Here is a 70,062-nt window from a genome sequence, read left to right on the forward strand (position 1 = left end):
GGCTATTGCTTTTGTCTTTCCTCATAGGCACTAAGAGTCTGGTAAAAGGGACTAAAGTATATATCTCAGGCTTGTTGTTACGTGGCATTACTGTATTTTCTTTCTTAGGAGCTTGTTGTCCAGGTAGATTGTACTGTGGAAAGACTGACTGAACAGTAATTCACTTGAAAATACCAATGTCAAATTTTTTGATCCCTTTGAAAGTTACCATCCAGCTGGCTGCTAAGCATTGAAGTTATTTGTTATCTTTATTACTTTTAATTGATTTTTATTTATTTTTTGTTGAGATTGTTGCAAGTACCATGTTATTTGGGTTATTACTGTAAGAGAAGTTAACCTCTCTTTAAAGTCAGTAATTTCAAAGTCAGTTACTTCCCTTTTGTGGTGAAAAAAGAAGTAATTGTTAAACTGGGATGTTTTTGCCTTTTGTTTTCTTGGGTTTCTTGGTGGCAATTCTGAAAGATTGACTTTACAAACATACTCTGTTACTTTCTTCCCAGGGGTGATGGGGAGCAGGGGCCCTCAAGGGATGCTTTGGTACTTGGTCTTTCTAGCAAATCTATAGCCCTGGGTTTATAGCAAAGGAACCACTGGTGACTGTTCCAGCAGAATGACTGGGATTATGGTAAATATTTGGTTTTGTTTAGCTCATGTGTGACTGCATCTTCCATTTACAGCAGACAAGGCAGATGGCATCCTCCTTAACTGCTGTTGGTTAACTGGTGTTAGGAGTTGCTAAGGAGCACCTTTCTATATGTTTTCAAATTTAATTTGGCAAAACCTATAGTTTGAAATTCATGGATGGGTTGACTCTGTTGGGAGGCATTTGAATGAGAGAAGAATTGTTCCAGTTAGCTCCTTGTTTTTATTAATATTTATTGTCTGAGGGTGCTACGTGCGAGTACTTTGCTGATAGTTGTGGATGGCTTCTAAAATTATTTAACAGTCCTCTTTGTCTCTGATTGCTGGGGTAGGCTAGAGATGACCTGAAATTGATTGAAGCAACAGGTCATACATGTTCTGGTTTGTAGTAAGTAACCTCACAAAATACTTGGGCACCTGGCCCTTCTTGCAAAAAACACACCCCTCAGCTGTGTACCTGCACTCCTTATGCAGTGAACTGGGAGTAGCAAGTGGAGGGTTTCATGATTTTTTAAGTCAGCCTGTTCTGCCAGATGAGTTGTTCTACTGTGCATGGTCCTGAAGTTTCACTCTGTCTGCACTAGAATTTGTTCAAGGAATCACCTTAGCTGTACACTAGCTCCGTAAGAAATACTTCTTTGCAGCATGGCCAGTTTATGTTGTGACTTTATCTGGCTGTGTGACTTTTAATGTTGGCACAAGATGGTGGAGGGGGGGAGAAATGAGCTTGGGGGTTAGTTGTGATCCCTCTGCTTATGTCTGCTTGATTTGTAAACACGCTTCACTCCAAATGATCTGCACTAAGAAATCCCTCTAAAAGTGAATTCATTTCCGGAAGTGTAAAAGGACAGCGGAGGTTTTATTGAGACTCTGGTATCTCAGCTGGTAGAGGAAGGGCATTAACAAGGCTCCTGTTGTGCCTAGTTGAGTGTTGTCCAAAGGATGGGCTTTAAATGGCATTTAAAGGAAAAGTTGTGCTGTGGATACGTGGCTTTTCAAATCCACCTTATTTTTACTGTGAACATTCACATGCATCTTTTAGAATAAATAGTGCATGTGTGGAATTCATCCTAGTGCAGTGACTTTTGCATTGTCCATGTGTGTTAATTAACATCACTGTAATGCTTAATTGTAATCAGCACATTCAATGTCTTTCTTCTGAGGGTTTTTCTGCAGCAGTATTTTTTATCTTTAATAGAAAAGAGCAGTATTTGTGTAGTATTAGTGGTTATTCGATGAAATCCCTTACGTAATTTTTGAGGCTAAGTCAGGTGGCAGAGACCAGACCATCTCTGAATGAAACCTGTGCTCGTGGTAGTTCCTGACCAAGTCTGTAGGTTGAATTGTTACTGTGTATTAGCAGTATATTTGAAACTAGCGAACAGCACAAAAGAAAGCACAGAATGGCAGAGATTCTATTGACAAACTCCGCTTCTCTGTTGACAGATGGACCTTTGTTTGCCTGCAGCAGTTCAGTCTCCAGAGATGAGAGCCTTGGCCACCAAGGGGACACCCGGTCCTCACAGGGTGAGATGCAGTTTGTGCTATCAGTAGGGAGTAGGTGATCAGAGCACAAAGTTTAAGCTATTTGTAGTGAGTAGAATATGCATGTGTTGTGTCATCTGGAAAACACATTTCTGTTCTGGGAAGTACGAGTCAGGGGTTGGCTGTCTTGTCCATATCTCGTATGAAGCGGGGGAGAGACACACACACCGTGGTGGGGAGGTGGGGAGGGAACTGTCCCCTGCTCCCCCAGAGGAAGGAGTGAGTGGTGGTGTAGGCTGCCCACTTGGAATAGTATTGTGAGAGGTAGCCAAGGCAGGACAGAGCTGTGAAGTAAAAGCTCAGATGGCTGAATTATGAATAAAGCATACAGGGTTTGGGGGCTGGCTGATTGTTAACCCTGTCTTTTATCTGGTGATGCTCTCAGCATTGTGGAACTGGATCAAGTTGCAAGTTAGTTGTGAACAAGCACCTGAACATGCAGAAATTGAAATTAGCAGGGAATTTCAAGTGTGAAATTGTCCCACAGTATGGAAACAGTTTTGGAAAAGTGACAGAAAAAACAGAGAAAGAGTACCCAAGAGAGGGAGCCAGTGAGCTGCTGCTGACTAATGCTGACAAGTGTGAGGTGTTTTCTCTTTTTTGTTTTGTTTTGCTTTCTACACTGAAAATAACACATACAGTGAGACTGTTTGTGCAAATAGGACTGGTAAGAAATACCTTAGATGGTAGAGGGAAGAAAGAATTTGAGGAGTGCTTGGACTTGTTTTAGTTAGTTGGACTTGAAGATCTTTGTGTAATATTCCTAAAGACAGCTTCAGAATTATTTTCCATTCTTTCTCCCTGAGCTCTTCTAAAAGATGGAAGTAACAGAAAAGGGGGAAATGGTTGCTCTTTCCCCTTCAGAAGTCCTACTGCAGATGGGTTCTCTGATAGTCTGGGCAAGGTGTTCAATTGCTTAATGCCCTCTGTCTCCGCAGCAGCTATTCCAAAAGCCCACCTTGAGTCCCTCTGGGTCTCTGAAATACCCGCTCCGGAGGAAGTCTACGCCCAAAATGCACGGGGCCTCTGGGCCACTCACAATGAGATGTTTCTTCCACTCATTTCCGGTCAGGCTCACCTCAGCTTCCAACAGGGTCAAATCTTGTGATTCCCCTGTCACCCCAGCAATAGAAACAGATTCTGCCCCCACATGCTGCGATGGGATTATTGTACACTGTGCGCCAGTGTCAACCAAGGCCTCGTATTTCTGTGGTTCTGATGTGCCAGGCCAATGAATCCACACAGTCCAAAAGGCACGGTTTTCCCTGGCCTCTACCTGGCTAGAGGCAGGACTCCTCTAGTCCTGGTTATCATTCCCTCCCTGGGCATACGTTCTAGAGGTTCCATCAAGGGGATTGGAGATGTCACCTTCCCTTCCATTATGCCTGACAGCTTGGCTACGGGCAGCTGGAGCTACTTCCTTTCTGGTGGAACTTCCTCTCTGAGTCTTGCCCTCCTTCAATTCACGTACCCGTGTTGCCAGGACAGACGTGGGTTTTCCATCCCACCTCGTCATGTTTTCCCCATGAGGTCACACAGGAAGAAGCACAGCTCAGCTCTTGGGGTGTACCCTCTCTCCCTAGCTGAGGGACGTCTGCTCCTGGTAACAGGGCCTCTGGTCTGTACCGATGAGATTTGGAGAAGGTTCTCTTCAATCTCTCCTGAGTTTCTGGTGAGTCTCCTCAATCTTGTTTTCCATTTTCTCTAGGCGTTCTGACAGACTTGTTTCCACAGCTGAGATCCTTGCATGTGTTGGGCCATGCACAGTATCTGCATATTCCTGGAGCTTCCTCACCGTAGCAATCATGGTCTCATTGCCCTCATTCCACTTCATCATTGCTAAAGCAGAGGCATATTCTTGTGGCCCAAGTCGTATGAGTTTTAGCCACATCACTGGTGTACATTTTACCAGGTCGGACTCTTAATTGTTTGGTCATCTGAGAAAATGATCTTTACCACTGCCAGTTCTCTCAAGCATTGAATGCTTTGTTCTGTGATCTTCCACAGGGTTTGCTGCACCTGGAGATCTTCCCGGCACAGGTATCTTTCCTTCACACTTCTTAAGAGCCATGTCCAGAGACTGAGAGCTTTGGGCCCCCTTACTATCCTTTGGTCGATACCCGCATCACGTGACAGGGATCCCAAATGCCTCGCTTCAGTATCAGCCAGAATTGTGTTATCACCTGTGGCGTCCCAGATGCGGACCAACCAACTTAATATAGATTCATCAGACCGTCAGGTGTAATCCTTTCTTAGGCCGCAAAGGTTTTCTATGGACAAAGACTCAATAATGATTTCTGGTTCTGATTCCTCTGCTGGCTGTGAGGATCCTGGCTCCCCATCATCACCCACTGGGCAAATGGATTTAGTTTTGTGTTTCCTTTTCTGGACAGGAGCAATTGCTCTTGGCTTAGGCTCCCTGTCTGGTTTAGCTGCAGCCTGAGTGACTGGGGTGTTTGCTGATTCATCTTCCTGCCCCTCTGTCTGTACCTGTTGCCCTACAGTATCTGGCAGTGTGCAATAAGCATTAGCCAGGGCCCAGCAGATTGCAATGAGTTTCTTCTCACTAGACTTGGCATCGCACTTCTCTTTCAGATGTTTACCCACCTCAGCTGGGTTCTGAATTTGTTCAGGGGGAAAGCTCCCCCAGGCAACTGGGGCAGAGAATTCATAGGTTTGGCCTAGTCCTCCCATACCCCACACCACTCAGAATTTTCCACACCTGGGGCAGGTGTCCGGTCAGCCTTGCTAGAAATCTCAGCCCTGATTCTAGACAAGCTGCAGACTGTATAGAGGGAACCTACCAGATAAAACACCAGGAAGGTGGTATCTTTAGCATCCAGGGAAAACGGAACATTCTCAAAAGGTGATGTACCAGATTTGAAGGAGAAGAAGGAGATGAAGGGCTGGGAAACATCATCCCCTACTTTTCCCCTAACCGACTGGGTGTAATTACTAACAAACCCCCAAAGCAGACCCCCCAAAGAGACTAGGATGGAGAAACAGCAGAGCATATACATTTCAACAGCTCCCAGTACCTCTGTTAACCTTCTATAAAACCATTATTACCAAGCACATCAACAGAGCAATCCTGGTTCATATCCCTGCTCTGTAAAAGTTATATGCCAGGGACAAAAATACCCCTGTCTGTGGATAGACAAACATGCCTAGGGACCAGAGAGAGATTATTACATCAAACAGCATGGTGGCTACTGACCACTGTACTCCAATACAAAGTTCTTAAAACCAGGATGTAATTATTACTGGTTTTTTCACTTTCTCAAGCCTCATATTGGGTGCCAGATTTTGTCTCAGTTTGAGACACATGTAGGGGGAAACGCTCTGGAAGGAATGTCTCCTCCCCAGAAGTCAGGTTTCAGCACTCCCTCCCCCACCAATATGAAAGGAATTTCTTGGATAGAAGTGAAAAAACCTCTTTATTTAACAAGCAGAGTGCCGGCAAGGCACAGGAAACAAATGAGCAATGTTAGATAATAAACCTCCTCGATGCAGAGGAAGCTGGTGTATTCAGAGTGCTTTTCTGTAGCTGGCTGGGCCCCTCCCGAGGTCCGAGGCCGGGATGTGGCATCCCCGCAGCCTCCCTGCTGGTCCACAGGGTCTGATCATCTGGTTCTCGGATCACAGCTAAGCCGAACAGTTCCAGAAGAAGAAGTAGTTCTGGAGGATTTTGGTATGCCGCTGTAGGAAAATTTCTTGGCTCAGCTAAGAGGCTGGCTAAAAACAGGAAGGTGCTCCCTGGGCTCTGCAGCGGTGAGAACACGGGGGAGCGTGTGAGTCCTTGAATACAAACGGCGCTGAAGAATTTGCCCAGCTTCTCTCCCCCCTCTCCTGGACCCAGCTTAAAGCTGCGGGACCCATTTCTGGGCAATAAGCAGATGGTAGGGGAATACTGGTTGTGTACTGGTTTGGCCAAATTTAGAAATATATCCTCTGAGAGAAGGCACAACCACCCCTCCCCCACCAGGTTCGGGAAAAAATAAATTTTCCTCGAAAGAAAGTGAAAAAGATAAAACTATTTATTTAACAAACACACGGGAAAGGAAAATAATGTTGAATGGTAAAATCTTTCGCTGTGGAGGAAAAACCTGGGAAAGCGTTCGAGTCCTCCCTTTGGTCTCCTCGGAGCTGGGGCTTGGCCCAGGGCCAGGCCCTCTGTGCCCGGTGGAAAGTCCTCCCGATGTGTTCTGATGTTAAAGCAATCAAGCAGTCCAGTAGAAAAGGGAGAAAATCCGAAATTCCAGAGAAGGAAAAATTCAACTCTCAGTCTCTCTCCGGAGAACAAAGCAGCTGAACCACTGGCCAAAAAAAAACCTGTTCTGGGCACAGCAAGCCGGGTGCTTCCTCCCTCCCCTGCTGCAGTGGGGAAAACCAATTGCTATCCGTGTGTGACCTTGAACAAGCTGCAAACTGCTTTGCAAAAGTTTTGCTCCGTTTTTTCCTTCCCCCTCTCAAGCTCAGTTTAGAGGCATAGAAAGGCACAGGAATTAATTTCTGGGCATAGGCAGCGATATGGGATACACATGATAAGGTCACCCCAAGACACAGTATTATCATAAAATCACCCCAAGACAGTGGTATGAGGGTCTGGTGTCGGGGTCCCTCCCCCCTGCCCTGTAGCCCTGGGAGAGGGGCCCTGGGGGGGAGGCACAGGGTTTCTCTAGCCCCTGGTCAGCCTCTTTCCCCACTGGTTGTTTTGTGTTCCCCGCATGGGCAAGGACCCTCAAGTCCCGTGATTGCCTCAGTTCCTCGGCAGATCCTCAGCCATGCGGCTGGAGAAATAACCATCTCTGAAACATCTATCAAGAATCTGTCCATATATATTTCTTTCCCACAGGCCTCCTTGTTTGATACATCATGTTACAGTATCCTCACTGTAGCAAATGGTGGGGAATTGCGAGCAGAACGATCCCCAATCCCTAAGCGACTGAAGTGTGAGTAAAGAAACTTTGGATTCCTCTTCTTCTTCTTGTTTTGCTATTCCATATCTAAACTATGGAGGAACTGTGGAAAGACTCTTGGCTTTCAGAGCCGCATATGGACATTTATCTTAAGCTTGAAAAGATTCTTGAACAACGATTTGTAAATTGTAGCTTGATTCAAGCTCAAAAGGGACTGAAACACTTCCTGGCATGGTTGTTTAAGAACTTTTTCTACGTTTCTTGGGACTTAATTCTTACCAAAGACTTTTGGAACACCATTTGGACACAGTTAATTTTTGAGTCAAAATATTTGCCGATCGAAGAATATTTTTGTGAGTATTATTTAATTACCGAGACTGTTGAGCAATGTCAGCTGTGTCCTGGCTCAGGGAAGCCTGGCTCAGGGACTGTGAGACCCAGGCCACGTGCACCGAGCCCTCTCCGAGCAGCAGCGAGACAATTCCAGCGCGCGGGCAGAGCCACGCGAGCCGCAGTGCCGGTGGTGGAGCAAGGCGCGGCGGGAGCGGCGGGACCTGGCAGTGCCCGCCCGACCCCGCACGGCGTGTGGTGGAGCGAGCCCGACCGAGAGGGGCGGCGTGCGGGCGGCGGCTGGCAGTGGTGGCGGTGGAGCAGAGACACACGCTGGAGCAGGGCGTGGGGGGGTCATCACTCAGGGGCCCGGCCGAGACGTGGGTGCAGCGCCTGGCAGCGGCAGCGCAGCTGCGAGCAGAGGAGGCGACGCACGGAGAACTGAGCAGCTCGGGCCAGCCCAGCCCGCGCGGCCCTGAATGCGACCCCGGGAAGAGCGCACAGGCACGAGCAGCCCCGACAATTCCAACACGGGAGCGACCAAAAGCGAAAGAGAAAGCAAAAATGCAGCGAGACAGAAAACAGCAGCCACTTGGAAAAAGGGAAGTATCACCGTAGCTAAGGTTTTAGGAATAGTGAAATGGTATCATGTTAAACAAAATTATGGTTTTATAACAACATGTGACAACCAGCAAGACATATTTGTGCATAGAATTGCTATTCAAAAGAATAACCCTGAAAAATGCATCCCAAGCTTGGGAGACGGAGAGGTGGTGGAATTCAAAATTATACAAGGTAGAAAAGGGTTACAAGCATCAGAGGTCACTGGGCCTGATGGTGTTCCTGTAAAAGGCAGTATACATGCTAAAAATCGTAGTCATGTTAGACAATATCTCCATTATAAGCCCCCCCTACAGTCTCCCTTTCCTAATCCCACCTTTCCCTTTTACCCTATGTCCTATTACCCCCAGTGTATTCCCAATCCATTTTTCCACCCATGGTTTCCCTCACAAAACCATGCTTTTGCCAATTGTTTCCCCAAAAATCCCTTTGCAATGCTGAGTGGGAGATGAAAAAGGGGAAGGAAGAAATTAAACCTCTCCTGCCTCAGTTTCCCCACAAAGCATGCCTGGAGAGTCCTGTATCCCTTCTGTCAGCCTTAAGACGTTCCAGAGAATCTGTTTGGACATTTAAAGACTCAGGAGGGTGCCTCATTTAATTTAAAACTGTTCTCGTTATGTTTATCCAGTTGTTTTCAATGTTAAGTTTTAAATCTCTTTTGTTAAACGGATGAAATGTTGGGGTCCCTCCCCCTGCCATGCAGCCCTGGGAGAGGGGCCCTGGGGGGGAGGCACAAGGTTTCCCTGCCCCTGGGCAGCCTCGTTCCCCACTGGTTGTTCTGTGTTCCCCTGCTTGGGAAAGGACCCTCGGGTCCCGTGATTGCCTCAGTTCCTCGGCAGATCCTCAGCCATGAGGCTGGAGAAATAACCATCTCTGAAACATCTATCAAGAATCTGTCCGTATATATTTCTTTCCCACAGGCCTCCTTGTTTGATACATCGTGTTACAGTATCCCCACTGTAGCAGTCTGGTACCTTGGAGTGCCTGGGTTTAATAGTTTCACCTACTATTCTCAGGTCCTGCACCGTAACTGTCAGGATAGGAGTGTTATAGGGGACATACACAGTTCCAAAAGACCCACCTTTAGCTCAGCAACTGGCTGCAACTCCTTCCTTCCTGCCTTCCTGCCTCCCTGCCTTCCTGCCTCCCTGCCTTCCTGCCTCCCTGCCTTCCTGCCTTTCTGCCTTCCTGCCTTTCTGCCTTCCTGCCTCCCTGCCTTCCTGCCTTTCTGCCTTCCTGCCTTTCTGCCTTCCTGCCTTTCTGCCTCCCTCCCTGCCTCCCTTCCTCCCTTCCTCCCTGCCTCCCTTCCTCCCTTCCTCTCGTCCCTTGAAAGAGGGTATTGCTGTTTGGACACCAGCTGTCCAGGTCACCTCAGAGCAATGTGGAGAGGCTCCATATCCAGTTTTCCATACTTCCCTGGGACTGCCCACACCTCTGGGTTCACTCCAGCATTCACAACAGTGTTAGCCTCCCCATTACTCCCCACAACACCAACTCGCATTCCCAACTCCAGCTGTCAAATCCCCTCCCAGCAAACCACAATCACAACTAGGAGTAATCAGAAACTCGTGCTTTTCAAACCCATCTCACACATTCAGCAAACTCTCCTGGGTGTCCCCGTATACACACACACACATTCACCATTCATCTTTCCCACTTACGAAAAGAACATTTGACCAATTCTTCCCCCTGTGGCATAGACAGAGAAGTTCCCGTGCCTACTCGGAAACGCGCTTCTCAGCTGAGCCCCGGTACGATAGCAGATTCCTTCCCAACTGCTCTTTGGGTCGGGTCTCCCCTGCCGAGGAGGGAATGCCTCTGCCACATCCTTGTGGCTGTCAGGAAAATCCATCCACAAACACCAGAGGTTTATGTCCAAAAAGGAGACAGAGGAGTCCTGTAATTTTATTCAAATAAAGGGAGAGGGCATGGGGCATTCCCCTGGTGTCTCTCAGATTGTTAGAGGACTCAGCCTCCTATTTATCCTAATTTCCCAGCCACATTTCCCTGTCTCTTTCCCTATTGGCTGAGGTACTTGAGAGGTACAGGCTTCCTGAATCGCCTAATACAGACGCCCTTCTAATGTATACCCCCCTTTTCTTTTCCTTGTGTCAATCAGTGGAATTCCTATGGAATTTACCGTTCTTCCCATTGCTTCTTTCATCTCTCAGTACCTGGTCTTATCTAGCAGACCCACAGTTTGTTTGTAAAGGCAAATTTCTCTCATCCCTTTCAATCCCTCCTCTTAATTTTCAATAATTGTCTTTACAAACTTCAGCTATTGTTGACTTAAATTTCTGTTCTTGGGTCTTTTTTGGTTTTGCAGTTATTTGCAGTGACATCATTTTCTGTCCTTTCTTAGCCATTTCTGGATCTGTAGGCATGGCTGCTACCTGCATCCGCTTGATCACATGCTGAATAAGTTGCACTAAGCAAGGGATCATGAATGGTAAAAAGATCAGGGTTGCTACAGCACGTGAGAGGAAAAAAAGCATTTGTTTAACCCACAGTCCACCAGGTAACCACAAAACATGTCCCATTCCCATCCTTTGCACATTTGGACCGGTACACAAGTTAACTTTCTTACTCCCTTTGTTATTTGCTTCACTACTTTTCCATTGTCATCTATTTGCAAACAGCAGTTTGAGTCATTTAATTTTCTGTACACTCCTCCTTTTTTCTGCTAATAGATAATCTAATACCACCCAATGTTGAAATATCGCATTTTTCATCTGAGTGGATTGGTCAGCAGGAAGGTCAAGAGCGGTAGTTGTTGGCTGGTTATTATTTCAAAGACATCTTGTAACCTAATTATCAGATTTAAATAATAAATAGGTCCTCTGGCACCTGATATGAATTCATTAGGGTTCCAAGTGGATTCATTAGGGGTCCATAGTATTGTATGTTTCACTCAGGTGGCCATTCATCTTTTCCCCATTTTTGGGTACTCCCTCCAGCCAGGGATGCATCAACTGATTGTTTTTCTCTAATTAGATCATCACATACTTTGATTCCTGACTGATTTTCCTGAACTTGTGGTAGCAAAAGAACAACGGTCTGATATACCCTACACAACATATCCCTGACCAGTTTGCAGGTAACCTGCGATGCCATTCATGGCCAGTCTTCACACCTTCCTGGCCTTCCTCAGACCCAACAATTGCTAAGGCTAAAGGTTTTTGCTACTTCTTCTCCTAGGACTAAGAAAACTATTTTCCCACCTCTGGCCCAAACCTAACTGACAATACAAAGGTAAGATTATTAAGAGAAACATTCTAATGGTGTAATCTAGTATCTTAAGCTAATTCTCACGTTGTCTTCTGCACCACCTGGGGTGAGTGAGGGCACAGAGACAGCTTAACATAAAGAAAGCAGTGATGGTGAGGATTAGCCTGCCAATGACTGGAGATCCGAGAAGACGCCCATACAGACTATTCTAGCAGAGAGTCTGTGGGTAGGCACACGGGGCTTCCCCGATGTCAACGCACTGGCTACTGCTCCGGTCCACTCCTGTGGAGTGTCAGTTGTGGCCTTCCGTCCTTCTCCTCCAGCTGAGATGTCCAAATCTCGGGGGTCTCCGAGACCTTGACCCGAGCGCAATGGGTCCACCCGTGTTCAGCTGTCTTGGCAGCTTTTTCTGTGGTCAGTAACACTTGGAAAGGTCCACATTACTTAGCCACCAGTGGTAATTCTTTCTACCCCTTAACCAGGACCCAATCTCCTGGTTGGATGTTACGAACAACAAAGTCCAAAGGCAGGGTCTGTGCTAGCTGAGCTTCCTGTCAATGAGATTTCACAAGAGACAGTATCCTGGCCACATATTGTTCTAAATACATCACTTATTCCCACCCCCCCTTCATTTCAGGGGGGAGTCTGTGTAAACTTGGCTTCTGCGGGCTGTGGTCTCCCCTACCCCAAACTTAGCCATGGAAGAGTCTCTGCTGCTTTTGGCTCTCTTGTGGAGGCATTCCTCTCCTTCAGCCTCAGGAGGTTGTGTGAAAGGAACAAGCAGCATTGGGGAGGATGCGAACGAGGAACAAGCAGTGTAGCATAATCCTGAGAAAAAGGAAGAAAAGGGTAAGAAAATGCAAGCTGAAGGACAGTTGTGACATACACGACGGACGATGTGACACACATACAAGAACCAGTCATAAAGCATAAAGTAGCGCATGAAAATAGGCCTTAACCAGTAATAAATATGCATGATTGCGTGTAGGGAAAGCAAAAACTGTGTATTAAGGACAGTAGTTCATCAATAAAATGGCTTCTGCCTGATTCACATTGACTCGTGTAGAGTCCATCGTTTCTCTCTGGCGTCCACAGGGGTGATGAAGAAAGATTATAGGAGAAAAGATAGAAACAGCAGAAGCAATGACATAAGTAATCATACAGAGTTCAGTAGTTCAAAATATGAATTCAGTTGTAATTATTAACCCCAATTCTTATTAGTCAGTGCCCCCACCCCGTGAATCCCAGGAATCGGTGTTTTTAAATGCGTAGTGGGTGTGAGGGATATCACAATATTGTATCTCTTAGATGGTGGTTCAATATGTTTTGAAATTAGTTACAGAATTGTACAGCGGGTCTTCATTTTTAAATTCCACAGAAGTGTATCCTCGACAGGTCCATGTATTAACATGTCTCCATCAGCTGAGTTTCAAGAGGATTTCTAGCTCTTGTAGGATAATTTATTAACTTTGCATCCTGGAATAAATGTGAATGGATTTGTCGAGGACGTGTGTTTTCTGCTTAACTGCATTCACATATAGTTAGAAGAATTTCATTGGTAATATTCCTACTCTGCTGGACAATTCTATGCATTATGAAGGATTAGTTTTTATGATCCAAAATTAACACACAAACCATTTTCCCACAAAATGTTCTCATGCAAACATATCCTTCCATCAGGACTATGCTTTTCAGGAGACAGGTTATAGCACTCTTGTAATTTAATCTTGACACAAAATAGAAACTGTGGCTTTATTATTGGTGGGATTAGAAATGAAATTCATTCCCTTTTCAATTTAGTTGTATCATCTCAAGTAGCTTTTTTCTTTTGAAATTCAGTGAGCAAATTGCTCTCATCACATTCTGCACCTGCAAGGGAGAAGCATGTGCATTGCAGAATGTGCTGTAGTCACTACACTGATTGGCATAAATAGGAGAAGTGAGACAAAGTTAAAATACTCTTTTAGGACATAGGGCAGAAAATTCAACAGCCCATTAGTTTGAGACCTGGTAGAAGGCTTTTTTGTATTTTATTCATGTCCTATTTGCAGTCCATGGCTACCCCTCCAGATTTAGGAAGGGGGATTCAGTCCTTTTGCATGTAACTTTTGCTTGTGTTTTTTAAGACTCTTTAATTCGCTAATTAGTAAATCCGAAAAATTTAGCCAAATGATAATAATTTTGAAGCCTTCCGAGGCAGAACTGGGAAGGTTAATACATAGTTGTATGATTTCAAAGATGTATAAGTTCTTAGACCAGCTCTCAGGATAAAATTGGTTGAGACAAATTATACATCCATAAGACCTTAGCTACAACGTTTTTTTAGTAAAAAGACAAAACAAGTCAGACAAAAATCAGACTTAAGAATATGTAGAATACTTTGACTAATATTTGATTTCCTAGCAAGTCACTTGCAATGAAAACACAAACAAATTACAAACATTAACAAACTGAAAATGCAAGCAAGTCTAATGCCACTTTAAATTTCACTTAAATTTCACTGTTTTCATGCAGTTCCATCTCATGTCTTGGTAGGTTCCTATAACAAGAAAGTGAATTTGCTGCTTGCAGTTTTTCTGCTCCCAAACTGTTTTCCTTATCTTCAACGCAGGGATGTTTGTCATTGCTAGAAAAAAAAAAAAAAAAGACAAGAAACAAACTTCCCTGGCAAAACCTTTCAGAGTGAAACAAGTTGCTAATTGCATTAATTCATTTAGGTGAAGTTTGAGCTTTTATTCTATGAAGTGCTCATTGGACCACTTTTGTTGTTTCCCACAGGATTTCAGAGGGGTTTCCTCCAATTGACTGTTCAGCGCAGGGAGTGAGACTGCTTTTAAAAGTTTTCCAAGAGTTGCAGTCTGTGAATGAGGCATTTGAGTTGCTCTTTTTTTCCCAGGGTTTTAGTAGGTTTCTGTTTTTCGCCCTGGAGCAGTTTGCCTTATCAGATCGCTCCTTTTGTTCCAGTGATTATCGAGTTTGGCAGCAAGCAATGCCATTGCCTAAAGCCTTTTTTGATAACCAATCACTTTTTTGGTAATCAATCATCTTTTTAGTAACCAATTGCTCCGTATCCCAATTTTTTTGTACCAAGTCCACCCCAGGGGGAGAGAGACGACTAACAAAGTATCTAAGGAAGGACAATAAAACATTTACCTTGCACTGACCACCCGGGACAGGCATTTAGGCATTTTCCCCTAAAGTTAAGCCTGCATAGGGACAACACCATCTCCACACAGCAGCAGCTGCAGAATTGGCCTCAGGATTAGAATCTGCCAATTCCAGTTCTCCACAACAAACCACAGATGGCGCGGGGGGGGGGGGGGTGGGGGGTGGGGGGGGGGGAAGTGGTTTTCCCCACAAGACAGGAGCTGCAGAATTGGCTTCAGGACTTGAACCTGCCAAATCGGTTTGTTATCCTGGCTCTACAAATGTACCAGAAAAATCCTTTGCCTTGCTGTGGATATAAATTGCATTGAACACTGAGAAGGCTGCGTTCAGAAAAGCAAATGGAACAGTACCGAGGCTTCCTCATGAAGGAAACTTACAGTCACTGTACAAACACTCTTGTCTGTCTCATCTAAGCAAACACCCAGATTCCTGTACATTGCGGTGAAAAAAGCTCCTGCAGACTTCAGAACATTCGGAAAACATGCATTTATTGAACAAATTCCTGTATTTTTTCAACTCTGCTTCTGCTATGCAGGACATTTCTGAAGTTGAGTGGGGGTGAAGAAGTCAGCTTTAGCTACACGAGGGTGCTGTTTACGCACTAGAGAAATTTGCAGAGAGTGTAGATAAACTTCACATACCAGTACCATAGTCACGGATGATCCTTAAATAATCTATGTGCTGAGAGTTACTAACTCCTAGGGGTGCTATATACGTGTATATCTATATAGGTATAGATGTATGGATCTGTACATAGGTGGGTATATATGAATATAGACATGGGTATGTGTGTATATATATAGGTGAATATATATATTGGCCACTAACCGTTACAGCCCTACAAGAGAAGGAGACACAGAAGGGAGGGGCACCCCACTCCTGAGGTACTCTGCTGTGTCCAGCACAGGTGTGTCACGGACTGTGGGGCTGTGCAGGGCATGTGCCAGGCTCTCTGTCTCTGCTGCTTTGCCTCTGGCTGCCCTTGCCCCGTCCATGCTTCCCTTCCTGCTCCTACTGTTCTTCTGCCTCTTCCAAGGGTCTCTGGACCACAAGAAAGGCCTTTTTAACAGCCTCTGTCCGGATGTAGTCAGCTGCATTCAGGAAAGCAGGAGCATGAGCTGTGGGACTGTGGGTCTCACGTGCTCGCCTCTCTGCCCCTGCTGCAGTGGGTGTTACTGCTGATGACACAGCCCTACTGTTTTCCATGTCCTGCTCTTCCACCATCTGCTGGCTGGATGCTTGCAGCTCAAGTGTAGCTTTGTCCTGGCCATCTCTCCTGATACACTCCGCTGTGTCCAGCACATCTGTGGCATCAGCTGTCAGGTGTTTCGTCTTCTTCTCCTTCTCTCCTGTGCTGGATGTAGCGGTGGAGGTCAAGGGCGGAGCCCTCAGTCCTTTCCAGACAAGGCTCTGCCACCTCCGTCGAGCCGGGATCTTGATGACTGTAGGCGCAGGAAGGCTTTGGGCACGTCCTGCAGGTCTTTCTGCTCCTGTTGATTCCTCTGGGCTCAGTTCCTCATCCTGCTGCTCCTCTGGGTATTCAAAGGGTTTCTGGACCATAAGCATGGCCTTTTTAACAACCTCTGTCCGGATACAGTCGTTTGCATCCAGGAATACCGGAGCATCATCTGGCTGACTGTGCACGGTATCTCCTGGGCCCTCTGTCCCTTCTGCTGGGGCTGGGATGTCCTGGTCTGTACCCAGGAGAAGCGGGCCATCAGCTCTGGGGCTGTGCAGGACGTGTGCCGGGCTCTCTGTGTGTTCTTCTCTGGCTTTTGGTCTCGGCTCTTTGTGTACACTTTGTTCCGGCTCCCACAGTTCCTCTAGCTCTTCCAAGGGTCTCTGGACGACAAGAATGGCCTTTTTAACAGCCTCTGTCCGGATGTAGTCAGCTGCATTCAGGAAAGCAGGAGCATGAGCTGTGGGACTGTGGGTCTCACGTGCTCGCCTCTCTGCCCCCGTTGCAGTGGGTGTTACTGCTGATGACACAGCCCTACTGTTTTCCATGTCCTGCTCTTCCACCATCTGCTGGCTGGATGCTTGCAGCTCAAGTGTAGCCTTGTCCTGGCCATCTCTCCTGATACACCCAGCTGTGTCCAGCACATCTGTGGCATCAGCTGTCAGGTGCTTTGTCTTCTTCTTCTTTTTCTTCCTCTCTCCTGTGCCGGAGGTGGTGGTGGAGCCTAAGTGCAGAGCCCTCAGTCCTTTCCAGACAAGGCTCTGCCACCTCCATCGAGCCAGGATCTTGATGACTGTAGGTGCAGGAAGGCTTTGGGCACGTCCTGCAGGTCTTTCTGCTCCTGTTGATTCCTCTGGGCTCAGTTCCTCATCCTGCGGTTCCTCTGGGTATTCAAAGGGTTTCTGGACCATAAGCACGGCCTTTTTAACAACCTCTGTCCAGATACAGTCGTTTGCATCCAGGAATACTGGAGCATCATCTGTGCGACTCTGCTCGGTATGTCCTGGCTTCTCTGTCCCTTCTACTGGGGCTGTTACCCTCATCCCCTCAGCAGTGCCTTGTTCCAGGCCCCTCTGTTGCTCCGTGAGCCCCTCAGATCCCTGCATCACAATTACAGCTTTGCTCAGGAGCTCGTCTCTGATGTACTGGGCTGTTTCCTGGACAGCCAGGCCATCAGCTGTGGGGCTGTGCGGCGCATGTGCCGGGCTCACTGCCCCTGCTGCTCTGGCTGTTACTGCCTGTGTTGCATCCGTGCTGTGTTCCAAGTGTCTTTGCTCTTCTATCTGCTTGTTGGGTCTCTCGATCACAATTGCAGCCTTGCTCAGGACCTCACTGCTGAAATACTGGCCTGTGTCCAGCTGATCCAGTGCATGGCCTGTGGGCTGCTGCTGTTCCTGCTTCCCTGTCTTGTGTATTGCAGTGAAGACCGTGTGCAGAGCCCTTGGGGCACTCTTGAAGACGGACGTCCGTCTCTCTCGAGCCAGGGCATCGATGACTGTGGGGGAAGGAGATCTGAAGGCAGGTCCTGCAGGTGTTCCTGCTTCTGTTGCTTCCTTCATGCTCAGTTCCAGGTCTGGCTCTGCTTCTTCCAGCTGCCGGCCAGGACCCTGTTTCACAGGGTGGTCCTTGTCCAGGCCCTCAGCCCTGATGGACTGGGCTGGCTCTGGCAGAGCCTCTTTGCAGCCTGCTGGGTGCTGCCTCTTTTGCTCTCCTTTGCCTTGGGCAGCAGCTAAGGCCCTCCACAGAACGCTCAGCGCCTTCCTGCGCCACGTCTGGTTCCCTTCAACCAGGGTGTCCAGGAAAGTAGAGAAAGGGATGGTGTAGGTGAGGGCCTGGCCTGCATCTGGGTGAGCTGCTGCCTGCTCCCCCACCTGAGAGGGCTCTTCCTGAGCTGCTGAGGTGACAGTGGCTGTGCTACCTTCTCCTTCATGGTCTTCACCTGAGAGACATTCCTTGTCCTCAGATCCTCGTGCTGTGGTACTTGCTACTGTTCCCTCATCCATGTGGCAGCTGGGGCCTTCCTTGGGACCAGGGTGGGAGCCCCTGTTGTCCTGCAGGCCCAAGGAATTGAGCCGGTGGTGGACCGGAGATGACCCAATGTCATCTGTCCCTTGGCACAGCTCTGTGTCTATTGCATCTTCCCATTCCTCTGCCTCGGACAGCTCAACATCAAGGGCGTCTTCCCACTCCTCTTCCTCAGACAGCTGAACATCAAGGGCGTCTTCCCACTCCTCTTCCTCAGACAGCTCTGGACCCATGGCATCTCCACACTCCTGCTCCTCGGTCCAGGCCACCGGCTCACTGCTTGGAGCTTGGGCTCCTAGCCTCTCCAGTATCACCTGATTGTTTAGGGTGCCCTCAGTGAATCTCCGATGTGTCACCTGTGGCTGCTGTGGTGCGGTGTAGCCAATCGTCCATGGGAGGCTGGTGGCCCTGTCCCGTCCGGTCTCAGGCTGTCCCATGGTGTCATTGGCACTCACCTGCCCAGGTGTGTCATCGAGCCTCCCGGAGAGCCTCAGCAAGGAGCCCTGTCCTTGCCTCTGTGGCTCTCTGTGCTCCAGGCCATCCTGCTGCTGCAGCAGGGTGGCTTCCCACAAGCCGTGGGCCCAGACGCTCCTGCGCGGCTCCTCCAAAGGCCTCCTCTTGAAGGACACGATGACCTCCTTCAAAACAGGCCCGTGCCACGAAGTGCTTTGGTGGCACTCAATTTGCACTGACAGCCCTGCTTGGTCCTGCCGTGCCGGATGCTGCTGGTGGCCTGTGCCTGCATCTGCACCCCTGCTCGGGGAAGCTGATACAGACACGCGGCGTGCCTGTGCCGGCTCTGCTGCCGGCCGCTCCTCCTCCATGCTTGGCTTTGGCGTCCTCTGCCGCAGACCTGTCACTGCTGCCCTGGAGAGCTGCTGCCTCCCGAGAGAGCTGCTCTCCTAGGACTGGGCACCCCAGGGCTCTCTGCTCCTTAACTACCGTCAGGGCAGGGCCCCGTGTCACAATGGCCTCTGTTTCCTATGGGCACTGCATCACAGGGGGCCACTGTCACACAGGGCCACGCCCTGGCTTTGCCATTCTGTTGTCTAATGCAGTCTTCAGAAAGACAATGAAGATTTAAACAATATGTGAACAAGCTGAGATGACAAAACCAGCTTTTTCATTTTCTGGATTTCAACTTTGCTACCTGTTTGGCTCAGCAAGAAGGACCCAAGTAAATAATGGTTCAGAACTATCAGAAAGGGTGAAGAGGAAGGCGATGCTGTTATTTAGTTATGTGTTGTATTTAATTAACACTCCTCATCTACAAGCAGCAGCTTAGTAAGTTTTCTTTGGGAAGCAAGAACTCCTCAGGCAGAGTTTGAGGTCATGACTATAGAATGAGACATCTCTTCCTCCACGTGCTCCTGGCTCTGCAGTTCACTTCTTCCTTTGGCCTTTCCAGCCACTTAGAAAGTTTTTCTCTCATTCTCCCTGACATCCATCATCCAAAGTCCTGCCAGAATTCAGGGTCTCTTCTGCATTGCTGTAAAGGCTGTTGTAGGCTGCACTATGCACTGTGACACACACAACGCTGGCCTTTTGAGGACTTCTAGACCTAGATGTCACTCCCTTTTTTGTGGAATTCTGGAGCTAGAACTGACTTGAGCTCAACGAGCCAGCTTTGCAGTGACTATGCCTCTAATTAACTGGAATCCTTTACAAATTCCTTTATTTATCTCAGCAGTTTTCTTCAACACACTAAAGAGGGCACAAACTCATTGGGTCACAACACAGGGATTTTGTTCCCCACTTGTCTTTGAGGATTTAAAAAGAAAGCCTTGGATCAAGGAATGCAAGCACTGCCATGACACATTACAGAGCCAGCTCACAGTGCTGGCAAAGCTGCGGAGGGAACAGGGGCTCATTCCAGACAGAAGCTAAACCATTTCTTCAGGTTGGTGTTTGAACCAAACAAACGATACAGTTCCTCCACATTTGACTGAAAACTGGTTGGCCTTAGCTGCATTTGCAACTCTCAGTCCATGTGCTAGGCTCACATGAGTGAGATGCTCAAGAAAAACATGCATCAAGCTCAGGGGAAAATGCAGGCTGTGGCAACACAGCTGGTGCAAATTAAAAAAAACCCCCCTCATTTTATCTCAAAACAAATGGGACCAGAAAGTGACCTTCATTTCAAGGAAAGGGTTTTGTCTAACTGAGATCTGTAACGTGTTATGTGATACATGTTTTGTATCACTGCACTAAGTCAGATTTCCTGTGTAACATCAACTCCCTCTACTACGGTTGAGTGGATCAGTAATGTAAATGATTCTCATTGAGTTCATTAAGTGAGCATAAGCATCTCCCTAATTAGCCAGCCCAGCATAGGGGGAGTGAATGTGTGACTCGGTCAAATGCAGAGCATAAAATCCAGACAACCAGAAAAGAATGTTAAAGAGAGTAATGGGCTTCAGCTGGTTTCAGCCATTTCTTCAGCCGGCATGTCTTCCCGGAGACGGGAGTCCCTCAGAGCTGTGATGGTGAGTGGCCCGCAGAGAACAGCAATGGGATCACTCTGTGCTGCGGGCTGGTGCTGCGGGCTGGTGCTGCGGCTACGCGGGAAACACGGCGGCAGCTGCGGGCTGGGTGCAGGCAATGGCTGCTCTGAAAGATGGGGTTCAAAAGAGATGCAGCTAAATGTAACAAGAGCATACCACAGTTAACAAGCTAGGAACATCCTGTCTAGCAAAGAACATCATGATAAAGGGGAAGCAACACATAACACAAGGGAATAGTGAAACTCGCTGAGGCAGCACAGTGTGTACAAAGCCCAACAACGCATGCTCAGAGGCAAGAGGGAAAAAGTTCAAGCTAGAGGAAGACTTTGAACCTTCATCTGACGACCACCAGAGAACATAGCGCTTGCACTTAAGAGATGCTAATTTGTGTAATAAATGGTTAAAAGGTTTTTTTTTGTTAAAAAGAAGTTAATAGTTACTTGTTATATACAGTTAATAAGTTAATTATTATTGCGACTGTACGGGTGTAATGCTGCTATGTGATCGCTAGATGGTGACACCAATGGGGAAGAGTGGTGGGTCTATAGAAAAGAGGGGAACGTTCTGGAATGTTCTTAAGATGACTTAATAATCTATGAGGTACACATCTTGAAGAATTATTGGTTAGGGGGCAAACCAATCACTCAACGCCCCAAAGACTGACGGAGCTGAACACCAATGAGGACCCTAGCAACGAGCCATCAGAGGGAGGATTCCAGCTGCACCAATCACAACATCAACAGAGACTATAAAAACTGCCCCGGTGCTCAGCCCCCTCGTGGGGGTCTTCCTGATGAACCTGAGTCCGAAGGAGCGCCCTGTGCGTCGCACTGTTGTTTTTATTCTGGGTTGCCGAGTGGGACTCGGGCTTATCTCGAGTCTCCGCTCCTGGTTTTTCTTTTTAAATAAACGAGCAGACTTTTACCCCACCCAAAAAGTCCCCGCCTCGTTTATAACAATTTGCATATAACTGCATATAATTGCTAGGAAGCAATTTGCATATAACCTCCTATCCTAGGGAAAGTAATGCAGATGTATGAACTATGTCCATATAAACTTCACTGTAACTGAGCTGGGCGTGCGTGTTAGGAGGAGAGATCCCCTGCGCAGCCGTCACCGAATAAAGCAAATAACCATTTCACTGACTTAGTCTCTGGAGTGCTTGCTGGCTCATCGTTGGAGTGATTCAGCTCCGTTGGGGAAACACCGGAGCACCGGGCTGTCGGGGCGAAGCAGGGCAGAGGAAGTGCGGACAGGGAAGAAGGACCACAGGGACAAAAAGTCGATGGGGGCTGACCGTCCGGGCGAGCCCCTGATCCCTCCAAGAAACCCAGAGCAAACTGGCGCCCGGCTCGTGGCGCAGTTCCCTGCTTCGACGTGCCAGCGCTCCTCCCACAGCCCCACTTCCCGGGCAGTTTCTCGCGGGCATCCGCGACTCTGCCCCACGGGCCAGTGCGGGGTCGCTTCCAGCCCGCTTGTGGAAGCTTTCTCTGCCCTGATCGGCTGCCAGGCCGGGCAGGGCGGGGTGGCAAAGAGCGGCCGCGAGAGGCCGAGGGCTGGGGCCGGGAGCAAGGCTGGGGGCAGCGCTTGGAGGCAGTCGGTCGGGGCTGCGGTGCTCCTGTTCAGGGGACAGAGAGGCTCCGGCAGGCTCTAGCAGGCTGCAGCTGGGCTCGGGGGGCAGGGGCCAGGGAGAGCAGCATCGAGCTGAGGTCATTTCTAGGGCTCCAGGCTGGGCTGGGCGGACTGATGCAGTCCGGAATTCCTTCCGTGCTGCATGGCCCCTGCCATGGTCTGATCGCCTGAGGAAAATCTCTGGGTCCTCTGGAGAAGTTCTTCCCTAGCAGCAGCTGGGCGGGGTAGCCTGGAGAGATCCTCTTAGTGATAGAGGCTCTCTTCAGCCCCGGTAGGCTGTCTGGAGAAATGTCCCCAGAGCCAGAGCCTTTCTGTTCCCCCTGAGGGAGCTGCCCGGCACCAGAGCCTCTCCGTGCACTTGGTGTCACCTGCCGTCACTGCCAAGATCTGCCCAGCTTTCCTAGTACTTGCTATTAATGTTAGTAAAACCAGCTTTATAACCAACCATTCCAGATGAAATCCAAGCAATGTTGAGACATTCTTATTTTAAAATTAATTGGTCTCTCACAGTGGATTTCTTTTTGTAATGAGAGGGAGAAAGCAGATTCTTGGTGCTTGTGAAAGAGCTGTTGGGAATCCTAAACTGCAAGAGAGCCTCTCATTGATTAACTTCATCTTTCTTGGGAAATTTTGCTGGTGACATGGTTGTCAGCATAATTCATTGGGGTTTTTTTAACAGTGATTTCCCTTTGGTAGACAAACATTTAGTAAATTTATTTTAAGTGTGTGTCCCACATAGGGGAACGAAAGAGAAAATACTTCTCCCTATCTGTTTGTTCACCTAGGATCTACTTGGAGTTTATCTACTCAATAAAGAAATTTGTCTCTATATTTGACATGTTAACCACCAGCGTGTGTACTTGCTTTTACTCAGCACTCCGGAGTAATAACTATCCCACAAACACCAGAACAAGAGTGTTCTGTGGCCAGAGGTCTCTCTTCTTGATAAAAAGACCCTTCCTTCAGGATATATAAATGTCCTAAAAGGAAACCATGTAATTGTCCAGTAAAACACATTCCATATTAAAAGGTGGTTTGTAATGCAAATGGGTTAAGATTAAAATTTACAGCACTACAGTTTTCTATCACACTCCTAGAAGCAAACAATGCTATCTGTATGTTTTTAAATAAAGTCTTTGTGTGTGTCGGGTTAACCTGTGGTACAAGGGACAGAGAGAGTTCGCAGTGAGACAGTCCCTAGTACCAGAGAGCTCTGTCTAGGTCACGGTGAGAAAAGAAGCCTCTCCCAAAACGCTTTGTTCTGTTACGGTCATCTACCCCAGTTCTGCTTCCCCGGTTGGCTGTTGGCTGCTCCGCCCCCTTGCTGCCTTACCTGTTCCATGCCATAGGAAGCTCTCCACTCCAGGTTCCCCCCATTGGCCTCTGCCCCTCACCACTCCCCCAGAGCTTCACCATTGGTCCCCATTCCCTAGTCCCGCCTTTGTACGGCCCCTGTGCCCTCACACCATTGGCTCGTGGTGCTAGCCCCACTCCCGTACTTAAGCTTGAGCTCTTCACCGTTCTGGCTGTTCGCCTCAAGAGCCCGTCACAGTGTAGAAGCAGTAAACAGCTCCTGTGGGAATCTGTGCAAGGATTCTTCCTGCCTCTTTGCTGTCGACCCACATTACTGAAGCTATCCATGCGCGCGTGTGTGAACTTAGCTGATCCTGCTGAGCAGCTTCGCTTTGGAGACGCCTTTTAGAGATCGCTACACCTGACGCTCCAGCACAGAAGCTGCAAAGCCAGAGAGATAGCGATATTTGTGTTGCTCCTTTAATTAAGAGGTGGACTTTTAAAAACAATAAAGTTTATCTGAGTTGCCTTGCTGTTTGTATAAATTCTTCCCCGCCCAAGATGCAGATTGCAGTTTAGAATGAAAGCACTGCCAGTCGCATCCAGACTGAAGCATTTTTATAGAACATGTTGAAGTCTAAGGATCCCATAAGTCTAACTAAGGTTATTAAGATACACTAATTACTACCGCAGGCCTGGGCCCTAGGATATATCACTGTGTCTCGCAGCCATAGGGAGGAGGAGGAGGAGAGAAGATCCAGCAGGCAGGAATTGTGCAGCAAGATTGATTTCTTTAATGACTTTACAAACTCTTTTACAGACTTTTTTCCTTCATCGTCTAATTGGACAAGGATCAGCCACCCCTGGGGTGATTGGCTAAAATCCTAAAGCATCCATTGTCAAATATTTTTCTACTGTACCATAAATAAGACTTTTCAAGGTTGCAGGTGGTTTGGTTGTTTACATAACTCTACTACCTCTTCTGTGAGAGAGAGAAAAGTCTCTCACGGACTTAGAAAATAGCAAGAAAATCCTTGCTAGCAGCATTTTTGTATCTACAACTAATTGTGGGAAAGAGTTTGGGAGAATGAGCATACTCAAAACAGCCTTTGCTTTAAAACCACCAGGGAATTGTGCTATGCAGTGTTAAAACTGTGACTTTGAAAAAAGAGTCAGGAGGTAAATTAGCAAGTTTGATTACATACAAGATAAAACTTGAAAACTGAAATTCCTGTATTTAACTCTGCTAACCCTGCGGCTTCAGTTTAAATGTTTGGACCTGAAAAAAAATTACCTAAGGTTTAGATTTCACTCAAACAATTCAGTTGTAAATTCAATTCTGTCTTGTCTAAGTAAGCATAAAACCCCAGTAATATGATGAACAATTATTGCGTTGAATTTCAATATTTCAAGCCTGAGAATTTTTCTTTATCAGTGCAAATCCCTTTTTTCTGTCTCTTCAAACTCTAAATTTTTATCCTAATTTGCCTTGAAATCTGTAATCTCTTTGCTTAAGTCTCCTTTGCTGAGCTCAAAGAAATCTAACAGTGATGTTTAATTTATTATTTCCATATCTTCCCAGTTTAATGCCATGGTGTTTCTGTGGGGCACGAAAACAAGGAACGCTTAGTAATGAGAGCAAAGAGCGCTTGGTTAAGAAGAACAAGGACCATTCGGTCAAGGCAGGAGAGATGGAACAGAGTTTCTAAAATGGCAGAACCACAGTAGTTTGCAGAAAAAATTGTTATACAAGCACTTGTTTTAGGGGAAAAAAAAAGCTGATGTGAATATTAGGAACGTGGTCACTTACATAATTGGTTAGCAGACACATGAACAGTTATACTGTTGGCTATCCAGGCACTTGTTATCCTAATCTGATAGTGAAAATATTATAAAAGCTGTGTACACAGTTAATAAATGTTTCCAGTTTTACAACGCCTGGGGACCGTGCGTCATTCATACCTCCCCTGTTTCCAGATGGAATTTTCTGTAGGTTGGAATTGTTTCTAAACTCAGTGTCCAAGTTCACAGTAAGTGAAACTCAGGGCTGGGTTATTACAGAGGTGGTCTAAACACAGGAGATCTCCTGTTTGGTGCTAAGCCACTCCAGAGGAAAGAGAAAACCACACCACCAACCAACCAACCAACCAACCAACCAACCAACCAAAGAGAAAGACCCAACGCAAACCGAGACCAGCGAGGTTCTGGTATTTATTAATGAAAGAAATCATCTCAGTTATTTTTAAATATTGGTTTTGTGGTCTTAATGTTTGCCTTCTCTTCTGATTTTTGTGCTGAATATAAAATAAAACACACTGGAGTAGGAGGGAGATTGCAACTTGGTTTGCCAGGTAAGGGAGCATAAAGAAACACATTTCTGTATGAAGATTAAGTATTGTAAGGTGCTGTCATGGTTGGAACAAAATGTGAATAATGAACTGAAGTAGAGATTTGTCCCTTGGTGGTTAGTCATTCATTCAGAATTGTACAAAGAGTTACTTCTTCTGTTGAAATATATGGGGTTGTGCTAGTGTCACGATCCTGTTACTAAAGTTCTTAGAAATGCCTCTGCCCAAATTAAGGTGCAAACGAGACCATATGCCAGTGACAACAGTATGGGTTTTCTTTGATGATGATACGTAAATATGAGAGAGAGAGAGGGTGAGGGGCACAGAAAGAGAGTGACAGGGACAGAATAAGGGGAAGATCACCTCTCCGTGGATCAGGGAGGAGATGCCACACGGCAGGCGCCCTACGGAGAGGAGCCTGCCGGAGCCTGCCAGAGGAGTGGGCAGCGCGGGATCTCCCCCATATAAGCACATTAAGACAGCGTGTTGCTGACGTGGCAATGCGTGATAGGTCGCTTAGTGAAAAATACCACCTAAGGAAATGCTGGGCCTTCAAGAAGTCTATGAACCCAGCTTGTTTCTCTCAGTAAATGTCTCCATATCCCTGCCAGTCTGACTCCATGCCTTGGTCGTTACAGATTATGACACCCCCTCAGCTTCCTCTCCTGTGAATGTCCCGTGGATGTGGCCTGTGGGGTTGGAGGTTCCACAGCTGGGCCAGTTTGTGTAAGGGAGGATGGGTGTTCACTGCCTCTGACCAGAGGTTACTCCCAAAACCTCCTCCCCCCTGCCTCATTTCAGGGGGGAGTCTGTGTAAACCTGGCTTCTGCAGGCTGTGGTCTCCCCCGCCCCAAACTCAGCCAGGGAAGAATCTCTGCTGTGGAAACAGACAAGCTGCTCTGAAAGTTTCACAGAGCTTGACTTGGACACAATCACTTTGTACCCTTGAGAATTATAGCATCAACAGAAGCAAGAAACCATAAACAGAAGTAGAAAGCACAGTTGGTTTAGGGAGGCTGATATTTGCTTTAGATTGTTTTAGATGGCTGTTAGTTGCAAGTAACCAGTAGTTTTGTAGGGTGTTAACATAGAAGCCAATGGGGACACAGCACGAGTGCCAAGAAGCTGTATAAAAGAGGCTTTGTAGAATTAAAGATGCTGTTTGCCTTCTGAACAGAGTTGGTGTGATTGATTCCTGAGTGTCACATCCGTCTCAACTGTGACACTCTGCTGCTTTTGGCTCTCTTGTGGATGCATTCCTCTCCGTCAGCCTTGTGTTTTTTTTCCTAGGCCTGAGATAATTAAAGAATGGGTTTTCTCTTTATCTAATCTTAGTGGTTTAACTTACAGTCCAAAGTCCCAGTCAGGTACCTTCAGGGAGGCTTCTTTGGTTGTAGCTTCTTTATACAGTTTTTGTTGTAATGGGCAAAACTCTTTTCTATCAATGTTTGAGGCATGAACTCTTTCAGTCTCTGAAAAGGGGTTCTAGAGATGGAGCACAACTCACAGATAAATAACCTCAGACAAATGTTTCATAGACAAGACAGGTTCTATTACCCACAGATTGACAGACCTGTGAGGAATTGGGTGCCACAGCCCGTCACAGACTCGCCAAAGCATAAGGATCAGTGAAGAAATAGGGACAAACATCAGTGCGGTCACTAATCCTGGAAAGGAGAAGGGCCCCTGAAGAAGGGGCAGTCAATAACTAACTCATGGAAGCACAAGTTAACTATTGGGAGACAGCAATGTTAGTTCAGACAGCAGATGTTAATTACAAAGCCTGAGAAGCCGAATTCACCCTAATCTTGTCAAGATAGAGGGGACAAGGATCATCTCAGAGAATGCTGAATCATTCCTCAAAGGACTACGCACGTCCAGGGAGAAAGGTGAAAAGTTCACTGCGAGGATGAGTACTGGCCTTCATCAGAAAGACCCCCGAGGAAGAGGAGAGGCCTTCCTCAGCGCGACCAGCAGGACACACAGCGCATGCGTGGCCCATATGCTAATGACTTCCGAGAAATAATTTGTATAACCACACCTGTCCCAAGGAATGTGATGAATATTCATAATTTAACCCTTAATACTGTGTTGTAGAGAGCACCAGGTGTGTGTTAGGAGGAGCGATCCCCACACACCCGGCGCGCCGAATAAAGCAAATACCCGCTTCTCTGACTCTGTCTCTGAAGTGTCTCCTGGCCCGGTTGCGGCACGATTCACCCCAAAGCCAATGTCAGCTTAAAAGGGAAATTTATTACAGATTGCTACGACTGCACTGCTTATATAGAATGACCAATTTCAGTTAAAAGCTGGCTGCAGAATGGTACAACTCTGCTGACTACAGATAAAGATACAAATGTCCATTTCAGTTCCCACAATCAAGTATGTTACAGGTTACAAAGTAGTGCCTCTATATTTATAGATATATATGTATATGTATGTATATATATATAAAGAGCCAAATAATCTCAATGTCCTCAGAGCAGGAACTAAACTGTACAATACTACACGTGTGTACACTGGACTGTATACATATATAAATATAACAATCTATGGCATATAAATCTATTGATACCTGTATAAAAATAACGCTACACAGAGTGAACTTTTACATAACTATCCAAACACCAGTGTCCCCATCTAAACTTCCATACAAGTGTAAGTCAAGAAATAGGACGGTGTAGCTATCGAGCTCTGTATGTACAGAAACAGACCTCGAGACATACAGAAACATAGCTGTGGACAGGCACAAAGGTAACTGGGTACACGGATGGGTGGGATAAGAGAGAGAGGGAACGCGGCCGGCCCATTTCCGCCTGCTCGGGCCCGCGCAGAGCGGCCCTTCTGGAAACGCAGAGCAGACGCAGATCTGGGAAGCAAAGGGAATGCTGAGTCACTTCCAGCGTGCCCTCAGCCCCGCCACAGCCTCAGCACACCCGCAGCCCTCCCAGTCCCTTCAGACCCTCCAAGCCCATCGGCCCCCAGTGCTGCCATCGCCCGCAGTGTCCGGGGTGCCCTGAGCCCCGCCAGCCCTCTCAGCCCGCGCCTCTTCCCTGCCCACTCGGCCTCCGCCGCCATCGCCCTCAGCTCCCGCAGAGCTCCGCTGCTTCCCCTCAGCCCCCACCGCCTCAGCGGCCTCTCAGTGCCGTAGGCACCAGCAGCAGCTCAGCAGCGCGGGGCCTTGGGCGGCGCTGTCCCTGCGGCAGCCCCGGTGCCCTCAGCCTTCCCGGCCCTCCAGCGGCTCCCCGGTGCCTTGAGCCCCGCGGCCCCTGAGGGGGACGGTGCCCGGTGCCCGGTGCCACCGGCGCTTCCCGCCGCTCCCGTCAGCTGCGGCCAGCCGGGACCTGGGGCTGAAAGCGCTGCTCGGCCCGGCCCCGCTGCCAGCACGGACCCCAGCACGGAGTAGTGGAATTTACTGTAATGCAGCACTGCCGAAAAGTGATCCAAAAAAGGCTAAGTTAAGCACTCTACCATATCATTACTACAAAAGGTTGCCTCTAGTGATTAAGAGAGATACATCTCCAGATACCCTACTCCCTTCTCCTTCATCCAGATCCGCACATCAGCTGGGGGAAGCTGTCCCAGCAAAGCCCTGCAGAGCCACGGCTGGGAACGGGGACATCCTGCGGTGCCTCCACCTTTGCCGGCCACGAGGCTTCCGAGGGCGCTGTGAGAGTAGCCCGGCTTGGACAGTGCTGCAGGAGCATCTGACAGAACTTCTAGTGCAGGGAACCTGATTTCATTCTCCTCTTGGTTTTCTCCCCAAGCCTGCCCAGGCCTCAAGGAGGAAGCAAAGGAGTTGTCTTGGATCCTACACCCCCAGACAGGCCCAGGTGTGGCCAAAGGTAAATACCTGTTTCCCCAAGGAGGGGATACGTAGATCCTATTGCTAACAATACTTGATTAATGTGTGGCTACATAGATCCAATTGCTGCCTGTGTCCTTACAAAGTTGATGCCAAGGCAACAAGATCTTGCTTGAGCTCTGCAAAAACCTGTAGCTATGCAGAAAGAAGTAGGTAGTCTGTAACAGGGGATGTGCATGAAGCACTTGGAGAAATCAGCACATTTAGCAGAACAGGCTAACTGCAAAAGCTAACCACTGGCTATTTGAGCTGGCAATCTTAGAGAGCATGCACAGGGAACAGGGCTGAGAAGTTCAAGCCCGAGGAAGACTTACGAGCCTTCATCAGAAACGACCACCAGGAGGCTGATGACCACCTCATGCAGAAACCACACATGTGCTGCAAGGGCTTGCAAAACCATGGAATTAGAAAATGTGTTGCAATATGAAGGATAGGAAAGTACAATGTGCACATTAAGGAAAAAAGTAGAAAAGCTACTACTGGCTGAAGAATGGACAAGTGAGTTTGTGGTGGAGTTATCCCACTCACTCCCGCCGTTGAATAAACAAATACCTGCTCTGTAGGCCTTATACTATGGAGTACTGTTTTCTGGCCTAGTTTTTGGGCATCAGAGTGCACCAGTAGGGTTGAGTTGCTGAGCACGTGCACAGTTCCCTGCAGTGCCTCCTGTTCCTGGTAGCTGTACATGCCATTGTCTCCTCTGCAGAAGACACAGCCCAGGAAAACAAGGCAAAGTTCTTACCTACTTTTCTTTTCCCACAAGACTTGTTTGTTCCAATGTTTTCTGAGAGGACTGCATTTCCCTCTCCTCAGCTTTCTTATTTCTCATTCCACAAACTAAGAGAACTGAAGGAGTTTCAGGTGTGTGGGTGCCTCATCTTTCTTTCCCTCTAAAGGCTCTGCCTCCCGGAGCCCTGGTGACCTGCCAGTGCTTTGGCACGGGAGGCATTCATTCCCTAAACACGAGGGCAGTGACTTCAGCTGCAAAGCCTCTCATTGGAAGGGCATTGCTGTTACCCTGCAGGCTCCATGGGCACGGGGTTTGTGTGAGCAGGGCAATCACAGCCTGTGTCCTGGAAACAGATCCAGCAAAATGAGCAGATCCTGCTGTCTCCTGGTCCTGCTGATCCCAGCAGCAACTCCCCTGCGAGTTCCTTCAGGGAACTTCACTCAAAGGGCTTCCATCATTTCAGCGCTTGTGAGTGTGGAAGCTGTGGTGGGTGTGGGTTGGTCGGTGCGGCCCAGCCGGAGACGGCCGGCCGGAGACGAGAGATCTCTATAAGCAGATCTTTGGAGCACGCTGTTTATTGCAAAGGGCGTGGGTACAGGGGCACTGCTTAGAGCTGCCAGCTGCAGCTCCAAGCAGGCCCAAGGTGTAAGAGAGAGAGAGAGAGAGGGAGCAAGAGAGCTAAGGGCTAAGAGCTAAAAGCAAGAGAGTAAAGAGCAAGAGCTAAGAGCTGAGAGCTAAGAGAGCTAAGTAAAAGAGTTAAGAGCAAGAGAGCGAGGTCCTTGTTACAATACAATAAATCATCTTCTGTACTGAATATTCTCACTAGCCAATCTAATACAAGGTACAAATCCTATAGCATTTACATACAGCCTATAAGAGTTATTACATTACCATAGAGTGTTACATTTTAACTTCTAAAAACTACTCCTTGGACCCCTTCAGCTGAGCTAGTAGGGTCTGCTCTGACCCTTGGACCTGTCTGCAAGCAGAGCATATTGTTCAATCAAGAGGGGATCACCTTCAGTCGGCTATACCATTGTTTTCCAGTTGTTCAGTAACTAAGACTTTATATCTCACAGGTGGCTTTCATTTCGATGTGGCTTACAGTTTTCATATTCCCAAAATCTTTTGTCAGGCAATCATAAGGCTTTCCTGTTTCATCTTCCCCAACAGTGAGAACTTGTTCTCCAGCATCCTTCTGGATTTTGGAGCATTTCAGCACTTGGGTCAATGGCCCTTCCCTCATCCCTGCCCTGCAGCAGTTACAGTCACTGTTCCCTCACCCTGGCTCCAGACCCTTTGCCAAAGTGCTGCCAAAGGCAGCGCAGCTGGCTCAGGATCCCAGGTTGCTGCTGCTCTCCAGGATGACCTTCAGAGGGACACTTGGAGCGCTCCCTAAAGAGCTCCCGGTGGGACGGGGGTGGATTTCTCCTCCCCGGGTGGCTCCTGGCTGCAGTTCTACGCTCAGGGGAGTCCCGTTTGCTCAGCAGGCCTCTGCAGCGAGTCTGTAGCCAACGTGTGGCTCTGCTGCCAGCCCAAATGTGCCGTTCCCTTGCCCAGCCTGGCTGCAGCTGGGGGGATCTGCTGGGCACGGCTGGAGATTTTCATGGCCAAAATCCTCCAGCAGCATCCCGTTTACATCTGCCCAGTCCTTTGGACAGCACAAATCTACCCTTCTTTCAGTTGAAACACTGAATTTATTGCAGATTGTTACACTTGTACTGCTAATGTACAAATACACAAAAAGCAACTTCAGTTTAAAAATGACATTTATTTAAAATTGATACACCTGTGCTGCCAATATATCAACATACAAGTATCAGTTGAAGTTTAGAAAACTAATTTATTGTTACAATCATGCTATGTAAATATATAGAGATCAACTTCAGTTAAAAACATTACTTTCTTGACACCCTCTACAACCACTCACTATACACAAATATGAAGTTTAACAATGTAATTTATTACATACTACTATAACTGTACAGCCCATATACGAATACAGAACTATTGATATCCCTCCCTAAAGAATCCCAGACCCAGAATAAATAAAATTATAGAACTATACAACTCCATATATATATAAAAATACAAGTAAATACAGATATAACCATAACAATATAGATTTAATTATGTATTACATATATCATGACATCTAACATGAAAAATACATTCCATACATAACAAACCTATCTATAAACATACAACTATCAATGGACCAATAAAAAATCCATACAGGCCCAGCAACAGAACTATACAGCTGCACAACTGAACAAGTATGGAAATATGACTACAGATGTAATATAACAACATCCATACATATACACCTATACAAATATCAGTTTACACATGTAAAGATCCATATACTTCTAGCTCTCCCACTCCAACTGTAAACATCTAGAACTAGAACTAAATCAGGAGGAACTGCAGGCGCCGATGTTCCCAGGCTCTCCCTCTGTCGCTTCCTCCCGTGCAGAGCAGCTCTCCTGGACGGGGACAGCAGATGGGACATCTGGGAAGCAAAGGGAACACTGAGTCAGGATCGGGACGTTTCCCTTGGCAGCAGCTGCACTTCCATCAGGGAAGAGAAATCTCAGAGCCTCCCCAGGAGGCTTAGAAAGAAAAACCAGGCCCAGCGGGCCAGGCTGTGGCGAGCGCAGCCCCGGCGGGACCGTCCCGCAGCCCCGGCAGCGTGGCACAGCCGGCACCGCTCCCGGGCCCTGCCGGCACAGCTGCCTTGCCCAAGGACAGCCCCTGTGCCGCCCGGGGCAGCCGCGCTGAGCGGCCCCAGCACGGGCAGGGCCCGCTCCTGCCCAGCCGGCCAGTGCCCGCGGCCAAAGCCCACGCCAGCCTCACGCCCACCCTGCCTCAGCGGCCCTGGGGCCTCACCCAGGCTCTCGGGCGGCAGCAGCAGGTCCCCGTTCGCTGCTCTTGCTGGCGGCCTTCAGCTTCTCCCTGCTGCCTCCCGTCACTCTCCGGCTCTTCTCAACGACTTCACGGTAGCTGTGGCAAAAGTGGAGGCTTTGGAATTGGTTCCACAGCCTGGCAGAGTCACAGTCCCAGACCCCTCTGTGCTCCCTGCTGGCCCCCTCCATCCCCTCAGCCCTGCCATGCCCTCAGCAAACCCCCAGTCCTGCCAGTTCCTGCAGACCCTCAAATTTTTCTCACCCCCCCTCACTCCCTTCAGACCCATCGAGTCCCCTTAGACCCAGCACCCCCCTCAGCCTGTGCCACTTCCCTCACGGAACTTCTGCCCCTCAGTCCCACCATTCATTCCCCACTTTTCCCAATTCCCTCAGCCCCACTGGTCCCCTCAGCTCCCTCTAGAGCCCTCGGTTCCTGCCACCCTGCTCAGTCCTCCCAGTTCCCTCAGTCCTAATGCCTCCCTTAGTCTGTGCCACTTCCCTGTCCCCTCAGTCCCCATCATCCCCACCCAGCAGCTCCTCCACACCTCTCTGCTCCACCATCCCCTTCAGCTCTCCCAGTCCCTTCCATCCCGACCACTGCCCTCTGCTCCCCCACACCCCTCAGCCCCACCAGCACCTCAACATCACCGTCCCTTCAGTGTCACCTCTCCCCAGCCCCTCTGGCTCACCGCCCTCCAGCAGCTCCTCAGGGCACAGTGCCTGCGGCCACCGGCAGCTCCCACCGCTCCAGGGACACCGGGGCTGCAGCTGCTGCTCCGCCCGGCCCGGCCGCCAGCTCGGAGCCAGCACAGAAAGAGGGGACAGAGGGGGCACAGGGGCAAAAGCAAGAGGTGAGAGGAAGTAGAGTAGAGAAAGAGCTTAAAAAGCTGCCTATATTTATTCAAATATCAATCTATCTATCTAAAGTTCCATATAACTATAGCTATAGAAATATAACTATGCCCATTTATAACTATATACATATATAAATGTAACTGCACATCTTTAAATGCAAATGTACATCTATAAATACAACTACCTATATAAAAAACTACATACATCTACAACTACAAATATATATTTAACTACTCAGATCTGTAACTACAACTATACAGACATAGAAATACAACTACATAAATCTATAAATATAACTACATATCTATAAATGCAACTAGAGACAGAGGGATTGCACCTGCCTGATGGTCACAAGCCCTCCCTCTGTCTCTTTCTCCCATGCAGGACAGCCCTCTTGGAGAGGTCAATCAGATGGAATCTGGGAAGCAAAGGGAACACTCAATATCGGCCCTCATGCACGTTTCCCTTGGGCAGCAATTGTCCTTCATCAGGGACTGTAAAAGATGGCCTGAAAGGGCCATCACGTGGGAATTCACTTGGGAATTTGAAGGTTGCTCTTTAAAGAACAGGGATCCTTTCAAGTTTTCAAAACCTCCAAAGGTTTGAAGTATCCCAATAAAGTCTCAGCACACGCAGTGCAAATGGCACCCACGAGAGCTTGAAGCACAGACAGTCCCAGCTCCCACAAAGAAGCCCAGCCTTGTTCCTCCTCTGTGCTGACAGAGACACCTCAGTCCTCACTGAAATGGCTGAAGCTGACGGGTGCTGTGAGCTATGAACCAGCTCCATTACCTGGGACCTACAAACTGCCCTCTGCAGTGAGCAACAGCGGCTCCAACTCGACCATCAGCTCTGGCAGGAAGAGCTGGGAGGGAAAGAGCTCCCCACGAGGCCTGCAGGCTGCACCAGCTTGGCTAAGGAATGGATCCAAAGTGCTCCCTCTCTCCTCTTAGGTCCTGCTGATCTGGGGTCATTCAGGCTTTTCCTTTTGTGACCGGATTTGTGATTTTTCAATGGGTTGGCCTCTGATGTTCAGCTCCTTGTTTTTCTTGTGTCTCAGGACAGATACCAGCAGACTGGTACTACCTTCAGTCAGTGATTTGAGACCAAACGTTTGGACTCCCAGCCTGACTTTTTGCCCTTTTATTTCCCCTGTTCCTTCAAGAGTCCCTTGGCCCAGCCTCTACCCTGCAGCAAATTCATCCAAGGACTTCAGCGCAAAATTGGGACAGCCAGGTTGGTGACACAGCTCCCACAGGCTGGGTTTATTCACTGCTCTCTGGCCACAGCACAGCACTCGGTGTCAGTGCCTCTGGAGAAGCGTGGAGGGCAGGGCTCGGGGAGGCTGTGCCAGGGCAGGATTTGACCTAAAGGCACCAGGAAGCACCAACCCTGCAGACAAGAACTCAGCTCTTCTCATCTCCCTTCCTGCCAGAGGCAGGCTCAGAGCAGCCGCCTCAGAGCTCTCTAAAGCAGTGGGGGCTCTCTCCTTACCAGGCTCCTCAGGCTCTGGGGAACTGTTCCCGCAGCTCTCGGTGCCCGGCAAAGCTCCCTCTGCTGCAGCCCTGTTCCCGGCCTCTCCTCCTGAAGACTCGGCAGCAACATTAGCATTCCCCTTGAAAGAGAACCAGAAAGAAAGAAACCCAAAGATCACTCACTGTTTTCTTGGAATGACTTCAGGGATACAACAACTCTTCTCCACTCCCATCAGGAGGGAAACGCTGCCCACACGGTTCATGTGACAATTGTTTGAAACTCAGGATTCGTGTGGCCAAGGTGCAACTGAAGCTCTTACAAAATGACCTTGGAGGCAAACCATGAACTCAGCAAACCAGGAGACACCAAGGGAGGGGATGTGCCCTCACACCCTGAGCCTGGCTTTTCCCACCAGCTCTAAGAAATCAGCCAGCAGAAAGCCTGGGGCCCTCCTGCTTCCCAACACGGCCGTCGGCAGGGGCAGAGCTCGCTGCCAGCACTGCCCAGGGCTGGGTGCTGCAAAGCCACACTCAAAGCACACATTTCTGCCTGGCACTCTCACCACCCCCCACCCAGCCGCTCAGACCATCAACACAAGGCGGTGCTTTTTGAAGCCCTCTGCTGCTGCCCCATATGGATGATCCAGGCAAACACTTATGGACCTAGGGTATTTCCAGCATCAAATTTTCCAGTGCCAAAAGTCTGTAAATCTGGAGGGTACAAAAAAAAACCAACCCAAAAGACATGAAAAGCCAGACAACCAAGCTGTGCTTCCTAATTCCACTGAGGAAGGAAATGCCCAAGATTAAGCACCTGCAAGTTACCTTTAGACAGAAAGATATTCTCACTATGACCACTTCCAGAATATTCATCTCCTCTGCAACAGCCTGTCCATCAGAATCCTAAAGATTCTAAAGATGGTTCAGAGCCTGCAATGTTTCCTTTTATTAGGGAATAAAATGCCTTTGAAAACTGCTGTGTGAGAGTTTACAGAAGACATCACACTTGAGAATAACATATTGGTAAATCCAAAAAGCCCCACTCCCCTCCTTGAGTCTGCCCTTCCTCAACCAGAAATCTACTGCAAGCAATGGGGCTGCACATGAATAGAAAGAGAGACATTCTCTGGCCAACATGTAGAACAATCTGCAAAAAGGCCTGTGCCAACACAGACACTCCAGGCAAGTCTGGGAAGAGGCAAGAGTTAAGAGAAACGGGATTCCTAATCCCAACACTGCATCTGTCAAACAAAAGGAGCAGAAAGCTGCAGCTCCAGCCCATCCCCAAGCACGGCTCTGGCAGCGCCTGCACGCTCGGCACGGCTCACACAGCAGCAGCAGCAGCTGCAGCCCAGCCCTTGCTTTGCCTTGGCCTTCCCACCCAAAACAGGCAGAGCCCACGTCTGCTGCTGCTGTCAGGGAGGCACCTCTCGCATGCCCCTCCCTGCACGGGACCCTTTGCCTTCAGTGGCAATTCTCCCCACACTCTTCTCTTCTTTCCCATCAAACAGAGCCTCTTAGAACCTACAGAGCATCACCACAAAGGCCCCTGCACCGGGGATTCTTCCCAGCAAAAGGAGCACCCAAACGTGGCCACCACAGGCTCACACCTCTCATCCTCACTAAGGGGGGAGACTTTGTCATCCCTCTTCTTTTAGAAATCTTGCTTGATCAACAAGAATTCAATCACTAAATAATCATGAAATCAACTAAAGAAGCCTTTGCAGCAACGTTGAAAAGCTCTCAGCCCAGCCCCTTCATTCCCATCCAGTGGGGTTACCTGAGCAAAGGGAGACCTTTCAGCCACGGATCTCCTGATCTCCTGAATCATTTGCTCGACCTGAAGGCCCAGATCCGCTGAAGGCAATTCCTCTTGCCCAGGTGCATTCCGTGTCTCGCTGGAGGCCGTCGATGCTGCACAAGCAGCACTGCCAGCTGGAGCACTGGAGGCTGAACTGCCCGGTGTGGCTGCAGGAATCCAAACACATTGGTCAGGCTCCAGAATGTGGCTTTGGGATGCAGAGCTCTATTGCTGCCTTGCGGTAAACATCACAGGAAGCACACAGGAAAACCAGACAGAGATTCTTCTGGCTTTCCAGGTCCCCCTTCCTAGCAGGTTTGACAATTTCTGTCTGAGAATGACAGAGCGTTGTGGGGAAATACTTCAAACGGTCACTTTTCACGACCTTTGGGAAAAGCAAAGGGAGAACTCTTTTCCTACCTGATGGCTTGCAGGCTGGGGACTGCTGCTCCGTTTGGAGCTGCTGGAAGCTGCACGGCGGGATCCTGAGCAGCTCCCGCCCGGCCGGAGGCGGCCGCTCCGTGTGGAGCTGCTGGAAAGCCCAGGGCGGGAGCCCGGCCGGCGGCGGCTGCAGCCCGTACAGCTCCTGGAGGCGGCTCAGCCCCTCCCGCCTGACCGGCAGCAGCGGCTCCCCGTAGAGCCCGAGGAGCTCGCAGGGCGGGATCCTGAGCACCTCCCGCTCGGCAGGCAGCGGCCGCTCCCCGTACAGCTCCTGGAAGCGGCTGGGCCCGTCCCGCCGGGCCGGCTGCGGCCGGTCCCTGTGGAGGAGGTGGAAGCCACAGGGCGGGCGCCGGGCCAGGAGCGGCCGCTCCCTGGGGGGCTGCTGGAAGCGGCTGGGCCGCCGGCTGCGCAGCTCCCGCCCGTCCGGCAGCGTCCGCTCCCTGTGCAGGAGCAAGAAGCCGCTGGGAGGCCGCCCCGCCGGCAGCGGCGGCCGCTCCCGAGGCAGCGGCTGGAAACGCCCGCGCCCCTCCGGCCCCGCCGGCCGCGGCCGCTGCCGGGGGCGCTGCTGGGAGCCCCAGGGCGAGCGCCTGCGGTGCTTGTTGGCCGTGCTCCGGCGCCTGATGCGCAGCAGGAGGTGGGCGCGGTCGCGGCGAAACCAGGGGTTGCTGTAGTGGAGGCACGCCCCGGCATCGCCCGGCACAGCCGCGCCAGCCCGGCCCGGCACCTTGTAGAAGCCGTAGCGGTTCAGCTGGCGCACGATGCTGCGGAACCGCGTGGCTCTGAAGGTGCGCGGGGCCGGCCCCCGGACGCCGGCCGGGCTGAGCAGCTCCTGCTCAAAGAGGGCGCGGTCGATGAGCAGCCCCTGGCCCTGGCTGTCCCAGCGCACGGAGCGGACGCGGGGGCTGTTCGCCAGACGCCACAGCTTGGCGGGGAAGGTGCGGGCGTCGAGCCCGGCGGGCAGCGGCAGCTCGGCCATCGCGCCTGTCGCCCACTGGCGCCGCAACGGCCGCAGCGCAACGGCCGCGGCTGCACCGGCGGCGCGCGGCCTGAGGGGGGCGCTGCGCTCGGCCCCGCGCGGGAACGAGCGGCACAAAGCCGGGGCTGCGGGCACAGCGCGGGCGGGGCGGCTCCCGGGGCGCTGCCCGGGCGCGGCACGGACCGGAGCGGCACGGCATGGCACAGCACGGGAAGCCCCTGGCGAGAGCACTGGGAGCAGCGGCGGGCTCTGTCCCCACGCTGTGCCGTGCCTGGATTTATTCAAAAGAATCAACTCCACAGCAAGGTAAAGGTTACACAGCAAGGTGTAAAGTAAAGCACACCTTCATTGGCCAAGCTGGGAGCACGCTGGGGTAAACTCCTCCATATGCGTGTCCGACGTGATTATCTTACCGAGGTTTTTTATACGTTTACAAATTTGTCATTCTACGTTTACAAGTTCGTTGTTATACGTGTACAAGTTTGTCATCCGCCCTTGCTTTGGTCACTAGCTATCTAGAGTTACAGTCCTAGTGGGTCCTGCATGATTTGGGGTTTCCTTATCTTAGGGTTACAAACACAGCACACTATTCTTAATACATTTATTCTGTCTATTTTGCTAATACACACTTAATTCTACTGTTACACACTTTGTTACTATATTAGTTCCACTTCATGTATAACTGTGTATTGATTATATCCCTACTTTCTTGTTCCATTTCTCCACCCTTTGTGCCCCTTCCTCTGTGTGTCATTAAAACGGCAGTTAGCGTGCGTCTTCCTCCTTATCGCTCAGCCCACAGGGACTCAGCCCCTGTTCTGCAGACAAGCGGAGAGCCAAACCCATTAGCTCGCGTTCCTTTCCCTTATCGTCCTAGTCCGCTCGGGTCTGTTTTTTCAAGAGCAGTTAGCGTTAGGTACATCATTTCCTATTCACTGATCATCATAGCCCCTTTCCAGGGCCAGGCTCCTTGTCTTGCAAAAGCAGTTGCAGTCGAGCAGAGCACCCAACACCCAACTTTTCCTAATCTACACTTTATACTAAAGCACCTATGTTAAAAGAATTCTATATTTCATATGTTAAAGGAGTCCTGTGTTTAAAGGAGTCCTGTGTATCAAGTCCCCCCATTCTTTTTGTATCTTTTGCAAATTCTTTTGCAGTTGTGATGTTGTCCACACTTGGGATGCTAAGGTCCATATTTTACACCACATCCATATTTTTAAAGCCGTGAGGGCTATGGTTGTTAGTGACAAAATTAAAAGTGGGTGGATTAAGAAATTAAAGAGCTGGGTCATTGTGGATGATTGAGTCCATCCGAGAAAAATGTCCCACCAATAGTATTCTGTGGAAACCATGTTTTTACTAGAAAATGGACATATCGTGAACCAGCCATAAAATAGAAGAACCAGAGCACGTAAGACAGAAGGACTTGAGCATGTACACAGGGGAAAAAGTCCATGGGAAGGTTGTGAGAAAGGAACAAGTAGCATTGGGGAGGATGTGAAGGAGGAACAAGCAAAGGAAGAAAAGGATAATAAAATGCAAACTGAAGGACAGTCGTGACATACACAACAGATGATGTGACACACATACAAGAACCAATCATAAAGCATCAAGTAGCGTGTGAAAATAGGCCTTAAGCAGTAATAATTATGCAGGATCACATGTAGGGAAAGCAAGAATTGTATATTAGGGACAGTAGTTCATCAATAAAATGGCTTCTGCTTGATTCCCATTGAATTGTGTAGAGTCCATTGTTTCTCTCCGCAGATGGTGATGCCAGACATGATACTTCAAAAGGAGGGGAGGATACACCCCGATGGAGAAGACCAGCTGGAGCTTCTGGCACAGCTGGACTGTGAGTCAGGGGAGCAAAGAGCTCCAGGATTTATCAAAGTACGTCGCGACAGGACACCCTGGAGGTGAGCAGCTGGTGTGGCTATGGGACAGAAAGTTTCTGCAGAAGAAGGGGCCATAGTCAGGTTACGGTTAAAAATCCTTTCTACGAGAGGGTGAAATATGAGGAGCCCACATTGAGATGGTTGTTGCTATGGTGCCGGCAAAACGGCTCTGCACCTGAGCCAAGTACGGCTTTTGATGCAGAACCTTGGAAGGGAGTGGATGACCCCCTGTGGGATGCGGTTAGCAATGGGGATAAGGAAGCCCGTTCTTTGTCTACAGCGTGGAAATTAGTTTGTGTGACCTTGCAAGATATGAAAGCAGAGTAGGCAGCTGCTGATGGGGCCACACAGGCATTTGCGGCAGCCCCAATAGCCTGCCCTGCTCTCACGGCTTTTGAACCTCCCTTACCGTATCCAAGTGCCCCTGAGGAGCTACCTGCTGTGCCTACAGCCCCAACACAATCTGAGCCACCTCCGGCGGCTCCTATGGAAGTTGACACTGAGTATCCACCTCTGCCACCTACCCCTCCATGGGGAGACTTCTCTTTTCCACCTCCACCACCTACTGTTGTTCCCGCACTGCCGCCGGCTGCAGCAGACTGGGGTCTCAAGAGACTTCGGAAGATAGAGGAGCAGGGGAGTGCATGGCTGGCAATAGAACAGCAATAATGAGAACAACAGAACGCGGAGTGGGAGAGACTGCTGCGAACCTTACGGGAAAGAGACGTGCGGAACATCAGACGGGAGGAAAGACTTAACCACGTAACTCAGTGTTTAGGGGGAGAGTCAGATTGGGATCGTTTGCAGCGGATTAGACGTAAGGAAATGGAAGCAGAAGAGTTATGGAGGAGAGAGGGAAGACAAACGGGGTGGGGGGGGTGGATCAGGGGGTGGTGGATCAGGGCCAAGTGATGGGTCAGGGCCAAGCTATTTTGAGAAATGCTGGAGTTATACAGAATGCCATAATAGAGGGAGAATTTATTCCTGGGGCTTATCCAGTAGTGTTGGGAGGCTCAAATCCTGACGGGGGCTGTAAACCTAATCACTGGACACCATTTGTTTGGGAGGTAATTAAAGAAGCTAGAAAATCAGTTTGTGATTATGGGTTGCAAAATCCTTACACACAGTCATTTTTTGATAACATCTTTGGGTCCAATATTCTTTGTCCTTATGATTGTCAACAATTAATGCAATTATTACTCACAGGGATGCAATATATATTGTGGAAGTCTAAGTGGACTGACTTATGTCAGCAAGCTGCTGTAGCTGACTTAGACAGGGATGATGGTGACCCTTTGAAATTTGCATCTGTAGAAATGCTAACAGGAACAGGTGCATTTACTGATGTTCAAGTACAGAGCTGAATGCACGTACAGATTTTACATCAGTCAGCCCATGCAGCTCGAGAGGCTCTGAGGCAAATGCCTGAGGATGGCAAAATAGTGCCACCTTTCATTAAAGTAACACAAGGACCAACCGAAACATACATGTCCTTTTTGGATCGATTGCGAGAAAGCATTCAAAGGTCCGGTGTTCCTGAAGCAGCAAGGGATTCTGTCCTTACGTCCCTAGCAGTTCAAAATGCTAATTCAGCATGCAAAAGAATTCTGATGGCACTCCCTCGCACTGCTTCCATAGTAGCTATGATGGAGGCATGTGAGAAAGTTGGGATGCTGGCAGAAAATGCTATCTTAGTGGCTGAAGCATTTGCTGCGGCTGTAAAGCCGCTTGTAAAACAAGGTCAGGGAGATAAGGGACCGCGTTGTTTTAAATGTGGGAAACAAGGACATGTAAAAGCACAGTGCTGAGCTTCTAAAACTGAAAAAGTTACCTTTTCTGGGGTTTGCAATCGTTGTCAGAAAACTGGACATCGGGCCTTTGAGGGCAGGTCAAATTTTAAAAAGGATGGTAGCCCACTGGGAAACTGGAAGAAGAGCGCAGGGGCCCCGGTGCGATGAGCAACACAGGGAGGCAGCAGAGGGCTGCTTGGATCGCCTCTCCGCCGCCACCTCAGGGAGTGCCAGAGTGGACGTTTCCACAGCCCGGGAAGTAACATTGCTTGACTCACAAGTGCAGTTTGTCCCTACCAATGCAAAGGGACCATTAGGGAAAGGATTAAGTGCACTTTTGCTGGGCCAGTCGTCAACCTCCCGTCAAGGAGTGTTTGTGCTGCCAGGGGTTATTGACGCAGACTGTCAGGGCGGTCATACGCATCATGGTTTGGGCTCCAAATCCTCCAGTGTGAATACCGGAGGGAGAAAAAATTGGACAATTGATACCATTCCAATCTTTGGTACCTAAGGCAGCAACTGTCTGCGTGGCACAGGTGGCTTCAGATCCACCGGTAGTCCACAAATTTACCTAGCAATGGATATAAAAAATTCAAAGCCACAATGCAAAGTTTTGCTAACATAGAAAGATGGGAGTGCTTACAAATTGACAATGTTAGTTGATACAGGAGCAGGTGTCACTATAATTGGAATTAACAACTAGACGAACAAATGGCCCATAAGAAATGCAGAAAGAGTGACTGGGGGTGTGGGTGGACAGCAAAATACCTGGATAAGTGCTGATATTGTATCCTGTAGGCTTTCGGATGGTAGCCAGTGTACCGTGAGGCCGTATGTTATGCCTATCCCACTGAATTTATTGGGAAGGGATGTTTTAAGTCAGTTGGGTGCAACCCTGGTAACAAAATCACCTTTTTAGGGGTGGCCATTGAGGGTGGACATCCTCCTCTATTAAAACTTAAATGGAAAGTGACCGAACCAATCTGGATAGATCAATGGCCATTAAGTTCAGAAAAACTGGCCCACATAACAGAACTGGTGCAAGAAGAAGTCCAGAAAGGACACTTGGCACCATCCGTAAGTCCATGGAACACACCTATTTTTACTATTCCTCAAAAGTGGCGTTTGTTACATGATTTAAGGGAAGTAAATAAGGTAATGGAAGACATGGGAACACTTCAGCCAGGATTACCATTCCCCAATATGATTCCAAAACATTGGGAAATATTGATAATTGATTTAAAAGATTGTTTTTTCACTATTCCACCGCATCCAGAAGATTGAGAAAAATTTGCTTTTTCTGTTCCCTCTTAACAAGCAAGAACCCTACAAGAGATATAAATGGACTGTTTTGCCACAAGGTATGAAAAATTCCCCTACTATGTGCCAATTGTTTGTGGCCTGGGTGTTGACACCATTCAGGCAACAGCATCCAGAATTGATTATTTATCATTCTATGGATGATCTTTTGATTGCAGGAATGCAATTGGACAGAGAACAAATTAGTATAGAATTAGAACAGCAGTTAAAAATGAAGGGATTGCTTATTGCACCAGAAAAAATGCAACAGATGCCACCTTGGAAATATTTGGGTTCAATAATAGATCAAACCACAGTAAGACCACAGAAATTAGTTAAACCCTACTATTAAAACACTTAACCATGTTCAAAAAATAGTAGGTGACATTAGTTGGGTTCAGACAATATGTGTTATCACCAATTCAGATTTACTGCCTCTGTTAAATTTATTGTCAGGAGGAGCGAGTGTTGATGCTCCTTGAAACTTAACTGAAGCAGCTCAAAAGGCTCTTGAAAATATTGGGCAAAAAGTTGTACAAGGCTATACATCCTGCTGGAATCCAGATCTGAATATTGCAGTAGCTATATTTAGCCAAAGAGCTCATGTGTTTGCAGTTATGTTTCAATAGGCCCAACAGCCAGATCCATTGTGTATATTAGAATGGATCTTTTTGCCAGCACAACCAAAGAAAACTATAATGACACCTGTGGAATTATTAGCCCATATTATAATGAAAAGCCTAAACCGGGTAATAGAAATACCTGGATCCGAGCCTGCAGAAATTATTGTGCCAACCACTCGAGGATATTTAAATTGGATGCTAAAACATAGCAGAGACTTGCAAATTGCTACTTTGGAGTTTACAGGCAAACTCGGTGTTCATATGCCAGGACATAAAATGCTCACATTTGTAACAAATACTGAGATGATTTCAAAATCCCTTTGTTCTTCTAAGCCGGTTCAAGGAACAACAATTTTCACAGATGCCAGGGGCAGAACTGGGAAGGCTGCTTATGTTTGGAGAGAGAAAGGGCAGTGGAAACAGGAATTTTTACATGAAACAAACAGCCACTCTGCTTAGTACTTAGAATTATTGGCAGTAGCAGTAGTACTTGAAAAATGGAATAATCAGCCAATTTGTGTTGTATGTGATTGACTTTATGTGGCAGGAGTAAGTTGTCGCTTAGAACATGCACTGTTAAAGGAATTGAATAATCATGACCTATATTTGCTTTTTCGCTGCTTGCTTTTTGCTTTATCAAAGGGACACTGTGTTTATTTTGTCCCTCACATTCGCAGTCATTGGAAGTGTCAGGGTAGCCCAGCCAAAGGCGATGCACCAGCAGATTACTCAGTTTCTCCTGCCTGGGCTGCTCCTGCTGGAAATAAGTTTTAATAAGCGGCGCAGTTGCATCAATTTTTTTTACCAATCAGCAAAGGTCCCGCACCAACAATTTCACATTTCCTGGACTGATGCACGAGCTGTTGTGGCATCTTGCAGTGATTGTCAACAACTTCATCAGCCATTGGGAACAGCAGTTAATCCTAGAAGACTTGGACCCTTGGAATTATGGCAAATAGATGTAACGCATTTTCCAGAGTTTGGCCGACTTCAGTTTATTCGTGCGTCTGTTGACTGTTTTTCTTTTGCAGTCTGGACCACTGTACAAATAGGAGAAACCACGAAACATGTTCTAAAACATTTATGCACAGCTATTGCTGCCCTTGGGATTCCACATACCTTGAAAACTGATAACAGCCTGGGTTATACCAGTCGTAATTTTGCCACCTTTTGTAATTTATGGGGTATCGTTCATATCACTGGGACTCCACATTCTCCCACAGGACAAGCTATCGTGGAGCGTACCCATCATACCCTGAAGCAATTGCTTCACAAAGAAGAAGGGGGAGAATTGTCCCTTTGCCTCAAGCCCGCTTGGAAAAAGCTGTCTATGTAATGAATTATCGACGTGTCCTAGGTGATACTCTTGTTCCTCCTGCGGTAAAACACGGGGCAGGACTAAAAGGAGACTTGAATGAAACTCCACGGGAGAGCGGGAAAGTATGGGTAAAAAATGGGGCTACAGGGCAATGGGAAGGACCAATGCAATTACTAACCTGGGGAAGGGGGTATGCATGTGTTTCCACAGACACAGGATCATGCTGGGTGCCTGTGAAGTGGGTGAAACCACGGCTGGGGAAAGACAGCGATGCCAACCTGTGTGCTGATGCCGAAAACTGAAATCTCACCTCAGCTACAGCTCAAATGTCCTGATTCAGACTGTGGAAAGTGTAAACCGTGGGTATTGTGTGTATGCTTGTGATGCAAGATGGTATTGCAGTAGTATTAATCTTGTTACGAAAAAATGTAAAGAAATACATTCTGCAAAGGAATGTAAAGTAGGAGTAGAACAAGTTTTGTGTTGGAACAAGATTCCTTTGCCAAAAGAGGCTAAAGATTGGTGGGTACCTGAGGATGACTGGTCATGGCTTTTAGCACACTGGAAGGAGAGAATGCAGGAAAAATGGGGTCTCGTGGGAAAATTTCAGTGATCACATTTTTACTGTTAAGCCTTCTTGTGGTGGTGCAATGTTTTATTATATTTCTGCATGTTCTCTGTACCACAATGGTTTGTCCCTATTTCCCCCACCCCTATTCCCAGTGGGTCTGCCCAAATTCCAAACCGCTCCCCTGGTGCTCCTAATATGGTTATCCTCTCTGTTTGTTCTGGCACCTTCCCTGCCAATCACCCAAACCCCCGCCCCCAGAGTTCTGGACTGTTCTATGCCCATCACCCAAGCCCTCCCTAAATTGCCCTTATATGGTCCCTGTCAATCCCCTGAGAACCTGCCCCTTCTGATACCTCCCCCTTGGAAATCCTCTAAACCTCCACGCCCCATTGGGGCATGTGAGCCCTCTTCCTCCACCCACCAAGACCATTGGACCAGGTGTAGGCACTCCCCTCCAACGCCCCCCCTTCTAATCCTGCCTTTGGTCCCTAGTTGGGCTGCTCCCCCTGTTCAACCCCCCTTTATAAGGTGGTGTAACCCCGCAACGGTTTGCTTGTTCATTGTGGATCCTCTTTAGATAAAGCTTGGATTGTATCCCGTGGCAAGCCTCCCCGTTACTTTTTATCTTTCCCTTCCTCGAGGGCTGCTGACAGCCACAGCAACTGGAGCTTCAGCTCCTCTGGGCAGAGCTGGACTCCAGAGGAGCAGCTTTAAAGCCTCGCGCCTTTGGTTGCTCCCCACTCCTGCCGCACACCGCTGGAGCTGGCTTGGGCTGTGGTCAAGCGGTCACTGCAACACCTTACGACAGCAGTCAAAGCACATGATATTCTGGAAGTAGTGCCACAACACAATGTGTGGGTTACCTTTGCTGATGTTACTAAGCAGGATTCATTCCGTACTTGCTTGATAAGCATACCTGACTTTAACCCTGAACAATTTAAGGGATATATAAATAGACCAATTCCTGCTGCCTGTAATGCTACAATGCTTCATGCTACGTTATCGGCTGGTTCCCAAGCAGCAGGAGCCATAGCTAATTGTACGAAGGACTTGCTTTTGGCACGTAATGCAACTTCAATAGAGCCCCAAGAGCTTACACTGTTAGGTTCAATGGGAAAGAATGGCAGCTATGTTGAATTTGGTAATGTTTACGGTGTCCTGGCACATTTTAATAGAACCAGCCAGCAAGACCAGGAAATAAATTATGGCTATTTCCAAAACATCTCACCCAAAGCACCATCAATGTGTTCCATATCAAACTCGGAAAATAGGGTGCCAGCAGAATGAGTATTTGTTTTGCCCACACCGATTTGTGCATGAACTAAACAATCCATCTGCTGCTCTTTGGAACAATGATACAGCTAAACAGCTACCACCTGGCATATTTTTAATTGGTGGGGATCGGCCATGGCAAGGGATACCATCATGAGTGATAGGAGGACCATGTTGTTTGGGAAAACTTACTTTGTTCACACCTTCCAAGACAGACTTACTAAATCACACTGTATGGAACTTTACAAAGAACCTACAAAGAATGGTCACGACGAAGTGTGTCTCAGTTAGGTCCGGAATGTAATGGAAAGATTCAGTTTTGGTCAACACCATCATGGGTTATTACTTCCTTCTTAACACCAGGTGTCGCTGCAGCCAGAGCCTTACATAACCTAGAAAAGCTGGCTTGCTGGACAGCCAAGCAATTAAAACATCACATCGAACATTATCACTGACATGTCAGTTGATGCAGACAGTGTAAGCATGCATTATTACAGAATAGGGCTGCTATTGACTTTTTGCTGCTAGCACAGGGACATGGTTGTGAGGACTTTGAAGGAACATATTGTATGAATTTATCTGATCATTCTGTATCCATCCATAGAAGGCTTAATGAAATACAGGAGAACATGAAAAAGATCACGACAGGACACGGACTAGACACATGGTTGGAAGGATTCGGGCTTACTGGGTGGTTGAAAGATATTGTCAAACAAATCCTCACCATAGGGGGTGTGTTTATTTGTTTATTGATTGTTTTGCCATGTTTAATCACTTGCATTTCTAGAATGGTGCAGAAATCAATACACAGCATATGGCTGGTTCAAGGAAAGAAAGGGGGAAATGTGGAAACCATGTTTTTACTAGAAAATGGACATATCGTGAATCAGCCATAAAATAGAAGAACCAGAGCACGTAAGACAGAAGGACTTGAGCACGTACACAGGGGAAAAAGTCCATGGGAAGGTTGTGAGAAAGGAACAAGCAGCATTGGGGAGGATGTGAAGGAGGAACAAGCAAAGGAAGAAAAGGATAATAAAATGCAAACTGAAGGACAGTTGTGACATACACGATGGATGATTGTTACTGATGGCTCTAAAGTAGGTGGATTCCAAAGGAACTGGAACTCTATTGGTCACAAGAAAAATTATGAGGAAAAAACTGTATCATACACCCAACAGAACAATTACACCAATGCTGGGAAACAAAAGTCAACCTTACATTGTTCTTCCCCAGATATCTAAATACTGAACCTCTATAACTAACATACAGCCTGGTTCTGCCCCCCGCCTGGGGCCAGCTCTGGAGGCGGCCGTGGGCAACGTGGGCCTGCTGATGGACGCTGCCTTCCTGTTCCCTCAGGGGGGCCAAGAAGTTGCCCGCAGCAAAGCTGCTCCTCCTCAGGCAGCTGCTGGCACTGCTGCGACTCATCGGCCAGCACGTGTCCAGCAGCAGAATGACCTGCAGCAGCCTGGCCGTCTGCCTGGGGCCAAAGCTGCTGAGCCCACCGCAGGAGGAGCAGCTGGAGCTCGAGGCCATGCTGGCCGAGAACAAGCAGGTAAGGCTGGCTTCGGCAGCCGGCTGCAGCCTTGCTGGCCAAAGGCAACTTGGCTGCCCAGAGGTGCCTGTGCCTGGCGGCCCCCTGTGTCCAGCCAAGGCTGCTGCGGGAGCTGCCTGCAAGAGCTGCCCCCCAGCCAGCGCCTTCCTCCTGTGCAGAGGCAAGGCTCAGCTGTGATGGCAGGGGCTGCTTGGCACGCTCTCGGGCCTCTGAGCTGAGAGCAAGGCTTTCCTGCGTGCAGGTGAATGCTCTGGTGGACATCACGCTGGAGGACTCAGGTGATGTCTTTGGGGAAGAGGTGGCTGGCCCCAACGAGTCACCAGCACCCACAGAGCTATGCACAGGTAGGAGCAGGAACAGAGCCTTGTCGCAGCCTGGGACTCGGGGGCCCAGAAATCTCAGCATCAAGAGGCCAAGCAGTGTAGGGCTTGCCTGTGGGTTTTGGTTTCTTTGTTCTTGTCTTCCAAGTCGTCACTTTGCTGCACATGCTTTTGCTTTCTAGAGATGCACCAGGAACACAAAAGTGGCGCTGTAGGAAGAGAAGACAACGAGCCCCAGGCAGAAAGCGATCTGGATGCACCCCCCTCTCTGCCTGCAACCCGGCAGGGAGATGGAGAAGAGGTCACGGTGCTGGAGGCCCAAAGAACAGAGGTTATGGCAGCTGCACAAAGCCTGGCACAACGCGTCCCAGAGAGGAGGGCAGTTTGTCATGGGGCCAAGGAGCTGCTGTGCCTCCTCCTGACAGCGCAGCTCTGCAGCCTTTGGCCTTCCTCCCTTCCTTCCTTCCGTCCGTCCGTCCTGTCTTGGAGTGACTTGATGTTGTATTCCCTATCTGGGCTGCACTATGCCCAGAAATTGGTGTATATACCTTTCTATGCTTTTAAACTGAGCCTGAGCAGAGAGAGAAGAAAAAAAACCCTCAAGGACGCAGACAGAGATAGCACACTCTCATTCTCAGCATTTTTTTTTTTTTTTTGGCTTCTGTGTTCTGCGGCTGGGAGAGTGGGAGCGGAGAAAGGACCCTGCTTGCTTGTTCAGCCATTTTTCTTTTTTCTTTTTTTCCCCTCCAGAGAGTTGAACTTTGTTTTTCCGGGAATTTTTGATTTTTTCCCTTTTTCTGCTGGACTGCTTCAATATCAGAACACAGCGGGAGGAGTTTCCACCGAGCACAGAGGGCCTGGCCCTGGGCCAAGTCCCAGCTCCGAGGAGGAGGGAGACCAAAGGGAGGACTCTAAAATTTTCCCAGGTTTTTCTCCACAGCAAGAGATTATATTATTTAGCAGTATTATCCTTTTCCTGTGTGTTTGTTAAATAAATAGTTTTTATCTCTTTCATTTTCCTTCAAGGAAAAAGTTTCTTTTTTTCCTGAACCTGGTGGGGGAGGGGTGGTTTATAACCAGCCTTCTCTCAGAGGTTGTATTTCTAAATTTGGCCAAACTGGCACACTCCCTCCCTCCCTTCCCCCTCCCTTCTTCCCTTCTTCCTTTCCTCCCTCCCTCCATTCATCCCTTCCTTTCCTCCCTCCCTCCCTCCTGCCCCCCACACTGGCACATGCTAACGAAAACTCCACACGTTGCTTGCCCAGCCTTAGGCACGTGCTTCATCAATGTACAAAATACTTGCAAATTAAAGTGGCAGGGGGAGAGCTGTCACTTGAGAGGCCTTTTGCTCAGACCCCAGCTCATCCTAGCTCCCTCCAGTCTCTTTGGGGGCAGTTGCACTGTGCCAGAGGGGGCTGATGCAAAGCAGCATCTTCTCTGTGGAGCTAAGGGGGCCATTTGGAAATCACTCCCTTCCTCCTCCAGGCTGTCCCTTGCCACCTCTCACCTCCAGAATTTCTGCTTCCAGCACCTCCAGCTTTGTCTCCAAACACCCAGCAGAGCTCCCCAGAGTCACTGGCCAAGGCTGAAGCCCTGACAAGCCTTTCTGTGTCAGGAAGGTAAAAGGAGCCCACATTGGTTCCAACAAGAAGGGGCTGCGCTCGTGCCTCCCGCCTTTGCCTCTCTAATCCAACTTTGTGGCTAAAGGCTTGTAGGCTGCCAGCCCCAGGAAGAGAAAAAGAGAAGGAAAAGAGAGCGAGCAGAGGCCTGGCCAGTAGACAGGGAATACCAGCTGGAAAAGAAAAGGAGGAGGACACACCAAAGAAGACTGGAGAAACGCAGGAAGCTCCGGCAGCCCAAGAAGCCCAGGTATGGATGTGCCAGGCTCTGCTGCCCACCTTCCTCTCCACACTGCCCTGAGTCAGCCCAAGGCACTGGCAAGGGCTGGCAGGGGCTGGTGCTGGGCAGGGCTTGGCAAGAGCTCCATGGCAGCTGTGCAGGGGCTCTGCAGCCCTTGGCTTCCTCCATGCCCACATGCTGAACCTCTGCAGGAGGATGGCTCTGGGCGGGGCAGCCCAGGGAAAGCTGTGGTGGCCAGTTAGCCTGTGGCACAAAGGACAAAGAGAGTTCTAGAGTAAGATAGTCCCTAGTACCAGAGACCAGTTAGGGTGAGAAGAGAAGCCTTTCCCAAAATGCTTTGTTCTGTTACGGTCATCTACCCCAGTTCTGCTTCCCCGGTTGGCTGTTGGCTGCTCCGCCCCCTTGCTGCCTTACCTGTTCCATAGGAAGCTCTCCACTCCAGGTTCCCCCCATTGGCCTCTGCCCCTCACCACTCCCCCAGAGCTTCACTATTAGTCTCCATTCCCTAGTCCCGCCTTTGTACCGCCCCCATGCCCACAGACCATTGGTTTCTGGCGCTTGCCCCACTCCCGTACTTAAACTTGAGCTTTCCATTGTTCTCATCTTGGCCTCTGGAATTCTTCACAGTGTGGAAGCAATGAACTGCTCCTGTGGAACTCTACACAAAGATTCTTCCTGCCTCTTTGCCATCGACCCTTATTACTGAAGCTATCTGTGCGTTTGTGCGTGCACGCGTGTGAGTGTGTAGCTGATCCTGCTGAGCCGCTTCGCTTTGAAGATGCTTTTAAGAGATCACAACCCCTTGTGCTCCGGCACAGAAGCTGCAGAGCTCGAGATAGCAACAGAGAGGCTGTGAAGGTGGGGCAGCTGGAACCCCTCTCCCTCTAGTTCTGCTTGTAGATGTTTATAGTGACACCTATCAAGCTAAGGTTTTCATTCTAGAGGCCGCTCTTTCACATGTTCTATGTCAATGGATAATTAGGTACGTCTCTTGGTACCTGTCGAGGCATCTGCTGCTCTGCCACCTCTGTCCCCACTCTGCTGCCTCTGTCCCCTCTGGCCATACTAGACTCTGGGCAGGTAGCCGGGCCAGGCCGGGCCGGGCCAAGCAGCACATTCAGCCCCTGGTCCTGGCTGCCCACAACTGATGGGAATGGAAGGAACTGCCAGTGGTGAGGCAAAAAGCATTTGTCCACAACTGCTCAGTGTTAGGTGAACTCCCATCTTTCACTGAATGAAGCCCAAACTAGGATGCTGATAGGATATTGCAGAGCTTACAGACTGTCTCTCCTGCAAAGAAGGCTATTAAATTTCAGTGAGCTCTGTGTGTCCCCAGAACTGCTGCAGCTGCAGAATACAGCCTCACCCACAAGGTTGCTTTTTACGATACAATCACAGTTGAATTTTAGCACGTGTGTCTGCAGATCTGGGCTCTTCCTGAATCCACTTTCTGTGGTCGGTTGTGATGAGAAACTCAGAAGCAGCCACATCCAAAAGCTGCTGGGGAAATGGAAAAGGCTGTGATTATAAAGTCTTTGTGTGTGTGTGTGTAGATCAGTTTTACAATCCATCCTTTAATATACATACCCATCAATTAGAAGAAACATTATTTGAGAGGAAGAAATCAGTCTTCCAATCCCCTGGGAAGTTGGAATACATTTCTGGAATTGAGTTTGCTGTGTGCTTCCTGTGATGTTTACTGCAAGGCAGCAGTAGAGCTCTGTGTCCCAAAGCCACATTCTGGAGCCTGACCAATGTGTTTGGATTCCTGCAGCCACACCGGGCAGTTCAGCCTCCAGTGCTCCAGCTGGCAGTGCTGCTTGTGCAGCATCGACGGCCTCCAGCGAGACACGGAATGCACCTGGGCAAGAGGAATTGCCTTCAGCGGATCTGGGCCTTCAGGTCGAGCAAATGATTCAGGAGATCAGGAGATCCGTGGCTGAAAGGTCTCCCTTTGCTCAGGTAACCCCACTGGATGGGAATGAAGGGGCTGGGCTGAGAGCTTTTCAACGTTGCTGCAAAGGCTTCTTTAGTTGATTTCATGATTATTTAGTGATTGAATTCTTGTTGATCAAGCAAGATTTCTAAAAGAAGAGGGATGACAAAGTCTCCCCCCTTAGTGAGGATGAGAGGTGTGAGCCTGTGGTGGCCACGTTTGGGTGCTCCTTTTGCTGGGAAGAATCCCTGGTGCAGGGGCATTTGTGGTGATGAAGTGGAAGCTTTGGCAGCTTTGTTTGACTGTGTTTGAGAAGTCAATCTTCTCCACTGTTGAAGGCCTTTGGGGGCCAGACTTACTGTTAGGAACAAGGGATGAAAGTGTGTGAGCAGTGGAGCTTTTAGGGGGCAGATGTGTTTGTTTTGAGGCCCCATGACTTATGTGATTGGTGAGCAGGACAATGATGATGCTGGACATGAAAGGGTTAAGGACTCCTTTAAGCCCAGGGGCTTCTTCTGTGTGGAAAAGCAGTCAGGGACCATGAGTCCTCGTGTTTGACAGATTCCCTCTTTGGATTAGGAATCCCCTTGCTCTGAACTCTTGCCTCTTCCCAGACGTGTCTGGACTTTTCAGTTTCTGTGCTGGCACAGGCCTTTTTGTGCATTATTATGCAACTTTGCCAAAGAATTTCTCTGTTTTGTTTAGTTTGCAGACCCACTGCAGATTTATTAGCCAGGAAGGGCAGAGTCAAGGTGGTGAGTGGGATTTTTTTGGGATCCCCACTATCTCATTGCCAAGTGTGATGAATTTCTGTCTTCTGGAAACTCACACACAGCAGTTTTCAAAAGCATTTTCCTCCTCAAGAGAAGGAAATGTGGCAGGCTCTGACGTATCCCTGAAGTCATTCCAAGAAAACAGTGAGTGATCTTTGGGTTTCTTTCTTTCTGGCTCTCTTCCAAGGGGAATGCTAATGTTGCTGCCGAGTCTTCAGGAGGGGAGGCCGGGAACAGGGCTGCAGCAGAGGGAGCTTTGCCGGGCACCGAGAGCTGCGGGAACAGTTCCCCAGAGCCTGAGGAGCCTGGTAAGGAGAGAGCCCCCACTGCTTTAGAGAGCTCTGAGGCGGCTGCTCTGAGCCTGCCTCTGGCAGGAAGGGAGATGAGAAGAGCTGAGTTCTTGTCTGCAGGGTTGGTGCTTCCTGGTGCCTTTAGGTCAAATCCTGCCCTGGCACAGCCTCCCCGAGCCCTGCCCTCCACGCTTCTCCAGAGGCACTGACACCGAGTGCTGTGCTGTGGCCAGAGAGCAGTGAATAAACCCAGCCTGTGGGAGCTGTGTCACCAACCTGGCTGTCCCAATTTTGCGCTGAAGTCCTTGGATGAATTTGCTGCAGGGTAGAGGCTGGGCCAAGGGACTCTTGAAGGAACAGGGGAAATAAAAGGGCAAAAAGTCAGGCTGGGAGTCCAAACGTTTGGTCTCAAATCACTGACTGAAGGTAGTACCAGTCTGCTGGTATCTGTCCTGAGACACAAGAAAAACAAGGAGCTGAACATCAGAGGCCAACCCATTGAAAAATCACAAATCCGGTCACAAAAGGAAAAGCCTGAATGACCCCAGATCAGCAGGACCTAAGAGGAGAGAGGGAGCACTTTGGATCCATTCCTTAGCCAAGCTGGTGCTGCCTGCAGGCCTCGTGGGGAGCTCTTTCCCTCCCAGCTCTTCCTGCCAGAGCTGATGGTCGAGTTGGAGCCGCTGTTGCTCACTGCAGAGGGCAGTTTGTAGATGGCAGGGAACGGTGCTGGTTCGTAACTCAGCTCACAGCACCCGTCAGCTTCAGCCATTTCAGTGAGGACTGAGGTGTCTCTGTCAGCACAGAGGAGGAACAAGGCTGGGCTTCTGTGTGGGAGCTGGGACTGTCTGTGCTTCAAGCTCTCGTGGGTGCCATTTGCACTGCGCGTGCTGAGACTCTATTGGGACACTTCAAACCTTTGGAGGTTTTGAAAACTTGAAAGGATCCCTGTTCTTTAAAGAGCAACCTTCAAATTCCCAAGTGAGAGTCTGCCTTGAGGCCATCTTTAACAGTCCCTCAGAAGAAGGACCATTGCTGCCCAAGGGAAATGTGCACAAGGGCCAATATTGACTCAGTGCTCCCTTTGCTTCCCAGATTCCATCTGATTGACATTTCCAGGAGGGCTGTCCTGAGTGGGAAGAAGAGACAGAGGGAGAGCCTGTGAGATCAGGCAGGTGCAATCCCTCTGTAGTTCCACTTACAGATGTGTACAGTTATATTTATGTATCTATGTAGTTGTATTTATAGATTTATATAGTTGTATTTCTATGTCTATATAGTTGTAGTAATAGATCTGAGTAGTTAAATTGATATAGGCAGTTGTAGATGTATATTTGTTGTAGTAGTTGTAGTTGTTTTTTATATGTGTAGTTGTATTTATAGATGTGCACAGTTGCATTTATAGAAGTTTAGTTACGTTATAAATGGTCACAGTTATATTTATATGTCTGTAGGTATATGGAACTTTAGATAGATAGGTTGATTTTTGAATAAATATAGGCAGCTTTTTAAGCTCTTTCCCTGCTCTGCTTCCTCTCTCACCTCCTCCTTTTGCCCGTGTGCCCCCTCTGTCCCCTCTTTCTGTGCTGGCTCCGAGCTGGCGGCCGGGCCGGGCGGAGCAGCAGCTGCAGCCCCGGTGTCCCTGGAGCGGTGGGAGCTGCCGGTGGCCGCAGGCACTGTGCCCTGAGGAGCTGCTGGAGGGCGGTGAGCCAGAGGGGCTGGGGAGAGGTGACACTGAAGGGACGGTGATGTTGAGGTGCTGGTGGGGCTGAGGGGATGGTGGGGTGCAGAAGGGAATGGTGGGGATTGAAGGGACTGGGAGAACTAAGGGAATGGTGGAGCAGAGAGGTGTGGAGGAGCTGCTGGGGATGGTGGGGACTGAGGGGACAGGGAAGCGGCACAGGCTAAGGGGGGTGTTAGGACTGAGGGAGCTGGGAGGACTGAGCGGAATGGCAGGAACTGAGGGCTCAGAGGGAGCTGAGGGGACCAGTGGGGCTGAGGGAATTGGGAAAAGTGGGGAATGAATGGTGGGACTGAGGGGTAGAAGTTCCGCAAGGCAAGTGGCACAGGCTGAGGGGGGTGGCAGGTCTAAGGGGACTCGATGGGTCTGAAGGGAGTGAGGGGGGGTGAGAAAAATTTGAGGGTCTGCAGGAACTGGCAGGACTGGGGGTTTGCTGAGGGCATGGCAGGGCTGAGGGGATGGAGGGGGCCAGCAGGGAGCACAGAGGGGTCTGGGACTGTGACTCTGCCAGGCTGTGGAACCAACTCCAAAGCCTCCACTTTTGCCACAGCTGCCGTGAAGTCGTTGAGAAGAGCCGGAGAGTGACGGGAGGCAGCAGGGAGAAGCTGAAGGCCGCCAGCAAGAGCAGCGAACGGGGACCTGCTGCTGCCGCCCGAGAGCCTGGGTGAGGCCCCAGGGCCGCTGAGGCAGGGTGGGCGTGAGGCTGGCGTGGGCTTTGGCCGCGGGCACTGGCCGGCTGGGCAGGAGCGGGCCCTGCCCGTGCTGGGGCCGCTCAGCGCGGCTGCCCCGGGCGGCACAGGGGCTGTCCTTGGGCAAGGCAGCTGTGCCGGCAGGGCCCGGGAGCGGTGCCGGCTGTGCCGCGCTGCCGGGGCTGCGGGACGGTCCCGCCGGGGCTGCGCTCGCCACAGCCTGGCCCGCTGGGCCTGGTTTTTCTTTCTAAGCCTCCTGGGGAGGCTCTGAGATTTCTCTTCCCTGATGGAAGTGCAGCTGCTGCCAAGGGAAACGTCCCGATCCTGACTCAGTGTTCCCTTTGCTTCCCAGATGTCCCATCTGCTGTCGCTGTCCAGGAGAGCTGCTCTGCACGGGAGGAAGAGACAGAGGGAGAGCCTAGGAACATCAGCATCTGCAGTCCCTCCTGATTTAGTTCTGTTTATAGATCTGTAGAGTTGGATAATGCGAGGTGTAGGGGTATTTATGTAAGTAGATTGATACTTGTGTGGTGTCAGGAATGAGGCCACACTCAATTTAAACTTTATAATTTAATTTATTAAAGTCACAGGCCAAATTCCCTTATTGAAATTACTCATCTGGGTTACAGCAATTAGAGACACTTTAAGCTAATTCAGCTATGAACCCAAGGTACAGCACCTGCAACACTACACATTCCTGCAGCTAGTCCCGAGCAGGAGCACACCTCTTCAGTCTGTGACACGGGGTTTTATCACCTCATGGCCCCTCCCATCACCGCCCACTCTTCCTCCCTTGAGGTCCGAAGTGATTGGTGGGATCCATGTAAGAGTCTGTTTAATTGGTTCAAGTTTAGGAATGATGTTTCGAGGTACTCCACTGGTAAAGTCTCTTTGTCCAATCACTCGTCCATTTCTAGGGGTGTCAGTCTCTTGGTCCTCCCTCCTCAGGGTGGAGTCATCAGGCTGTCAGGGTTTCGGCGGGAAAGTTCCTCATTAAAATTCAGCATTGCTATGGAGCTTGCTGACAGGCCAACAGTTGGTTTCTAAATACAGCTGGCTGGAAAATCCCTCTTGAGTTTTCTTTTCTACTGAAGCACAACTTAATTCATAGATTAGTTAAAGGAATATAACTTTATAGCACATTCTGAACTTTTCGGTTTAACCTGAACATTTGATTAATGCTTAACTTTAACATGAACATTTGAAAAGTGTAACAATAGTAAAACTCAGAGAGTTTAACTTTTATAATTCAAATTAATTGTTTAATTATGCAATTTTAATTAATAACACAAACTACTTAACTATTATTCATTAATGCAAAAGCCAACTTTTCCAACTTTTATTTATAACAACTCCCCCCTTTTAGCCATGGTTGATTGGCTTTTGCATTAGGCAAAGGTTGATAATTCTTCCTGGATAGTATTAAGATGTCTGAAATTATCATAAATTTGTTTTGCTTTTTCAGCAGTTTTCCTGTCCATTCTCTTTTCTTTGATGTTTAATATCTATCTATCTGGTTTTGGGGGTGGAAGATTGGCTTGGAGGTCTTGAATTAAAGGCATATTTTGGACAACAGAGGTTATTAATTGTATAAAACAAGGGATTAGACAGGGAAGAAAAATGAGGCCTAATAGTGAGAATCCAATAATAACTAATGCCTTTTCCACCATTTGCCACTAAAAAGATTTTCCCACCACTCGGTGGTAGTAATTGAGTGCCATTTTTGGACAGGAACATGAGCGATTTTCCGGATATTCTTTGCTCCATTTAATACAGTCTCTCCATGATCATCTATGTGCAGGCAGCCATCAGAGTTGTTAAACTCACCACATACTCCACCATCTTTGGCTAGTAAATAATCCAATGCAAGTCGGTTTTGATATATAGCAGTTCTAGTTTGACTTTGTTATGTGCTCACTAACTCTCAAGCTGAAGAGGTTTGGTTGGTAATTATTTCGATAAGTGCCTGTGGCCGTATTGTTCTATTTAGCATATAGATGGGAGTTCTGTACCCCCAGCTTCTGTCTTGGTCCCAAGTGGCCGGTCCATAAGTTTCTGAAATTCGCTCAGGTGGCCATTCTTCATTACCCCACCTTTGTGTTCCTCCAATGGTGTATCTTTTGGTTCTTTTAAATTCATCGTAAAGGGGAATTCCCAGATTTAGTCCTGCTTCTTCCAATAGCAGGAAAAAACCTGGTTGGATTGCCCCTAGGGTGCAACTTCCACGCCATCTTGGTGGTAACTTTGAATAGGCTTTTTGGCCACATATCCAGAGCAGCTCACTTGGAGCTCCACAGGCGCTCTCGGCCAGCGCTCAGGGCTCCAGTGCTCCCGCGGGAAGGATGCAGGGCGTTGCTGTGCAGCTCCTGATTTCTCCCAAGCCCATGCAAGGGAACGCTCCCCATGCATTGCCCCAAAATCAGACTGCCAGCCAGCAAGAGCAAGCTGTCCGAAAACACAGCCCCTTCAGGAGAGCGTCCCCTTTCAGGAGAGTGCCAGGCTCCAGCAGTGCCTGCTGCAGAGCTGGAAGCTGCTGCCCACGCTTACTCTTTGAGCTGACAGATCTTGTCCTCCCTGCTGGCCATCTGCATCGCAGCCGTCCAGTCCTCGTAGAGGTCGGTGACGAGGAGCTTGCTGGGGATGCTTTGCAGGAAGTCCTGCAATGCCAAGGGCTGCCGGTGAGCCTTGGAGCACGGTGGCCCAGGCAGGAGCCGCTGCAGCTGCAGCTCAGGAGGACTCACCTTGAGGACCATGGCCAGCAGCAGCACCGGCTGGCTTGCCATGTCGACGGGCATTTGTCCTGTACCTTTGAAAGCAGTGTGTTTTCCCTCCCTCAAGGAGACTTTGAGCTTTAAATAACTGGATTTACACTTAAAACAAGACATTTGTTTTATGGTTGAACTTGGCCTTGTGAGAAACAAAGCCCACTCCTCTTTTTGGGGTTTTATAAATTTAATAGGGGACAAAGGTCACTTAAAGCAAGTGGACAGCACTGGCTGCATAGCTCATAGCCAGAGGCACGCACACTTACACAAACTTCCTGTTTATATGCTTTAACATTATGCATATTAATAAACCAGAGTGTATGTGCATAGTTTCCCTGAGAACTAATTTACATTTTTTTTAGAAGAGATTAACATAGTTCCTCCCCTGATCTGCCTTTTAGAGCATGTGTAATGTGATCATGAGGGTCTTTGGGGGTCTTTTCAGATGAAGGCTCAGGTTTTCCTCACATCTTGAACTTTTCAACTTTGTCTTTGGAGCATGCGCAGTTATGGTGTTCCTAGGTCTTTCTGGATCCAACTGGTTTAAATTCTTTACTTTGTGGCTAATTGGTTCCACTGTTGCCAACTTCTCATTAGTACATCCTGCTGCTTCCCTATCTAGCTATACTTTTCTATTTTTGAGATTATTCACCTGGCGAGTTTCTGTTTATTTAAGCATTAAGTGATTAGTTAACCATATACTAGCTATTACGTTGTATAGAAAGTTATGATTCAGGTTATATTGGTATCTTATAACTCAAGCTATATGAGCATCTTGTAACTTTGACCCCAGTTATAATGTTAACTAGTTAATATCTGCATAGCAAAGTTATGCTTAACATATTTGCACATATTTCCTAACATATTCTAATACATAATATTTCTTACATTTCACTACCTGTGAAAGCCAATGCTCTAATAGTTGCTTATCAGCCTTAAGGGTCCTTTTCAGTGTAAATGATTCTGTTGTTCTATATTATCATATCCTGGGGTGATGAATATTCAGTGCCTCATTCAGTGGGACTGGTAGTTCTTCCCTTTGTGCCTTGTTCAAAGCCTGCACATACTAGTCCAGTCTGTCTAGTGAATGCAGCCACAGTTCTGCACAATATTTTAGCACGTGTTTGACAGCAAACACTTCTGTTTGACAACAAACATTCTGTGATTCCGTGCTTTGAATGCACATTCCATTGATTTTTCCCCTGTGGGCTGCAGCTTCTGTAGCTCTCTCACAACTGAAAGTGTTGGCAGATGGACATTTGATTTAAGTGACTTCCTTGCGTTTGCACGAGGAGGAACCACCCACAGCTGGCAGTCCTGGGCCGGTATCTGGTACTTGGAAATTCGTGTACGAGAAAGGGCACGCCAGGAGAGCCTGTGTGATGTATGAAATTGTGTGTGGTGCAGAAAATTAGGAGTCATTTACTAATTAGCAAAGTGTAAAGTAACATTTACTGAGCACAGCTAGGACAGCCACAGAGAAGGGAACTGAGACTTTTATGTATTTGGATTTTTATTCTGTAATACCCTGTATCACTTACACATGTAAGAGAGAAGGACGGTACCAGCCAGTAAAACTGGTCCTACAGAAAAACGTCCCTTTTAACTTTTTATTTCAGATGAACTGGTTGTCAGCAGTTTTCCAAGGGAACATCCTACAGACATTCTGCAGTACATGATGCTGGGTTACAGTTTGCTTCCAGGGAATAAGGAAAACTACTCTGGCAAGCCTTGACAGAGCAGGGTCAGACCTTTTTGTTTGGTGGGACTTACAGATACGTCCACCGCAACATTTTTTATTTGCTTTCCCTTCCTTATGTTGCTAAAAAACCCCCAAGTCGTGGTATAAATTAGGTCTTCCAGCAATTTATGACAAAACAATACACACTGAGGATATGAGAGCCCAGAGGACAGATTACATATCTCCTGCTGGTCTGGTGGGGCAAGAGCCTCCTGGTCTCTCAAGCTATTTATGTTAACCACTTCCAACATGCTGACTGCCAACAGCAGCAAGCCCATTTGTGTTAAGGAACAGATACGAAAAGGCTTGAAGGGGAACTGCCAGTATTTTGTCAGCATGACCAGAGACTCTGCCATCCTTTACCTCTTCAAAGGTCAGATGAAAATTTTTCTCCTTCTGTTATGGTTATTGCAATGCCAGTGACCATGACAGCAGCAAGATCAGCTACCTGAAAGGAGGTTGTAGCCAGGAGGGGATCGGCCTCTTCCGCCGGGCAGTGACAGGACAAGAGGACACAGCCTCAAGCTGCACCTGCAGAGGTCCAGGTTGGATGTCACAAAGAATTTGTTCCTTGAAAGGGTTGTCAAGCATTGGAATGGGCTGCCCAGGGCAGTAGTGGAATCACCATCCCTGGAAGTGTTCAAGATACAACTGGATGTGGCAATTAATGCTGTGGTTTAGTTGACAAGGTGGTGATCAGTCAAAGGTTGGACTCCATAATCTTGGAGGTCTTTTCCGAACTTAATGATTCTCTGGTTTTCTAATTCTCCGATTCCAGAAAAAGATTTCCCTTTGTCTGGACAATCAACACCTAATCCACAGAATCATTTGCAGTTATTTTCAGCTTGGACAATATCCCTGTGCATGTGGGGTGTGTGCACAAAAACTCCAAGAAAACATTCCTCTCTCACTCTTTTTGAGCAAGGAATTTGTTTCCCTGAAATCCAAACTGCATCTGAGCCCTTTTTGATTCCAACAATCCGTTTTATATTCTGAACCTGCTGATTCATTTCCTCAGTACACCTTCCCTGTCACATCCTATTTGCTTTATGCTACTGGTACTGCTCTCTCAAGTGATGAATCTTTCTTTGCTGTCCAGGAAGTCGGAATGAATTCCAGAGTCCCAAACGGGGAATTAATTTGTCATGATTTCAGGAAGCCCTCTTAGGTGCCTGTGGCATTAGCTCTCTTCACCCGATCCAAGCTGTGGTGCCTCAGAATGCTCTCATGAAGGACAGAGGTGAAGTGGTGAGGAATATTCCTTTTGTGATGTGCTGTGGCCGTGTCTTTCCATGTTTATGTTTGCTTGCGTGCATGGGCAATGGTGGCAGAACAGCTCTGGGAACCTGTTCCCATGTGGACATTCTGGTGCTGCACTGGACTGTCAACTATCTGCTCATTTCATCCTGTCAGATTTGAGAGTTGCACACAAAATGTCACTTTTTAATTTAAATGGTAAGTTAGTGTAAGTATTTTCCTTTTGTTTCTTAAATTACCTTTTCAGTAGAATAAAAGTCTTACTGACCAAGCAATACAGTCTGAGGAGCACAAAAATGATTTGCAAATTGAATCTTAGATCAGTTAAAGAAAACCTATCAGAAAAGAAGCTGACTGAGTAACCAAAATTAAGTCAGAAATGATTTTGAGTTGCTTGTTGGGTTGGTCCTTAATGACAGGTTCTCCCCACACAGAGTTTAGCTGAATTCTGGTGCTTTCAGTGCTTTCATTTTGGCAAATTTTGGGGAGGGTATGGACAAGCACCTATGAATTGGGTAAACAAAGTGGATTTAAGTATTTTAATAACGCAGACTTCTACCATCTGTAAAATTTTCCTGTAGTCCCTCTACATATTAGCACAAATATTTGTGTCCCCAAGTCTAATCTCTGCTTTATTGCTTTCCTGAAATACTGCTTATTTCCTGAAGTAATGTTTATTTCCTGAAATACTTCTTTTGCTTCAGGACAACGTGCAACTGAGATGTTACTGTATGATTTTCATACTTCATCCTTTTAGAACTACACATTGGATCTCTGTCATCATTGTATATGCAGCTAATATGTGTATTTCTTTTATTTCATTTTCTACTGGACAGGGGCTAATATAGAATTCTATTGCATTTGTATATAACATATTTGAAACATGAAGAACAACAGCTTTTATGTGCATCAATTTATCTACACAATTATCCATGGTTTTGAGAAGAGATTTTGTACTAATCTTTCTGTTTTTACACTGTTTTTCAGATTTAAAGCCAAGCATTCATTTGCTTAAAAATAGGTGTCCAGCACTGATTTTTACTGCTAACAATTCCTGCAGGCTTAAAAAGGGTGAAGATTGAAGCAAAACAAGAGACTCATTTTGTTGTGGTGTTTGGTTTATCAGAAAAGGTAAGTTTTACATTTGTTATTGTTTTTCTAATTCTCTCTTTCAAAAGAAAATAGGAAAAAAAGGAAGTGGAAGAAATACATCCAAAGTGCCATCCATCCAATGTGGAAATGAGTGTAGAAGGGTTTGGCAGAGGCCTCTGTGAATGCAGCCAGGCTGTGGCACTGATTCTCCTGAGCTCCAGCTGCACATCTCTTCCTCATGGTCATTATTTCCTGGTGTTTGACCTGGTGTCCTCTCTCAGAAGGACTCTATTGCTCCCAGTTTGTACAGATTTTAACTGCTTTTCCTAGGAATCCTGAATGTGGTCAAGAATCTTTCAGGCTGTTTCCACAGTGGATCCTAATGAGCTCAGTGAAAGCTCAGCCCTTTGGCAGCTGCCTTGGGAAGTGAAGGTGTTTTCTGCTGAGATGCTGGTGGCTCCTCATTTCAGTTTATGATGGCTCATGGCTCTCCAGCCCGGGGCCTCAGCCCTCAAGACCTGCTAAGCTTTTGATTGAACAAAGGGCTGTAATCACCTTGCTGAGGATTTTATTTAAGAGGCTCTCAGGAAGTAAAGAAGGAACAAGACAGAGCTGGGAAAAGGCAGCTGGGTTAGAGACAAATAAAATGGATGTGCATCAGTGGGTGCCCTGCGGTCATTCCTGAGCATTTTATGGTAGAAAGGTAAAATATAAAAGCACTAATCCCCTGAACAGGCTAAACAGCACCAGGTGTGCCTGAGCTGAAACCACAGAAGCAGAGAGGTAATTGGAAGAAATTTCAAATACCATTTCCGTCTGTGTCTTTGCAGATCACCATAGAAAGCCAGTTGAAGTGTTTGCTGTACTTTTTATCTGTATTTATTACATGTTAAAACAGAGGGAGGAGCCCCCCTCTGAAGCTGTACTCTCAAAATACTTTGACTGTTCTCCAAACCTGAAAGGTGGAATGTGTGATGGAGAGGCTACAAAAAGAAGGTTGGAAATACAGAAAAGGCTTGTAATTGATTTCTTCCTGAAGAGCTGATTTTACAATTTTGCAAGGCTGATAAAAGTTCATCTGTCATTTGAATGTGAGGCAGTAAAGGTGAAGTGAAAGATGCAGAACTGATCTTTGAAAACACATCTGAAATTTGGCAAAAAGGAGTCAGGAACATTGTGTTGTGACACTGTAGTCATGACTGAGAAATCTGGAAATTAAAAAAAAAAAGAACAAATGAATAGGTAGAATTCAGAATCAACTCAATCAAGAACAAGATAAAGAAACACATTCACCATGACAAGAACTGACAGTCAGCACAAGGCCCTGCATTAAGGATGAATTTGTGTAGTATTTGTGAGAACTTGGAATTAATAGAAGAGAGAGATTGAATCAGAAAGCGCTGATGGATCTTTAACAGAAATCATTCTTTCAGAAGGCTGAGTTTTATGACAAACTCGTCCATGCTTATCTTTGATTGCTGCAGTTAATTAAGTGTTGTAGCACAGTGGGGATGTGGTGGGCACTGGATGGGTAGAAGGCATTGAGAAAAATTCAAACTGCATCAGAATAAGCAAGATTTTTGTTAAAACTAAGGGGTGTTTTTTATTTTATTGAAGTGACAGCAGCTTTTTAGCATTTTACAGTAACAGAGCTCACATTTACTCACCTCACTGAATCTTGGGGGTTATAGTTACCAGTTTGTCACAGATACTGCACTGAGAATTAGCCTTGGGTTCTTGCTCTTAGTTTCTGAATATCTTTAATAATGATTACAATGTTCTTTAGCTATTAGAGTTTTACCTTGCCTTTTTTTTTATTTGCATGCAACCTTTTTATCTCTGAAATCAACATAGCAAGTAAACAATTCAAGGGGAAGCAGGAAGAATGGTGGATGTTCAGTGTAGTGAATGTGAATGCACATTTCAAATACTCGGTCACTTAACCAAATGAATGTGATGTTAATTGATGGGGTTAGGAGAGCAGAAAAATACAACAGGCAAGACACAAAATAAAAATGTGTGAAAAGTAATGAGAGTGGTCACTATTAATGAAGTTCATGGACTAGAAAAGCTATGACACAGTGCTGCTGACCCCCCTCTGAAATGGTGAGTGTAGAGCTGCAATGCGATTCCAGTGGAAAGACTCATGTATGTGTGAAAACTCAAGTAAAGGCAAAGAAAAGAGAAAAGAAAGAAAGAAAAAAAACCAAAAACCCCCAAAAGACTGAGGTTACTAGTACTTCTACTGGGGCCCGTAATAACAGGACAAGGGTCAAAAGTTCTAAACCAAGAGCAGGTAGATTTAGATTGGACCTAGGGAAGAAAATTTTTATGATGAGAGAGATGAGGCCCTGGCACAGGTTGTCCCAAGAAGCTGTGACTGCCCCTGGATCCCTGGAAGTGTCCAAAGGCCAGGTTGGATGGGACTTGGAACAACCCGGGATAGTGGAAGGTGTCCCTGCCCATGGCAGGGGTTGGGACTGGTCTTTGAGGTCCCTTCCAACCCAAAATATTCTGTGATTCTGCGTTTCTAACCAGAAAGTGTATCTGGAAAGTCTTATCCTGACAAAGAAGATCAGTAAAATTGCCAAAGAGGGATAAAGGTGTTTGTTGTGGCTCTGCTTTCTTTGGAAGGCAACGCACTGGCCAAAACCCAGTGATTTGTTTTTGCCACTCTGAATGTCTTCTCTCGATGGATTAGATGCCATCCTACTGAATCTCTTGCTCTCAGGATGAGTTGCCTGGAATTGGTATTCTAATTCATATTTCTCTTACATGCCAGCTAGCTTACATTTTAAATTGAGTTGTTCATAAACGAGCACTGTGATGCACTTAAAAGAAAATTACTTTCTTTGTGCTAAAAATCCAATATTACATGCTAATTGTGTGTAGTGGTTTGGTCCAAAATACTCATTACTGTTTACCTTCTGTAAGATGAGAATTAGGAGAAACACAAAGCAGACACCAACCTTGAAAGAATATAAAGAAGTTTATTAACAGACCTAAAAGAAGAAAAAAAAAATCATACCACACCTTCAGAACTCTTCTCCTCCCCCCACCTTCCTCCCTTCTCCCACTGACAATGTAAAAAGACAACCCTTGAGATGTTCAGTCTGTTTACCACTTCCATAATAACCTTGTTCAGTCCATTTAGGAAGAGGAGTGTCTCTGCTCACATGTGAGTCCCTTCCCCCAACTTGCAGCTTTTCCCACAACTGCTTTCGAGGGTCCACTCTTGAAGTTTTTTGGGGTACAATTTTAAGGTTGAGCCGTTCAGAAACAAAAGTTCTCTTCACCCATCTCTGGGAGCATTTCATCTCTAAGAACAGAGGCCTTCCTCCTTCCCTGGGAGCAAAGGGTCTTCCTCATCTTCATCATTAGGACTATCTCTGGGAGCATCTCTAGGAACTGAGGTTTTCTCCTTTTCCATTTGGAGCAAAAGTCCTCATCTGGTCCATCTCTTCCTGTCCAAACTTCTCATGAAATTACAGCTGCATCAGCATCTGCCTATCTCAGCACAGGTGCTTTTGCTTACGAGTTGAACACTCCACCCCCCATATCTTCATGAGATTACAACAGGATACTCTGATATATCATAGCTTCACAACAGAATTTCAGCTTTAAGCATCTCCTCTCTCTCTTCCCTCAGGTTTTCAGCTCTTCATAGCAATAAAAGGGTTAATCTCACCTCGGCCTTGCAGCTGGAATGTTGCTTATTGAAGTGGAGGGGGGGAGCTGGGCCGCTCTGGCTGCCCACAGCAAGGCTGTGGGGGTGTTCCGTGGGTGGAACAGGTCCATCGGCTCCAGGATCACCATAGCCTGGCCCCACCTGGCCCGAGCAGGGCCTGGGCCGGGCCCGCTGGCCCTGCACGGGGCCCGCAGCCACCTATCCCAGTGCCAGAAACGAGAGACAGAGACTCTGCCTCAGGGTTTCTATTCTTAAGTGTGGATCACAGAGGCGGTCACAATTTTAAGTGGCTCAAAGAATTGTCCATATTCAAACTGGCCAGCTGATAGGTTCTGTCCGGTCATAGAGGAAGCTGTAAGCAACCCTTTGCAAGGACATCACTTCTGGGACTATGCTAGCTAACCCATGACATTGTGCCAGTGTGTAGCTAATTAACCTTTGCTTCTCCCTAAGAGATAATGGGTGTATCCATGGATTGGTAGAGTGACTGAAACTTGCAGCTCTCCTCCCGAAAGGAGAGTTTTTAAGTGATGCACATTGCACAGTTCTTCTTTTTACTGACAGGTGACAAAGGCTGGGAAGAGAAAGAGGGACACTGGAAATGAAAGTGAACAAGATACTTCTATGGATATGATTTTAGAAGAGCCGACTTTTAGGAGAAATGATTCATTCTTGTTCTCTTACTGACTGTACTGCAGAGTCTGAAACCTCATGGACAAATCTCTGAAGCCACAAGTGTCTTCAACATTCACTAGGGTGGTAAAAGTCCAGAAAAAACATTGCATCTTGGATGTTCCCTTGCCTTTCATACTCCATAAATACACCTAGTAAGAGGATTATGAAAATGGCACCTGAACTTGTACTGTGGCCAAATTATAGTTTTACTCTGAGCTTGTTTTCAAAATCTTTTTATTAACACCATGAACTTGGTTTACATGGCAAGGTTAGTTGGGGTGGATCACCAGTTGCTGAGCAGCAACTGGGAGAGAGAATACATGAGAGGAACAAGCACCAAGGTCAAAGAAGAGCCAAGTCTCTGTTCCAGAGGCCCGAGCTGATTCCCCTACAATCCATGAGGAAGAGCATGGGGAGGCAGGCTGTCCTCAGCTGCCCAGGGAGGTCCATGATGGAGCTGACAACCACCTTGAGGACCCCATGCTGGAGCAAGGGGATGTGCCCCTGAAGGAAGCTGTGGCCCTTGGAGAGCCTGTGCTGGAGCAGGCTCCTGGCAGGAGCTGAGATCCATGGAGAGGAGCCTGTGCAGGAGCAGGTTTTCTGGCAGGACCTGTGACCCCATGGAAAGGACCCATGCTGGAGCAATTAATGGGGAACTGCAGCCTGTGGGAAGGACCCACACCGGAGAGTTCATGGACTGTAGACCACAGTGGAGCAGGGAGGAACATGAGGGGAAAGGAGCAGCACAGACAGTGTGTGATGAACTGACCACAGCCCCCTTCCCTGTCCCCCTGTGGCTACTTGTGGGAAGGAGGGAGGGAAGTCGGGAGCAGGAGAAAAAGGAGGGGTGGGGAGAAGGTTAACTCAAAAGCAGGTCCCTCATCCCCAGAGAAAGCCCCTGTTTGTCCAGTGCAGGAAATTGCAATATACTTTCCATAGCATGGCTTTCCTCTGATCATAGTTTCTGCTCCTTCTGAAGCTGTTTTATGAAGTAGAGATGTGACAGAGGTGGTTTATGCACGTGACCTTGTCAAGTGACATAGGAAGGAGTTGCAAAAGGACACGAAGGACTGTCTCATAAATAACAAAGTATTTGCTCAAGTTCACTGCCCTTATGAGAAACAGTGATCTGCATTAAAATTAAAATAAGGTAAATAAAACCATTGGGAAGTGCTATGAGAGAAAAAGCTCAGCATTCCTGAGTGGTGGGAGGGAAATGCAGAGCCACCTCAAAGCACACAAAGTGTTCACATTAAGTTGGGATTCCTCACAGGCCCTGGAATCTGCTGATGCTCATCCCAGCTGTTCTGCATCCCTGTTGAGTTTAGCACTGACAGGACAGACTGAAGTGACATCTGGTTTCTGATGGACTCAGCCCCAGTGTAACTTCCAAGATGAGCAAATTACTACAGCCTTAGGGCCTTCAGCTGCAACTCCAGAGCCTGAATTCTGACCCTTGGGCATTCTCCCTTCAGAGTTTCCCTTTTCTCTGCCTGTGGGACATTTTCTGCTTGGAGAGACGGAAATTTCTGTTCCCTTTGCGTTGTCTGATCCAGACTGCTGGCATGTGATGAGTCAACGTGTAACAAGATTTCTTTGAACCTTTGAGCAGTGTCTCAGGAATGGTTATAGAAACAAGCACAGGGGAAGGGGAGGGTAGGACTTGGTTATTTCTGAGGAAAGGGAAGGTTTAGAGGCATTTATATAGGGATTCTGTCATGATCACTTTTTCTAGTCTCATTTCACTGTAGTGGAGAGGGCCCAGTTAGTTTGGAGTTTTTGTGGGTCTGACATAAAGAGAATCTCATCTCAGAAGAGAAACCTATGCTGCTTGGTCCTGATTTCCAGCTAGGAAGGCCAAGCTATGTAACTTTTCCTTTTTTTAGACCAAAGTCAGTTTGAGGCTCAGTTCTGGCACAGCTTGGCATTACATTTACACCTATCTCCAGATATTACAGTAAGAACAACTCCAGGGCACATCCAGAGAGCCCCAGACCAGGTGACATCCCAATTCCTCTATCAGGTAAACTTGCTCTTGTTTGTAGCAATACAGTGGTGCTAAAACAGGCAGCAGCTGGATTAAATTCTACTTTGTAAGGAACAAAACATTATCAAAGCTGGACAGACACCCAGTTGCTGT

General features: G+C 47.9%; 2 protein-coding genes and 3 long non-coding RNA genes across 5 annotated transcripts; 4 read left to right on the top strand and 1 right to left on the bottom strand.

Moving 5' to 3' along the window:
* The first annotated feature begins 8,418 nt into the window (after positions 1-8,418).
* Positions 8,419-12,792, top strand: LOC138103996 (uncharacterized). The gene is made up of 2 exons (XR_011147914.1): positions 8,419-11,309; positions 11,923-12,792. It is a non-coding gene; the product is annotated as an uncharacterized lncRNA (long non-coding RNA).
* A 19,288-nt stretch (positions 12,793-32,080) lies between these two features.
* Positions 32,081-38,763, bottom strand: LOC138103975 (uncharacterized). The gene is made up of 6 exons (XM_069002652.1): positions 37,767-38,763; positions 37,326-37,513; positions 35,565-35,685; positions 33,905-34,488; positions 33,199-33,312; positions 32,081-32,821 (listed from the first exon to the last, which is right to left on the bottom strand). The coding sequence occupies exons 1-4, from the start codon at positions 38,761-38,763 to the stop codon at positions 34,478-34,480; spliced, it is 1,317 nt and encodes a 438-aa protein (XP_068858753.1). The 3' UTR covers positions 32,081-32,821; positions 33,199-33,312; positions 33,905-34,477.
* An 8,508-nt stretch (positions 38,764-47,271) lies between these two features.
* LOC138103976 (uncharacterized) lies at positions 47,272-52,423 on the top strand. The gene is made up of 5 exons (XM_069002653.1): positions 47,272-49,095; positions 49,598-50,341; positions 50,944-51,034; positions 51,123-51,284; positions 52,345-52,423. The coding sequence occupies exons 1-5, from the start codon at positions 48,873-48,875 to the stop codon at positions 52,421-52,423; spliced, it is 1,299 nt and encodes a 432-aa protein (XP_068858754.1). The 5' UTR covers positions 47,272-48,872.
* A 629-nt stretch (positions 52,424-53,052) lies between these two features.
* Positions 53,053-55,508, top strand: LOC138103997 (uncharacterized). The gene is made up of 3 exons (XR_011147915.1): positions 53,053-53,237; positions 54,172-54,292; positions 55,370-55,508. It is a non-coding gene; the product is annotated as an uncharacterized lncRNA (long non-coding RNA).
* A 298-nt stretch (positions 55,509-55,806) lies between these two features.
* LOC138103988 (uncharacterized) lies at positions 55,807-57,903 on the top strand. Its single transcript, XR_011147908.1, has 3 exons — positions 55,807-55,978; positions 56,566-56,679; positions 57,057-57,903. It is a non-coding gene; the product is annotated as an uncharacterized lncRNA (long non-coding RNA).
* Positions 57,904-70,062: the final 12,159 nt, after the last annotated feature.

This window comes from Aphelocoma coerulescens, assembly GCF_041296385.1.
Source record: "Aphelocoma coerulescens isolate FSJ_1873_10779 chromosome Z unlocalized genomic scaffold, UR_Acoe_1.0 ChrZ_unloc_scaf_3, whole genome shotgun sequence".
NCBI classification, from domain to species: domain Eukaryota; kingdom Metazoa; phylum Chordata; class Aves; order Passeriformes; family Corvidae; genus Aphelocoma; species Aphelocoma coerulescens.

Coding starts and splice junctions, on each gene's coding strand:
- LOC138103975 (XM_069002652.1), bottom strand. CDS start 38,763: ATGGCCGAGCTGCCGCTGCCCGCCGGGCTCGACGCCCGCACCTTCCCC. Junction 37,514..37,766: donor CCCAGCCTGCAAGCCATCAG/GTAGGAAAAGAG, acceptor GGATTCCTGCAG/CCACACCGGGCAGTTCAGCC. Junction 35,686..37,325: donor AAAGGTCTCCCTTTGCTCAG/GTAACCCCACTG, acceptor TTCTCTTTCAAG/GGGAATGCTAATGTTGCTGC.
- LOC138103976 (XM_069002653.1), top strand. CDS start 48,873: ATGGACGCTGCCTTCCTGTTCCCTCAGGGGGGCCAAGAAGTTGCCCGC. Junction 50,342..50,943: donor GGACTCTAAAATTTTCCCAG/GTTTTTCTCCAC, acceptor TTCTGCTTCCAG/CACCTCCAGCTTTGTCTCCA. Junction 51,285..52,344: donor CGGCAGCCCAAGAAGCCCAG/GTATGGATGTGC, acceptor TGGCCATACTAG/ACTCTGGGCAGGTAGCCGGG.